The sequence below is a fragment of the Balearica regulorum genome, chromosome 3 (genome assembly GCF_011004875.1).
Source record: "Balearica regulorum gibbericeps isolate bBalReg1 chromosome 3, bBalReg1.pri, whole genome shotgun sequence".
NCBI classification, from domain to species: domain Eukaryota; kingdom Metazoa; phylum Chordata; class Aves; order Gruiformes; family Gruidae; genus Balearica; species Balearica regulorum.
In genome coordinates, this window is record NC_046186.1 from 15,360,639 (window position 1) to 15,432,727 (window position 72,089).

The 72,089-nt window shown below is 41.7% G+C and overlaps 1 protein-coding gene across 1 annotated transcript; it reads right to left on the bottom strand.

The window, feature by feature from the left end:
- Window positions 1-31,641: 31,641 nt before the first annotated feature.
- Window positions 31,642-51,958, bottom strand: TRIB2 (tribbles pseudokinase 2). Its single transcript, XM_010306232.2, has 3 exons — window positions 51,689-51,958; window positions 47,388-47,680; window positions 31,642-33,986 (listed from the first exon to the last, which is right to left on the bottom strand). The coding sequence occupies exons 1-3, from the start codon at window positions 51,956-51,958 to the stop codon at window positions 33,518-33,520; spliced, it is 1,032 nt and encodes a 343-aa protein (XP_010304534.1). The 3' UTR covers window positions 31,642-33,517.
- Between the last annotated feature and the right edge of the window lie 20,131 nt (window positions 51,959-72,089).

Here is a 72,089-nt window from a genome sequence, read left to right on the forward strand (position 1 = left end):
TGCCAGGAAGCTCTGAACACATGCTTATGTGTGTATTCACTCATCCCCTTACAACACAAAACCATGGGATAGTGTATCTCAGTGGTACAAAAAGGAGAAGGAGAACTTGTGACTTGACATCAGATTAAAAGAAATGTTTAGCAAATCTGATGAAAAAATTTTTTGGGAAACTTGCCACAGAACATATTCAGCCCAACTCCTCTTTTCTCTCCCCTCCAGCACCCTAAGCAAATTTCCCTCTTTTTTATTTTTTTTCATGTTTTGCGTTTCTAATTTAAAACCGGAAACAATTGCTTGACAAAGGATTTCTTGGTGCGTTATGAAAAATTCTAGTCAAGAAAATGTTCCTTTGAGTAACTGGCTTATTGAAAAGAGGTCAATGAGAAAGAAAAGATTTATTCCACACATACATGCCTCTTACCCAGAAGAGAAAAATGTCATAGCTAGAAAATCCCTGCAGTCCAGAAAATCATCTTGTGTACTGCATGGAAAACTAACCTGAGGCTACCAACCTCAATTTCTGAGCTAGGTCAATACTTCAGGCTGAATGGGGTGATCTTGGAACGGTCACAGGCAATGAGCACTACCCTGTGACAAAAAGGACAGCTAGATTTGGGGAACTATTTTATTCATCATCCAATTGAGTCAATTGCTGTGATCTACTAGACACCAGGAATGAATCTCTCAAAGTCAGAGACTGCCCTTCTGTTAACTTCAGTCGGCATTCAGGCCCCTAGATGCTGTGCACTGAGCTACACTAAGGCCCTATCCAGCCAAGTAAGCACATACTTACCTTGTACCATGATAACAGTCCCATTGAACTCCCAGGATTACCCCCACTGCTTAAACACTTGCTTATGTGCTTTGCTTGGCTCATTGACCAGAATTTCAATAGTGTTGGTCCAGAAATTAATTTGGCTCAACTTCTAATGAAAAGTTGAAGATGCCTAGTACAGAATTTAGCACTAGTTTCACTGCAACAGTAGACATAGAATAGTAAGCAGCAATTATTTCTCTTAAAAATTTCCTGGTGAAGAAGGCTAGGAAAGAGCTAGTCCCTACCCAAAGCATTAAAGTTAATCATTATGATCATGTTTGACATCATAATGTGAATTTCAAAGCAGGACTTAAAAGTGGCAAGTGCATACCTATTGCTTACTAACTGCCTCGCATATATTCTTAGCTATAGGTGCTAGATATATTTTAGGGGGAAAGTTACAGTGGAATATTCTTTTTCTTTCTTGATTTTTGGTGGGGTTTAGTTGGGGGGGGAACGTTGTTTATTTTGTTTTTTAATAATTCCTATGGAAATACTTCTTTAGGATGACCATTATTTTTTCATGAATAGGATTGTAAATATGTAATGGAACATAAATATTTTGTATTTAGACTAATAAAAAATTTAGTTCCATAAAAGATTTATCCCCACTAAAAATAATGTGGCCTCAAATAGGAATCAGTGGCAGTAACATGAGGCAAATGTTCCTCCTTTAAGAACAGAGAAGCTAAGCAAATATTCCCAAACGTGTTTTACAGGGACTCAAATCTAAAAATGGATGTGTTAGATGCATCTACCTCTGAGACAACAGGGAAGAGTCACCAAAACATCTTATTATAGCCCTAGCTTAAGGGCAGTTAAACTCAAATGATCTGAGTGTCCTATGAAGATATCCATTAGGGAGAATAAGACCTCCCATATAAAAATAATTATTTTATGGAAACATAGCTACAGAAAACTGCATTTACACTCTGCATGTAGCCAAAAGATTTTGCAATCATCTGGTCCTGTCCTCATTTTACACTAGGTAAAGCCTACATTTCTTAGATGATCTTTAAAGGTCCTTTCCACCCCAAACCATTCTATGATTCTATGATTTCTACAGACCAAACAGTTTTTAAAAAATCTAAAATAATTCCATGTATGCAGTTCATGAGCCCATCCCAGAGAGGGACTTCATCCCAAGGCAATCTTTTCTGGTTCTCCTCTGCTTTCACTGCTGTTGAACTCCTGCCATCTCATGTAACTACATATGAGCAACCACAATTAACTAACACAGCTCAGATTTTCAGTTCAAGTACTTGAAGCAAATTCTGTGTGATACCTCCTACAGCGTAAAAATAAATTCTCAGGAGAATATCAGGCAAACCAAAGTCATAAATAAATGTTTGGAAATTACGACCAGCCTGCAGACTTTCCATGAACAAGGAGACAGACTAGCTTTGGCAGGTCCATCCTTCATTGTGAATTATTCACTCCTCTCTTAACATTTCTACTTTAATTGTTTTTAATTTCATTGCTGTTGGGCAGAGGTGTGAAACCACAATAGTAAAATGAAAGTGGCCTTAGGAATTTCTCTATGTGGGTCAAAGTCAAGGAAAATGCCTTAAGGAGTACTGAGCTGCATGTTTTAAGTGTCAATGTTTTTTATCTTTGCTAAAATGAAGCAGGGTGCTTCACCCACAAATGCATGGCCAGCTCACGTGCAGTGGCAGCAGCTATATGGCAGAAAGGCTAGACAACCAGGTCAGGGACTGGAAAAAGTATCAGGGCTCCAGCCACTGCTGGAGCAGAGCACATTCCTGCGATCCTCGCTGGGCACTCCTCAGCTAACCATTAACAGCTGATGCTCATTACAGAGCTGCTTCATATCCTTAAGGAGTGATTGAACTCCAAAAGAGATCTGTAGCTATAGCACCTCACTCTCTGGAAGCTGCTGGGATTTTAGCCCTGTGTTAACTTCAGGACTTCTTCTGAAGACTAACTGACTAATTGATAAGTCAAGTATATTCTCCTCCAAACAACCTGGCAGACCCTGGGTGAATTGCTTGGGTCAAGCTCCTCAAAAGCACATGGGCTGAAAGTGCTTGATAGGCTTCCAGTACCCATTGGTAAATTGAGGGTAATAATCCAAGTAGCTATTATCCCCCCAGCAGACCATGAGAATCAGAACGATGTTAGTCCCTTGCAGCTCTGTAACACTCCTGTCCCCAAGAGACTTTGAGGAGGGCTGAAGGTCCCTGTTGTAGAAGCAACTCATTGAAATGGCAAGTGCTGTTTAAAAGAAGATACTCCTCACAGCCTGTGCTTCAGGTTTTGCTCACCATTGTTTTGATCTATTGGAAGGAAAGCCATAGTATTTTGTAAGATTGAGACATTCTTTCAGTTTTAATGTAACCAACTTAAAATTTGTTAATTCTTAGTATGTTTTTGTGATAAATAAAAATTAAGAAAGCATTAGAGTGGAACTTATGAAAACCTGGTGTTAGATGTTAATCAAATCCATACATGAACTAATTCCTATACTCCCACATTGGATCTTCGCATGCTGTTCAGACTGCAAGACAATGTAACATGAGACGTCTCTAATAAGCATGCAAAAAATCTTCCTACAGATGTTTTCTTCATTATATTTACAGATGGAAGTGTTACTGTCTTCTGGAAGATCATAAGAATTGGTACCTTTTTAGTGCTAGGGCTCATATATTTCTGAAAGTAAAATGTACAGTTTTCCATTGAAGACTCCATCCTCCCTGCCCAAAATCCTGTAAAGTACAATTCCAAGCAATGGAAATGTCTATAACACTATAATTAATAAAAAGAATCTGAAGAAATTACAGATTTTTTTAAAGCTACTGACTTTGTTGTAAAAATATTGCTGAAAATAGGGCTTAATTGCTGCATCTTAATGAGACATCTAAAAAGATGCAGATAAAATAATTATTTCTTGTTGATATCCTACACATTTGAAGCCTAAAGCAGAATACTAATATTCCAGTCACATAAGCTACATCAGTTCTGAATTACACCCCCTTAATATTCACAGACTTTACTTGGACATATCTCCTTACATAAATCCAAGAATTTTCTGATATCTACAGATCATCAATACCATATGCAAACTTGTCAGACTGAGCACAACATCTGTCTAGCATATGCTTTTGGGTCTGTCAAGAAACAACTTGGAAGTGCAAGCTGCAAAACTATTTTAACTATTCTTTTGCATCCTGCATCAAGGCTGTGCCAGAAAGTTTAAGAGATGCTGTCTGGTTTTATTGGTTTCATGAGCGGCTAGTGACTCTCCATGAGTGTGAGGTTCTCACCATGACGTCATTAGCGAATTGCTGTTCTCAGTGATAATTTTTGGATCCCAGGTGCTTTGGCCTAGAACTTTACAACAGAATTAAGAGATTTCTTTTAATGCATAGTAGGTTGGAGAGTGGGTAGCCAGGAAAGCAATGAACTTCACTGTCATCCCTTTAGTAAGTGCTACACAAAATACATAAAATGTGAATATCTCTCTGAAACGAGCATGTACAGAGGAAGGCATCTGATTGCTTGGTGAGGATTTAAGCACTACTTTGTACTTTGCTAGAACTTCACGTGTCCAACATTGTTCTTGTGCTGCTAATGGATTTTCATACTCCTGTCAATGGAATGAGGACTCTCAACTCCAACATTTTCTATTTCCTTCCAGTCTACATATACCTGAAGAGGTACAAGACCTGGAAGGAAATAAAGGGAATGGGCAAAAGGTACCTTCAGTACTTCTACTTTTTTTTCCTATTAGGCTAAATTAACTAAATGTCCACTTGGAGCCTGAAAGAGTGAGAGGAGGAAGCAGATTCCTCTCCAATTGAGTTTAGAATAAATGAGGTTTCAGGCCAGTGAGTCACTGGCCACTGGCAACTCCAACTGGCATTAGTCAGGAGTTAGTATCACAAAGGCTCAGGTCACTGCTGAAGGAAGCATACCAGCTTGGTTTTGATAAAACAGGTGTTCTGATGAACACCTTCCAATAACCTATGTTAATAATCAAACTGATAGACATTCAAGTTTCTGTCAAAAACAATGCTTTGGGGTAAATGAGGAGATGCAAAATGTATACAAAATTCTCTATAGATACAGGAAGGAGCTGGAAAGGGAAGTTCAGGAAACAGTCCTTTTGGAAATGAGCACATTTTTTTCTTTTTCTTGAGCCTTCTTCAAGCAATATTTTTTAAGGCTGGAAGTAAGAAACAGATAATATAAATCAAGTCTTTTTTCTAGAAGAATCTGCAGCATTTCACACTAAGAATCAGATCTGTGAAAGTCCATGTTAAGGTGTGACTCCAGTTGTGGCGGTTCCTTAAAGGAAAGAGGAAATTGTAGCCCAAACGTGTAAGGGGTAAAACACTCCAGTCTAGCATTCATCTGGTGGTCGTTGGTGGAAAGCAGTTATTCCAAAGACATTATGGGACTGAAACAGTCACCTGTCTGTTTCACAGATTTTACTGTTGAGTCACAAAACTTTCTAGCTTTCTGTTACCTAATGTGGTTCAAGGCTATATTGCTACTGAAATAAGGTACTAGGTTCCTCACATAGTTTTACTACAATACCTCTTATGTGCTTCTAACAGACTTTTTGTGAAATGGGACTGTTCTGCAACTTGGACAAGTAACTACAGTCAGACTTGGTTCATTCCGTTTAATCTAGATATGACCATATCAAGCCAGTATAAAAGATATCTATTTTGATATATATTTTTTTTTAATTTGAATTGCTTCATTATACACAGAAAATCATAAAAGGGAAACAGAACTATTCAGAGATCACCTATTAATATCTTTCCAGTGTTTTCCAACCACAAAAAAAAAAAACAACCAACCAAACAACAACAAAAAAAAAGAGCCCTACCTTTGCCAAGTAGAAATTCCACCCAAAACAACTAGCTAATGCCCTGAAGCACTCCTAACTTTCAGTGAGCAGGTCAAGGGATCATGTGCGCCCATGTCTATTAGCTCAGCTACACACTCTCATTCTATTCATAAATACATTTTATACCTCTGTTTTAGGTCCTCTGGGTCAAAACTGCCCGTGGAACCAAGCACAGCAGATCCCAAGAAAGCTGAACCCATTTAGCTATGAGCATCAAGTAACCTGGTGAGGTGGTACCACCTGACTGCTTCTCACCTCCCATAGCAAATGCAATCACAATTCTGCCAAAAACGGAAGTTGCATAAAGTTATTATTCCTCATTTGCAAAAGAACTTCTAACCTTTAGTATTTCCATCACATGGCTTATTAGTATTCCAGGATTGGTTTTATTTTACTTTTGGGATTGCACCACCCCATTCCTGATTACTTTGTTTTTCCTAACGTGTTAGCTACTAAGCTATGTATTTAAATAGTAAGGAAAATATTAGCTGGTTTCCTCTGTGATAAGAAAGGACAGAATAACCCCCAATAAAACACTGTCAACCTCAGAGCACTACCTAGGCTTGCATCATATCCCTGAAAAATGAATGTGCAATATTGGAGAGCTTTTCTCCATGTGGTCTTTGCATACACACTCCAGTAGCCTCTTAGTTTATGTAAACTAATTATAATAGTTGCCTTTGAAAAACTTTCCAGTTGTAACTTAAATTTACCTCAGTATCTATAATTGCCATACTTAGTGTACTGTAAAATTCAGCCAACAGAGCAGGCTGTTAAAATAAAGTTTACAGAGGCTGATAGCGATAAAGATATTTTACAAGGGATGTACAATTTCAGAAATAAGACTTGTCTCCCAGCTGGTGACCATCTGGCGTCTGTGACTGTATGTTTGAATATTAGTCTAAGTCATTATTGTGTCAGTCTTACACACACTCACACAGACCACCCAGCACCTTACTAGCCCTACTGCTCAATGCCATAACGGCACCTTTGTTTCTCCCTCAGGAGTGTCATTTGTGTCTTGCAGACTACCTAAGGGCTGTTTCCTGCCCACATGTTCTTTGGCCTTCTGCAAAAACACAGTCCCTCCAGGGGGAAGAATGAGGTTTAATATCACTGCAACGAAACTTCAGGAAATATATCCAGAGTTATAATTAATTACATCAATATACATTTCCAGTCTCTTTTGGAATCTAATTATATTCTTGCCCTTGACTCTCTGTAGCTGTGACTTCCACAAGCTAATTACAGTTTGGCTGAAAAAGTATTCCCTCCTATCTCTATCTCAGTTGTTGCTTTGCACATTTTTATCATGTCCATCTCCTGCTATGAGTGGCCTGTTTCCAAGTTTCTTGAGCACTGTCAATTTGCTTTGAATAGCTCCTCAAAATATTTTCTTCAGAAGGCAATAATCTTTATTGCATATAAATTGCAGATGAGGACATTTCTGATTTACAGAAGACTACTTTAGTGATCTCCATGTGGATTGTGTAAAAAAAATGAGCTGGCTAACTATGTTTGTGTTTCTGATCTTGACTTCAAATTGAGCTGAAAAGTCTTGGCTGAGCTATCTGCAAAGTGGTCCAGTTTATTCTTTTGAGGCACATTGATTCAGCATCACTCCTAGATGACATGTTTTTATGCTACAGAAATTTCATTTGTCAATAATCAGAACAAAGTGCTGCATAAGCGTTAGAGATCTACATCTTTCAGGCAGTCCTTGGTGACTGGTAGGAAACTTGCTGGCCTCTAAATAGAAGGAATCTTCTCAGGCAAATCTCATAGCTCCTACAAGTGAAGGCCAAAATGCCTAACCTCTACTCTGTGCATGTTTGTATAGCTACAGCTCTTTATCCCTCCAAACGTGTACTCTCTCCATTCTGGTGTAAATTCCTTTCTTACAGAAGTTGACAGATAAACATTTATTTTAAAATGTATTCCCATATCCAGGCACATTAAGGGTACAATTGCTTTTCATATTCAGGCATGTTTTTTCCATACAGACTTATAAGAGGACTCGGCATCACCCACGTCTTTATATATTCGATTTACTTTGAGAACTTACTCAATTCTCCCTAGTCCCCAGCACCAAATAATACAAGAGAGTTCAGTGCACAGAAGACAAACAGAAACTAAAAGCAGAGGGAAAGAGGATCTTAGTTCTTGCCTATAAAATAAAGTAAAAAGGTTTACCTAGGAGTACATTTAAAAATACATTAGCAACATTAGAGCTATATATTAAAAATAATATGTATATGGAGCCTATCTTCATCTTGTGCCTCATTTATACCTTCTCATTTACCATGAATGATACTAATGACATTTGAATTTCTAGCACCAGTGGTTGAGACCACAGAAGAAAGTTACTTTTGATTGAGACCTCCACCCAGTGGCAGGCCCACCAGTGCTGACCAATATACCAGTGACTTTCCTTTGAAGTCAGTGAGGAACTGTCAAGGCTCTGCCAGATCTGAATGTCCTCAATTTGGGTGATAGGATCTGCTCTGTATGATCACCATCCAAATCTCAAATAGAAAGGAAATAAGCAAACAATGACATCCATCTCACATGAGGTATGGAAATGAGTTATAAGAAAATAAACCACTGCTCAGTGGGAGGAAGAAAAAAAAAATGATTCAAACCTGGCCACGAATGCCTTGGGCAAGCATTGTGCAAATAGCAAAACTTGTAAATAATAAACACATCTTTGTAGTTCTGAAGCCAGTTAGATATCTAATGGCATGTTGGTGCCTTATTTATCCAGCAGCATGTGTGGTCATTGTCTTCCTTTCTTTGGTGTAAGATCAGTCAAACTCTGCCACATCCCGTCTTCCCTGTCCGAAGTAAATAATCACATCAAGTTCTCTAGAGCAGAAAATCAGGCTAAAGAGTCTAGGGTCTTAGAAATACTCTTTCTTATATAGTAGGGGTGAATCACAAGCAGATATCACTTTACAGATTTCCCCCCTCCTTTGTTTTCTGTAATAAAACTACAACCTCTCTGCCTGTCCATTTGACCCTCACTCCTGGTTTGTCCAAAATCCCAGCAAGACTGTTTCATTTGAGGGAAACAACAGCAGAACCACGAGCTGCAGAAGCTCAAAACTTGCCTGATTCCAGAGTCTCATGAGGTTCCCCTCCATCCCAAACTATCTGTACACCCAACTCCCTCCTAAAAACAATGCTAAAACATGCTAAAGCACATGCATCTGTCTGTGCAACAGCACAGCTTACTCTTAGAGATGAGAGGCCTGGGGCCGGTGAGTTCCACACACTTAGGAGGGTCAGCTGTTTTTTACTGAAAGAAGTATGAGAAGAGATTGCAAAAGAGAAGTGGGCTCCCACGACAGGCCCTGCAGCAGGGGGCTCTGAGGGAGACACTCATAATAAATAGTAGATTTTCATTTGAGCATTTCCCTAATTTTCATGAGTCAGAAAAATTCTCTTTGAAAGAGATGTGATAGCGAGTGCTCCTGGCACTGGATAAACAAACTGCTCCAAATGTAGGAGGAACTGCCCTTTATTCAGTGAAGGGCATAAACGCATACTGAGTCCCAGCTGAGAGGGAAGGGCTTCACCTGGAGCCTGACCACTTTAGCCAAGACATTCTGTGCCAACCCAGTCAGTGTTTGACCTGCTCATGTCCCCATTTCTAAGTAACTTTTGTGTTGTTAATTTCTGCAAACTTACAGGGTGTCGGTTTTGAACCTTATTCCTATATACTGTGTACATTTTTAATTTTTTTAACACAGATGATGTCTTATATGCTCTCCATCCTCTAGCTTTCTTACTCCTCTGAAGTAGATAATGGGGCAATTTTTGGCATCTTCAGCTCCTCTTTGCCCCATAGTCCACTGCTGTGTGAAGTATCATAGGAAAGGAGAAAGACACTGGTGTGTCTGCGTAGGAACCCAAGAAAGTGTGCTCCAAAATGGTCACTACCTCTTATCATACACTTCCATAATCCTCCAAAAGGTCAGAGATCTGGGTCAGTACACTGAAGTGTATCTGATGACTCCCTGGTACTCTCTGCATGAGGTGGGGAAGACAGGCACAATGATGGGATTTTCTCACAACACTTTTTAAATCCAAGGAAGGATGTAGCCTTTTCCTATCGGGAGAATTTCCAAGAGCAGGAGTCAAAATCTCATTTCTGGTATGTATAATCCCTTGAGTCAGTAATATCTTATCCAAGCAGGTAGAAAATTGGCTTCGTTTCTTTTCTGACTGCATTTAAGCTCTTCAGTTTCCTTTTGTTAGCATATTCAGTGGGCATCTCCCACAGCTCCCAAGCATTTCAAGGCAGGTTAATACACTTTGGGACTCACCTGAAAACAGGGCCTGAGTGGTCATTTGAGCCTCTGTTAACAGACCAACTTGGCCTCCAGTAGATCAAATTACTCACCGTGCACAAATACTTAGGTTGAGTTTGTTTATTAAGCATATCTGCTGGTTTTTGCACCCTGATTTTTCTAGAAATGCATGGATATTAGATGACACACACCACAAAGAGGAATCTCTGGGGAATGGCACATTGCAGAGGCAAAATGAGGTTGCATAAAATCACACCCTCTCAATTCATCCCATCAGAAATGGAGAATTAGTAGTCTGAGCATATCGAACAAGAAAGGTGGTGGCCTGCAGGACTCAGCAAATCAGGCTAATGCAGCTCTAAGATGAATTTGATTTTAGTATTGTAATAAAAAAAAATAATCCTCCTTTTATGTGACAATTTTGGGTTGGGTACCTAATATAAGCAAAGTACCAGCTCTCATCTTCTCAGGTGCTATAATTGCGGAGCTCAGCTAATTCACAGCCGCTGAGATCTTTTCCAAACTTTTATTCCAGGGCCCAGAGGCATAGCAGATTGAACATAGCTACAAATAGCTATAGGCTTCGTCCTGTTTTCAGGCATTTATGATTTCGTCTTAAAGTCAATGCTGTTATAACATTGTTTACTGAACGTTTAATTTGCTGAGCACACAAAATTCCAGCTGAAGCTAATGTGAATTGCAGGTGCTCCAAACTGCTGAAAAATAAACTGCCCCTTTTGTATTTAAATGTATGTTAATAGGCATCCATCAGGTTGCTGTGCTTCCAGAATGATTAAAACATCAAAGAAGTCAATACATACATTGAAAAATTAATAATAATTTGGAAAAAACCCAAAACATTAAATTGTATTTCCTGTCCTTCACCCCAGCTCTTCTGAAGGGCTTGATCAAAACTTCCTGATGTCAGTTAAAACCTCTATTTTGCATTTAGAGGACTTTGAGCCAGGCTCTAAATACCGGAGAAGAGACATGAGCCTATATGACCAAAAAACATTCCAGTCTGGGCCACCACGCTCCAGTGCAGAGAAAGTCACCGCCGTAGGATGGGACATGGGACACTGCGTGTGGCTTTCCCACCCGGTGTAGGAGCAGCAAGCCCGGAGAGCCTGGCACAAAGCAAAGTGTTTGGTGCACAGCAAACCAGGACAGGGCTGCAAAAACACATTTGTAGGCAGGAGCTTGTTCACCCTGCCAGCTCTGCAAGGCAGAGCTCATGGGCTAAGCACGAGGCTGTGTTAACAGGATGTCAGGGGAGATTATGTATCATTTCTGCCATTCATTTCCTTTCCTGGACTTCAGCCTAACTCTTCAGTTCTTTTCAGGACATTTCAGAAAGCATTACATAAAGTGAAAACCTCAGTCTTGCATCTAAAATCCAAAATTAAGCTGTTATTCATATCTCCTAGTCACCTTCAGAGACAGATAAAGAATGAACGATATCACTGGCCAATACACTCGCCAAATTTTTGGGGGTCATCTGGCCTTGGCTGTATAACTCAGAAGGTGATCAGGCATTAGGATCACAAGCAAGGGAGGACAGAGAAAGGGAAAAAAACAACTCTCCCTACCCATCACTGTTTAGTGTATCAACGCTATGGAGTAAATTTGTATTTTACACAGTAACTTTTCTTTTACAGTCTTGTCTGTGGCAATACATCAGCCTTACTTCCCTCCCCTCACCACACACCATGGAGAGAGCTACAAGATATGGAGGTAAGAAGGTGGCTGCTTTGGGGCATAGGTTGGTTGTTTTATGATTTGTAGTTGTGGGAATAGGATCAGCTGTTGCCCTTTAATATTTTTTAAAAATAGTTATTTCTGCATTTGTGAAGGAAACAGAACATTAATGTCAATTGTGGCCTTTCTCACAAACTTCCAACAGGTTCTTTTCTTGGCCTTTCCTAGAATGAAAACCCAGCTGGTCTGTTGTGTACATCCCAGGACCCAGTGTTCACCAAGCCTCTCTACTGATTCAAAATTGCAGACTTCTGAGAGGAAATTTTATTTACTGTAGGGGCAAGAATGTATTGTGAGTCACAGTGTTTTTCTGCTGTCTGCATTAAACTGGAGTGAAATTGAAATCATATTTCAGACCCTATTTAAATGCCTTTTCTTGGCAGAAAGATGTAAAGTTTGGCCTCCGAATGCTGATTGGCAGCATGCTGCTGGGTTGGTAGCTAGCTCTCAGCCTTATTGGGTCCTCCCTGTTGTCAACAGGATGGATCTTGTCCAACAAAAGCAACATCCTGTCAGCTACTCCTTCTTCCAGGAACCTGCCTTTTCCTCCCCTGCAACTGCTCTCTTTCTCCAAGTTCAGGCAAGAAAACAGTGATGCATGAAAGGGATAGAGCTACAGCAGGAATCGTGATTAGACCTTAAATGCATGCTTCCTATGGGCCATATAATATTCTCCCCCATTCATAAAGTCATGAAGAGTGAAGAGAATGCAGACTCTTTCTTTAGCTGTTAAGGAGAATTAGATAAAGGGGAAAAATACTTTCATGTGAGGAAGTCATAAGGAAAGAAGGGGAGATATTCTTAGGCCTCTCTCCAAATATCTCAGGAATATGATCTTGGGGGTGCAGCTACAGGAATCCCAGCAAGGAAAACCAAGTTATTTGGGACAGGAAGGGCAGCCAGCCAGGTGATACAAAGACAATGCTCGGCTGCTTGCCAGCATCCTGCCACTGAGACAACATGATCCCAAACTTTAAGACTCTTCTTAAGGGCATATGATAATTTATTTCCAGATGTTAGAAAACAGCTGTGTAGAAGTGGAGCATGCTGGGAAGGATGAGAAAAGGACGAGAGAATGAGGAGGGTTGCAGAGGAAGTTTCAGTTTCTCATTGCAGGCTGGACAGGAGATAGTCCCTTCTTTGATGCCCTCTTCTCTGGGATTTGATATTCCCCCCCTTCTTTAGCCCAATAGCTTGGGAAAGAGAAGGCAAAGAGACCCGATCCATCCAAAAGGAAGGAGAAACAAAGCCACTCATTGGGATGCAACTAGTAGAGTGATATGAAAGCCCTTCCATTACCCTCAAGGGAGACTCAGGACCTCAGATTGTATGGGAGTGGGAGAAGCCAGGTGCTGCCAGCCAAGGAACATGACTATCTCGCTTCAGAAAGGAAATATATGGGAGAAAGATTGCTTGCTTTCACAAGGGGAAAGGAAAAGGCTGAAAAGCTGACCTAGAAACAGGGGATAACACACACAATGGGAAGCATGCAAGAGAACTGATGACAGCCTTAGGCATGACTTCAATATAGCCTAATAATTTACAGGAATGGATTAGCTGAGAACATCCCATAAAGAGCGCACAGTGTTTTCAATTAATACTTAGGTATATACCATGATTATAAAATACCTTAGGGCTATCCATTTTTCAATGATGTGTCTATATTAATCCTGGTTTTTTTTTTTTTCACTAAGAGATGGCTGCTACTGACTGCTAAGAATGTTCTGCTTCAGTAAACTTTGATTTCACTTGCAGTTGTGCATTTATTAGGCAAGATTACCATCATCCAAGTTTCCAGGGTTGGGAATTCGTTTGAAAAATATGGTCTATTTGCATTTAATTATCACATATTTACTGAGGAAAAATATAAACACGCCTGTTTTAGGCAAGGAATGGAGCCAGTAATGTACTGCAGACTTGGGATTGTGCTTTTAATATAATCAAACTACTGTTATAAATAATTCGCAGTTTCCACTGTGGAAAAAAACTGAATATGGTTTTCCTGATAGGTTGTTTGGGTTTTTTTAAATGTAAAAAAGCAAGGATATTTTACAAAACACTAAAATTACCGAGATGATAATTTTTTCATATCATATGAGATATTATTAAAATTCACATTGAAAGAGGATGTAAAGGAGAAAAAAAAAATCCCCTCAATGAGAAGTAGCTACCAGTTCCAGCTGCTAGAAGAAGAAAAAGAAGATATATATTCTTATAAGACACCAAAACTAAATAACAAGATGACAACATGAGGAAATGTCAAGTTAACTTTTGGGAAACAAATCCTCTGTTCAAAGTTCACATAGTTCCAGTCACTGCACAGACCTCTTAAAGTGTTCCTAATATAAATGACTCACAAAATGGAGATGAGGGATTCCGACTTTACATCAGAAAGGCAGAATTATTAGACTGATATTAGCCAAGAGAAACAAATCTCATGGCATTTTGAATTTCCCATGAGTAAATTTTCATCCATCTGCTGTGGTGTCCTCTTTACACATTTTGGTGGGCTGAAACAGAAAGAACAATATCAGCTGCTTTTCAACAAGGGACTTTCATCCTTCCATAGTGAACTCGATGGACCGTCATTGACAGTCACCATATTATCACCCAGCACCTAGCCAAACAAATCTCTCTCTCTGTAGAACATGCTGCACTCAGATTGCACTCGGCTAGAAAAGGTAGACCCTGTAGGGGACCGGTGGGCTGACAGATGGGTGCTGGCTGCCGAGATGCCAAGGAGCTGGTAGCCTGGGGGCAAGTACGTAGGACTGAAGTGAGGGGTTATACACTGGTGAGAAGTAAAGCTGAAGATGGCAGTAGGGTTTGTGAGGCTTTTCATGGTACCACGTGGAGGTGGCTAGGATGAGATGAGCGGCTCTTTGGACTCCGCTGGTAGCCTATACACCTACCTCATATGTAAACACCTCCACTGTGAGAGACCTAAGCAAGTGCCTTATGATATTTAAGATGCACAATATGTCCTGATGTGACAGATGTGACACAGACCTTACAGAAGACTTGCATTTTCTCAACCAGCAGCTGCAGGCTAGGCAGACTAACCTAAGGTGTTCCAAACAGTACCGACACCTATGTCTAGGTAACTGAATCTCACCTTGGGTGAGGAACATAGATGTTGCTGAATAGCTCCAGAAGCCAAGCGGCACTCATCTTACTGAAGAGAAAGGGAATATGCCATATCAAACAAGATGGGGAAGCATCCTTTGTAACGACAGCTATGGAGGGGGAAGATGATCCTTCATGACAGTAAATTCAAGATTCAGCACATGAGACTTCCCCAGATACCAGTCCTTTCATGCTGATAATTCCCTTCCTGTGATCTTGTTGCATTACAAAAATAACTATTTCCTAGAAGTTCAACTTTAAGCAATTGCAAAATGGTTTTACCCATTTTCAATATTTGATTTATTTTGAGACTCCTAGAATGTTTGCTTGAAAGGTATTGTAAATGTATTTATTACTATTGGTTTTATTTATTATTATTGAACAAATGAATACTAATGACTGTTCCTGCTACTGCAATGAGCATTATACTCCCTTTCATTATATTACTCTTTTACTAGTAGTTTTTACTTTTTAGCTTCTCTCCTCATCTTTAGATGGCATGAACACTGTCATCTTTGTCATGTCTGTCTTCCATAGTCTTGCACTTGGGGTTTGGTGTATCAAGTAAGATAACAATTTCTCTACGCTGGTATGTTCTTCCAAAGAAATCAACACTCCGTGAGATGCTAATAGCATGAGACAGATCCAATTTTATATTTTTACTAAACATTTCAAGAGCCTCTATCTTTGCCCTAACCACATCATTCCTTGCTTTTGAAATTACTCGCATAACAATTTTTTGCTTCTGAATTTGATTTCTTCTATCTGCCTTTTTAAAAAGTAAAAATGGTATAGGGATGTACATGTTGCCAGAAGCAAGTGAATTTATACCATCAGCTAAAGATTTGTGACAACTAGAACTTCAGTCCTAGGTTTAAAAGACATTGTTAAACAACACCCCTCCCCCCCCTTTTTTTTTTTTTTTCATTCACTTCACCACTACTGTCAATAGGTCTACTTAGGTGTGTAAGACTCATTCATATGAATAAGTACTTGCAGCTATGTCCCACGAAGAAAACAAAAAAGGCTTCAGGCAATTGGCCAGCTGATTGTTGATGACTTGACATTTATACAACTCATTCTCCCCATGAACAATAACATTTATTGTGCTGAGAGTTCAGGAACTAAAAGTATAACAGGAACCAGCAAAAGATGGCTAAAATTAAAACAAGGCAGAAAGGAAGGCCATAATGTAGAGCCATGGCTATTATTTAATTTCCCTTCAGAAATGAGAGGGAAAAACAGGACCATTCTTTCATCCATTCTTCCCTAAAAAAACCCCACAAATACTACGCAGATACAGACCACAGAAACTCCAGACCAGAGGTCCTGGTTTGCAGAGATTCAGCTTCTGCCAAATGGGCATAATTAAAAGCATGGGATGACTGTAAATGAAAGCAAGACTTAAGCTGAATATGAAGTATCTCATCCCAATATCCACTGGTACTAAAGAGAATGGCATCTTGAGAACTGAAACACACACCCATCTGTATGGATACCATTGTATTCAAAGAGAATGAGATCTGGCAGCTACATAGAAAGACAACAAGGCAAAAAAGTTATCACTGTCCTCTTTATTTTTTTCACTTTTCCTGAAAGAACACCTAAAAGATTCATTCCAATCATTTTGCTTAATAAAGAACCAAATTCTGAGAGAGCAGATGGTTGTTACTTTTGATGAACAGTAAGTAGTTTTTAAGTTTTTTAAAGTCTTTAGATTTTCATTTAGGAATTGGAAAGAAAAGTCATTCAGTGGACCTATAGAACATCTAAAATGAAATTCTGGTTCCAGTGAGGTCAATGACTGGGTTTTTACTCCCTTCAGCAGATCCAAGATTTCCACCACAGAACTTTTCAAAAACCCATGTAGAGATAGCAGATTCAGACTTAATTTTTCTCAATATTGGCAAATATTTGGCTAATTTGCTCATGAAATTCAACCAAAAGAGTCTTTAGTCCTCAGAAAATATGTAACTGATTAGAATTAACTAAGAGTAAGAAGCAGAACATATGCCTGTGGTTTATGTTAAGAAGTTGATTTTTGTGATTGCCATAGTACTGTATGTAAAACATATAAACTTGTAAGTCATGGAGAATACTCATAAAAATAAAGGATTCAGCCTGATTTTAATCTGGAATAGCTAGGATATTCTAATGTTGGTTTAAGAAGGAGCTTTGTGCCAAAGACATTTTCTCCTTTAAAGTGTATGTTCTCTTACAGCATCTAGTCTGCAGTATCTTGAAGAGAATCTAGACTGAGGAAATCAAGACACAGAAGGTTAATGTCACCAAACCTATCCCTCCCCCTGAAAAGTATCTTGGCTTCATATTTAATCCCTTTTCTGATGGTGATTAGTGATTAGCAACATCCTATTCAGAGTACCACATAAAGAAGATGATAGTACTTAGCTATATTGGCCAGAAAAGATGAAAACAAACTTTCTTGTGAGCTTTCTGGATCATGCTCAGGTAGAAAAATATCATAAAGACTTCCCTGTCATAGAGCATTTCACAGTCCTGCTTTCAGACGTTCTTCGAAAGAAAAACTAAACAGCTGTGAAACAATAAGCTACAAAAAACCCCCAAAGAAATCAGCAAAAATTCCCTGACGCATTTTGATCTTATTAGATTGAGGTTGAGTAGTTTGGGTCAATTCTTCTTTTATCAGCCTGGTTCACATACCAATACAATGGTTTATTTACAAACTATCACTATATAGAACAGAAAAGCAAAGCAAAACTGTTAGAGTGAGCTTATTCTTACTGCACGCACACCAATCCTAATTCAGCAAAGAAAAGCCTTATTGTTTAACAGATTGAGACATACTAAAGCAAAATCAAGTGACTTGCTGTCTGCTGGACAAACTATTGACTGGAACATTATAATTTATGCTGATTTCAAAAGGCCAAATCTTACAAAATCTAAATGAAATTCTGCTACAGAGCATTCAGTTTTGATGGAATGTAATGAGTTGGGGATACTGATTGTGCTATAACATAAAGCCTTAACTGTCTGGAGGCAAATAGGAAATTTGAAAATTTCCCTCTGTTTTCAGTTTCTGTGTGACTCCCCAAATATATCCCTTTCAGGCTGCGGATTCTGAAGGGGGGAAACTGTGCAAGAGTGGCTTTTCTATAGCAATAATTTGCTTCCTCAGATCACTGCGCTCCTCCTCAATTCGTGATTCAAAAGCCACAGCACCATTCATGGGACAGCAGGAAGCACAAAGGGAGCAAATGCGAGCTAGAATTGGGAAGGGAAGGGAAGGGAAGGGAAGGGAAGGGAAGGGAAGGGAAGGGAAGGGAAGGGAAGGGAAGGGAAGGGAAGGGAAGGGAAGGGAAGGGAAGGGAAGGGAAGGGAAGGGAAGGGAAGGGAAGGGAAGGGAAGGGAAGGGAAGGGAAGGGAAGGGAAAAAATGAGTAGATTTGGATCAGGAAGATGCTAGTTGACTATGGAGACTGACTTTCTATCAGTTTGCTGTATTCCTTCCATTCAAAGTTTTATCTTTTTTCCTGTTGGCATTAACACCATCAGTCACCTGAGTCATTCTGCCCCAGAAGCTCCTCAGTGTGAAAGGAAAATCTGTGCAATGAGGCATTTACAACCTGCTCTTTTCTCACTGGTGACTCTGCTTAGCCTTGTTTATGTGAGAGGAACTACAAGGAGCATGCTGATGAAATAGCCCTGTGTCATGCAGCACGAGAACAAGTTGTTCCTCACCTAGCTGAACAGAAGAGGCCACAAAATGGACTCTGATTTTGTCTATGTGTAATCTACATCTATATAAACACAGAAGTAATTTCAAATTATACACATCTATAAATACATGGATTTTATATATAGTGTATACTATATACTATTATACATAATATTAATGTACATATATTTTAATAACTATACCTTATTCATAAATATAAATAATAATATAAAATAATTACAATTTGAAATTAAATATTTAAAATTAATGTGCTTAATTATTCAGTACCATGGCCTGAATCATAGTGAAACTCAGCATCAGGCACAGTTATTTCCAAACACAGGTGTAGAAGCAAAAAGCCAGCTATACCCAACACATCATGGGCCAGACATGGGATCACAAGTTCTGGGGTGTGAAACACCACTACTCCCGAAGGTTCCCGGTGTAAAGTGGCCATCTAAGTGTTTTTCAAATTGCCCTGGTAATGTGCATCATTTTTATTATCCTTTATTTCTGATGTTTGGGATATTTTGTAGAGGAATACTGAGTTGCAAAGCAGTAATGTATATTATTATAACCACCAAACCACAAATCTTCTAAAAGTCACTGCTGTTAAGGGATATCATTTCTGAGAGGTCTAGAAATTACGGGGAAGTTTAGTCTCCTGTTCTGTCCTTCTGTATCTCACCTGGAGTGACCAGCGAAAGTTGGCATTGGATGTAGATACCCCAAAAAATGGTGATGGCATGGAACAAATTAACATGTTTTCACAGGAAAAGTACCCAGCCAGGGCTTCATTCCTTTCTGTGGTCATACAAGATGAATGAAATAAAATTCAACACAGTAGTTAGAGTTGTGCTTACAACATTTCTTGGCTTTTGCAGTTCAGTTCAGCTTCAGCACTAAAAATAACAAACAAGTCAGGCCTCCAAAACACACACAGGTTGTTTAAAAACTGTGAACTTTGAAAAATAAAATAACACATCTGAAGATACTTTATGCATTCCGTCATTTTTGCTTTACTGCACAATCATAAGATAAATAAATACAAAGTTTAAACCGGGGACAGAAGAAAAAAACTCCAGAATGTGAGGTCTTAAGAAATATACTAAAACTACAAAACTTTTGTTAAAAAATGAGAGGAGACAGCACTACAATACAAGCTGGAAAGAAGTCATGTGTGAATCTATGAAACTCTTGTATGTGTTGACTACTGCCTGGGAATTGTGCATTGCTATGGGAGGTGGGAAAAGTGACACTGTATCAACAAAAAAAAAGAGACCGTGGAACATGTCTGGCTGTGAGAGGGGAGGAGAGCCTGCTCTGCATTCCTCTGTCTAATTTCCCATTTTAATTTAAAATAAAAATTAAATTATTTTTAAAAAAATAAATCAACCTCTATTCTTCCCACCTTAATTCACAACCTCTCCTTCATGAAGGCTGTTCATTTTGAGTAGAAATATGAAGTGAAAGAAACCCCAAAAGGGAGGGGGAATTGTTGTAACTAACCTACCATAATTAATAGATTGGTAAATATATATTGCATTAACCTCCAGCAAGTGCTATGTACAGGCAATCTGGAACAGTATCCCTTTACGACAGCATTTCCTATTGCAAGACACACCAGACTGGTTTATAAACGAGAGGACCACATACTTTCACTCTATGAAGACACTGAGTTTGCCCTTGCAACACTTTTTTTCACATGAAGCTGTCTAAAGGTTGGGTGGCGTGTGTGTAACAAAACTGAGCTGTGCCGCAGCTCCCCTACCCTACACAGCCCTGCACGGCCTGTCCGCTTCTGCAGTGGCAGTGCAGCTGTGGAGACACCCGTGGCAGCTCCAGCCTGATGCCCACCCGGGTCGGCCATTGCTGGCTTCAGGTGAGAAGATGCTTTGAGACTCCAGGCAGGGGCTTTGCAGGCTGCCTGCAGCCCGCAGGACACCTTTGGAGAATTCTTGCTCTGGTGTATTTGAAATTGGGTCCAAACGTCAGAGATGATAGATCAATGTGGGCAGCTCATTAGGGTGGCACAGGCACCTTGCAGCCAGAGCTTTGTGACCATGACTATCATGACAAAAGCCTTGTTCCTGGTAGTATTTCCACTACTAGTCAGGACTGAGCATAAATAACTATATTCACAAAACGAACAACAGCAATAAACCCCACAAACCTCCACAAAAGATCAGCGTGGATCAGGGAGGATTGCTGTTTACACTGTCGCACCTTGTTTGGTTTTATAAACCGGTAAACCGTGCTTATCCAGTAAATGCTAAACCAGTAAATTTAAACTTTTCAAAAATCTTCTGCTATTTCTTTTTTCTCATAAATGTGAAGACGAGATTGCTTGCTCTTAAGTATAGTAATACAATATGTAATATAGTGTTGGATATAACTAAATATACTACTGCTTTAAAAAAACCTTCAGAAAACACACTGGATGGTTTCTCTTGGACTGATATTCCAATGCATACTGAGAGCATCTAAAATGATAAACAATACCTCAGTTTATGAGATTTTTATGTGACCTTTTTTCAGAGTAAGTCCATAAAAAGAAAATTATTCCATTGTTTTCATTTATCCTTAATAGATTATCTTCTGAGTACAGTTGCTGAAGTAGATTATTATATTTTGCTTTCCTTTCAAAAGCTGGGTTAAAACCTGCTTAGGTTCTGTGAGAAATGGGTTTTGTAATATTAGGTCAGTTGCAGCTAAAGTTCATACATAAAATTTGTTCCCTTTGTACAAAAAAACTCCAAAGAATTCAATTAGAACAGAGCAGATGCCTTGTCTGAAGAATAGGAGGCTGCTGATCTCATAAGATAGGACATATTGCACTTGATCCTAAGACTATTCAAACATTCTAGTATTTTACTTCAATAGTCAGAAGGACCCCCAGACCTAGGCATATCAAGACTTTTATGCTGCTATATACAAACATAGAGAAAAAAACCTGTCCTTATCCCAATGAACTTGCAATCCAAGTACACATTTTAATTGGATTAGCACATGAATAGATATATTCTACCTTCTTATCTATAAATTCATACTTGCGTGTGTAAAAATACTTGTTTGTACACATACTTCTTTTATTTCCTATGCTTAATAGGAAAGGCCCATGGAAACCAATGGGAATGTAAATTATCACATTGATTTTCTTGGACTTTGTGTCAGACTAGAAGTAGGATACAGCTCTCCTGATTTCTTGTGACTACAAGATTGCCATGTACATTTGAGCTAGATCTTTTGGCTCCTGTTTTAAAAAGCAAAAGACTTCCCAGGCAGTGGGTGTGTAGGGTGCCACTCATCTGATCAAATACCAGTGTCTACTCTGGGATGAGATTAATCGCTCTCTAAGCTCCACAGGCTGCGCTGATCGGGGCTCCAGGAACTGTACAGGAACTGAGACACCCTTCCTGCAGAAACCTAAAGATCAGGGGGATGAAACCCATCAAAGGATATTTAAGGAATACAAGGACTGAACTGGTTGGTTCCCCTGTTATTTTTATATATATACACAAGGTAACACAAATTTTCAGTTACAAAACTTGTATAGTTGCATGGGCGAGGATTTCCTGAAAAGGTGAAGGAAAGGGTCCTGCCAGCTCCCATCAGCTTCCCTCTCAAACAGCAGGCACAGCATGTTGCAAACCTCCAGCCTACAGAAGTGCCAAACCTTTCCCCAGCTCTTCTTGCTGAAGAAATAAGCTGTGATGCTCTGAAGCAACTGGGGAATACGTCACTATTTCCTATTTCAGCTTCTTATCCAGCCTGGTGCAGAGATATGTGAGAAGCAGAATGGTACCGTCCCCACTCCCTCTCTCATTTAGGATTGTTCATTTATGCGTGCACACGCACACCCTTATGCACGCATGCAGGCATGCAGACTCATCCATCTACGCTTTTATATAAGATCCTGTTTGTGGAAGAAAGACAGAGAAAAAGTTCCAAGCCTTTATTTATTCAGAATACAATTTTGCAACAGTCACATGTGTAATTCGTCATGGGTGATGGGGTTGCAACATCAGGCATGAACCAGCCAATCTATAGCAAACTGTACTGCAGTACTGTTGGCTAAAGATGAACAGACTGCCAGGATTTTGTTGCTATTTTTGTGGGAGGAGAGACTGAAATATGTCATTGCTTGGACTTCATATCTGTATCAAGGCCGAATCTTACAGATGTAGTCTTTGATACTCTGCTGATAACAGTTATGCCAGGGTAACACAGAGATGGGCATAAAGCAAACACCTGAGCTAAATGGACTTTTTAATATATCATTTTAAATCTACTTTTTTTTCATTGTTTACAATCATGCATTTCCACAACACCACTGAAAAAAAAAAAAGAAAAAAAAAAGACCCGTCCCAAACCCCACACACTCTTGTGATAGATATGGGATGGCTCAAGCTGCAAACCCAGCTCTGGTTATCAGCTGGGAGCCACACATCATTTGTTGTGCCCGCACGTTTAAATCCCAGGAAGCTGACACGCTTCAAGCTACCATCATGACACTATTTTCATCTTTGCTTTGCAGACTAAAAAATTAGTGTTAGATCCTCAGCAAAACTGTAACACCAAATAAATATTATGTAAGGGCAGTACATAAATAGGTTATAGAAGGGCAAAATAACATCATAAAGGGAAAGTATTTGTGACTCATTTATAAGAGACTTTTCCTAATGCGCAGTGTAGAATTGAAATAAATGGAAACTTTAAGAAATATTCTACATAAGGCAGAGTCCAAAAATGCAGAAGGTTATGCAAGGCTAACTGTAAAAATAAGCAGATGAGTCCTCTAAAATAATATTGCAACATTTTTTGGCTTCCATTTATTGGTTGCCATAGGATTTTTGCTTGGTGAGGAACTGCTGAACACAAGGCTGCCTCATACCATAGCTTGGCTTTTAAGAGAAGAAAAACATTAGCATTGTTTAATGAACACATTTGTCTGGAGAAGTATTAGCAAATGCTAGGAACTCATTTTCGTACTGCCTAAAACCAGAGTGATTTGCAAGTGTTGTGTTTATTGTGCTGTGCCCGATTTGAATCTTCCTCTCTGACAACACACAGATCCATCTCCCAAATAAAAAGCGACTTGTTTTTGCGGGAAGTTGCGAGGGGGGAGAAAGTCTAAGAGCAAACAGGTTAAAGTGCCATGTACACAACAGAAGAGATCACAAGGCACCTTTAATGAGCTATTTGACTTAAAACAGCTGCTTCTGGAGCCAGGGAGCACATCCTCTGGTGGACACTAAAGGAAAGAAATGGGAAATGCTTTTCTAAATCATTTAATTTTTCCACTTAACAGGTGGCAATTTTTGATGTCACTAGGTGCACATCCTACATGGAGGTGTAACAAGAGGAAGATAAAATAGTGACATGCTCTAAAAAGTAAATAGATGCATTTGCTCTTCATCTTTTATTCAGTCTCCCAGTATATCTTGATATATCAACATTCATCATTACTAATTTTTATTTTGATGATTTTTGCTGTCTCTTATGTTGGGGTTATTTCTGGGTTATGTCCAGCAACTGTTTGATGTAAAAGGCTTAAAGCAGCCCACATGTGCCCGTGGCTGAGCGCTTACTCATGTATTACATAAGGGTCAGGCCTCCTTTGGCCTGAAACCCTTCTGGGCCAACAACATTTGCAAGCTTGTTTCACACTGGTCATTTCTGAAGGGAAGGAGAGTGTTTTCCCACATAAATTACACATTTATTTACATTTTTAAAGGAACCCAAGTGTCAACACCTAGGAAATTCTCAAGCTAAGGAGCCAATAGTGTTGTGAACCTTAGATCTTCAAAAGTTAAGGTCTTCTTGACCACTCTACATGGATGCCCGTATAGATGTGCCCACCCACAGCTATCTGAGATGCTTGAGGGCACCCCACCACATCTCCAGCTGTCTCTTCAGAAGAGGTCCTCCTTCTGTAGCTCCTGTGTCACATCTGCAAGCCTTGTGTATATGTCTTGGATACCTGCTGTATCTCAAAAGGAACGAGACATTTCTGTGTATGCAAATGAATTGGGGCTCTGGCAAGCAGGGAGGATTAATCCCATCTAACTTTAGACATCTATGCCTGAGCTAGTCATGCTGAGCTCCTTTTATAGTCAGTAGAGAGAAATATAGTTGTCAACATTTAGCTGGATAAATCCCACCCCTAAATTCCACTTGTGTAAGCCGTAACTCCCAGCTCCAACAGCATTAGCTGGTCTCAGTCTTGTCCTTTCCTCCCTGTACATATAAAGCTGGCAATGGGTTTCTCTGCCCCTCTGCGAGGAACTTGATTTAAGAGATGAGAGGCAGAACAAAGCTTGGGCTTGTCTATACTGACTCCTGAAGTGCAGTCAGCCTCCCCTGCTGTGCCCTGACAGGGTAACCTTTTGTTGTGAAAACAATCTTGGAACAAGCTTTGAAATCGCCCTAAATATCACAGTCTTTGGTCTAGTTCTGCAGGAAAAGCACGATGATTCCACCCCAGACAAAGAAGCCTACGGCCGGTCTACTAACCCCCTAACTAACCTCTTTCCTAGGTCTCTAGGGATTATGTCTGTTATTGATTCAGCTAACTGGAACTCACAGTAAATTGATGGTGTCAAGAAGTTGCAAAGAAATATTGAAAGATGTGGTTTAGACACTTCTTTTCCACTTCACTGAACAATTGGCATCCAACAGCTACAATGTTAGAAACATTACTTATGGATGGGAGCAGCAATATTCAGAGTCTGTTAATTCCACCTACCATTAGAAAGAAGATGAGCAGCCTTCTATCCTTTAGAAAAGTCTGGTGCTTCTGAAATAGATAGCTTTTGGATATAAAACATGCATTTCTCCCCTACTTTTGCGGTGTGCTCACCATGGTGGCCTGCGAATGCACTCTGAGTGACCCAGCAGCACAAACTCCACAGTGGCAAGTGTCACTTACAGTTGCAGTTGTCCTAAACAAAAGCAAAGTGTATTGGCAGAGTAGAAAAAGTCAGAACATGTGACTGAGGGATTTCAGTCTTTGTTCTGCAGTTTAGGAAAACAGATTGCCAAAAGCCTACGATTGCTTGTATAGAATACCATATATCTACTACGCTTGTTATCTTTGTGACTTACTTATAGGCAAGACTATCTGAAACCTAAAACTTTAATTTCTCTAAATATTACTAATTGCACAAAATGGTGATGATGTTGTTTAAGGAGAACTGTTGAAGGGGCAGAATGGTATGTTAAATCATGGGGGTATGTTACCAATAGATTTCAAGGCATTTTGCAAAATCAGTTGTACAACCCCAGCTTACTTGATGGGGAAAAAAAAAAAAAAAAGGCATGAGCTTCCTCTTGCTCAACTAAGTAGAACTCAAAGTACCACTTGGCCCTTGACAAGGTCAGCACGCAGAGTCATTCTGGAACAGGTCAGCAACATTTCTCCTACTCAAGGAGGCAAAGGGCATTACCTTCCTTACATTTACCTATGCACAGACTACTCCGAAAGAAAGAAAAAAAAAAAAAAGCACAATCACCCTGCATCTCCTGTACTCTGAGGACATAGATGCAACCTTGACATTGTCCTGGCTGCCTACACACAGCTAAATTTATCCTGGAAATATTTAGTCCTGCAGTAAAACATGGGTTATACTCATGGCCTGATCAATCAGTAAGGATGAAATCAGACAATTTTGACTACCCCAGTTTTATCAGCTGCAGTCAATAGCAAAAAGTCAGTGGATTTCTCTGAATCATGCATTTCGTGCTGCCTGATGTTCTTTTTTTAAATTAAAGACAGCACATAGCTAACTTTCTGACAAATATTGCTGCTGTCCTGAGGTTACATGAGATCACTGGTTATTCATGTTAGCAGCTCCTCAGACAGAGCAAAGACTCGATATTCTACACAGTAGAAAATGGATTTGTTGACATTTCTCATCGTGTTGAAAAGAAAAAAAGAAGATGTTTTTTCTTTCTCTGCCATAACGTCTCTGTTGCAATCATGCTATTGCTCTTCCAAGATATTTGCCTTTGACTGAATTATAGAGTTTTTAAAAAGTAACAACTGGTAAAATATGCATGTACTTGCTCATCTTGAGCATGTTGATTTGATTGGCCTTGATTTGAGCTACCAAGGAGAGTAGGCATGTTATGTAATTTTTGAAGCAAGGTTTATTCTAATAAAAAGTTTGTAGTAAAATCTTTTTACCCTAATGCAGCTGGAGCCCTGTCAGAAACTCAGTACCCAGAAGAGCTGCAATTTTTACCCACAGACACACTTCATCTTCCAGCTGCTCTGAAGGCTGTTCACATGGATCAGGCACATTTCTCGCTAATGTAAAAACTTACACTCTTTATTAACAATTATGAGCACTTAGAAATTACAAATAATCTGCAGTTATGGTGCTTATATATAGGAGGGAGTAGAATACAATGAAATATGAAGTAATAAAATGCCCATTGGTGACCAGTAAGCATGAACTCCCCTCTTCTAGCTGGCTGACATTGAGCTTTGAAAATTAAACTGTAACTGCATGAAATTGAACTTTTTTTTCAACCCAGGATATTCTAATTCTGACTAAAAACATGCCTAAATTTTATCCTTATTTCCAGTGACTGAATTGGATCGAATTTTAACAATACACTTTTATAAGAGAAACAATGAACTAACCAAATTGGAAGAAAGAAAAAAAAAAAAAAGACGACTGAAATAAAGACTGAATTGCATCAGATGAGTGCCCAGTGGTTTTATGGAGCAATGAGACTCCTCTTGTGGAAGCACACACAAATATCCAAGCCAGGTACTCAGAGCAAACACTGAAATTGTCCTTTTAAGGGTAAGCATAGAACATAAGTGTATACTTAATGACATCTTTGTATAGCACAACACGTGTGGGTTGTTGAGTCAGGTCTCAGTCCAAGCAGAAACCAGACACCTGTCCACCTCTGCCCCACACCTTGGCTCGACCCATAGAGCACACTGTTCCTAGGTGCCCTCTTAGTGCCAGTATTTACAGTTCCGGCTGGAAGTGCCTGTTTTTAAGAGTACATTTGGTCACAACGGAAGGGAGGAAGGTATCTGTTTTCTGTTGCTGCCCTCCACACCTCCAGCGTGCTTCTGCAGATGGGAGAAGTGGAGGCAGCGTAACTCTGACTCCTGCAGCAGCACTGAGTGCTGCCTGCACGCTGGGGGCAGCAGGCAGGGGCAGGGGCAGCAGGCAGGGGCAGCAGGCAGGGGCAGGGGCAGCAGGCAGGGGCAGGGGCAGCAGGCAGGGGCAGCAGGCAGAGGCAGGGGCAGCAGACAGGGGCAGCAGGCAGGGGCAGGGGCAGCAGGCAGGGGCAGGGGCAGCAGGCAGGGGCAGGGGCAGCAGGCAGGGGCAGCAGGCAGAGGCAGGGGCAGCAGGCAGAGGCAGGGGCAGCAGGCAGGGGCAGGGGCAGCAGGCAGGGGCAGCAGGCAGGGGCAGGGGCAGCAGGCAGAGGCAGAAGCCTCCGGCCCTGCTACGCACTGGCCAGCAGCAGCTCTCCTGCCTTCCTCGCTGACGGATTACACCCACTTAGGTGAGCAGGCAGAAGAGAAGACCAGTGTTTGCACTGCTATGTCATGATGTACCTTTTCACTTTGTCACTTGGACTGGCTTTGTGGAGAACCAAAAGTTCAGATCTGCACTTCCCTGCAAGGAGGGGCTGCCCAACACCCACCTCAAACAAACTGTGTGCTTAACACTGATGTTTGGAGATTAACATGGGAAAAAGTCTAGCCCAAATGGTAGGCGCACAGATTTTTACAGGCGCCTTATCGAGCACGAAGTGTTTCAGTCTTTCCAGGACCGACTCCAGTGTCAGAGGGCGAGTGGGAAGCACGGACAAACACACCGTTTCCTTCTTTGTGTGCTGCCTTTGCAGCATGCATTTTGCTAACCTAATCAGATGAAGATAAACACCTTGCAATGTACTGTATAACTGACGTCAGCTTTTTGTGTGCTTGGAATGATGTCAGCACCAGCTTTGCAACTACACTTTAATATCTTGAGCAGAAATAAATGCAGTAGCTAACCTATTACTTTGCACAAGCTGCCACACCAAGATTATTTTGTTTTCCCCCTGCAGGCTGTGGATGTTACGCGAAGGAGGCAGGAGAGCCAGAACAATGCGATCCACTTCTGTGCTGAGCCATTTTTCGTGAGGAGTCTAAAGGAATTTAAATTGAATAATAACTAGAATAAATGACACCTCTCGGCACACACGTCAGGCTCATTTAGGCCCTTAAGAAATGAATTCTACTCATTTACATCAGTGCAAATAATATCAAATGAATTTCTCAGGATTTACTCTACTGTCACCGTAAATACATTTTTCTTCACATTTACATACATTCACCAATATACTGAAATCTTTCCAAGCCAAATATGGCCTAGAGTTTCAAACTTGTATAGTGGCCTCTGGGGAGGCATCTCAGGAGGATCAAAATTTCAAGCAAATAGCCTAAATTGGCTTTATTCAGAAGTCAAAAAAGCAGAAATGGAGGCATGGAAACTGGTACCAAGAATGTAACTATCAAAAGGACATTGGGAAAAGCAAAAGTCAGTGCCAGAACTGGCCTGATTTAAGGGCTTTTTTTTTTTGCTTTTTTTTTCTTTTTTAAAGAAATTTTCCTCAGTTGTTTTTCATGTTCCAGTGGAATTACACCACATTACAGGTCATTTATATCCTGCTCTACTTACACTTTGATTTCAATTTGTCTCATCATGTTACCAATTTTCAACATTTGCTTCTACTGAAAGAATAGGAAAGTTACAAGCTAGTTAAGTTGTTAGCTATACTGTCACTTATTAAATTAGCAAGTTTTTCATAGAAACCTTAGAAAAAACTTTAAGAATAAAGAACTGATCATTACTAATTCTTTTGGTATTCATTATGCTATTAGTCACAGAGCTCACTCATACATTTCCAAATTTCAACATAATCATTTCAGGATGAGGAGCATTATTTTTTCCCCTTCCCAATAATTTTTCCTTGGCATCACATTTCATACCCTTCCTCTCCGACTGCCAGGAAAGTGCGGTTTGGGGTTTTAGGGGCTTGGATTGGCCTTTTTTGTTTTTTTTTTTTCCTCTCTCTTTTCAGAAACACAGGTTTACCAAGGTTATTTCATCCCTAAGAGAATGCATTTTTAATTGACTTGTTTATCCCCATAACACATGCACACCTCAGTAAGGCTAAGGGATCAAGTTATATGACATCATGGCGCCAAAGGAATAATTGTCACTTGTTTGTGCAGTCCTGAGGAAAAGCCTGTAGCTTGAAATCGCACACAGTGCTGCATTGACGAAATAAGTGTTGTGGTAAATAACAGGGTTTTTTTTTCAATTTTTTAATTGGGAGGGGTATAGGAGACAGAGGGGCTGGGGGCTTCTGCTCCCAAAGTTTGCCATAGGGTCCCATTCTGTGAAATGATTTTGTTTGTAGACATGACTTTTCACCTTGCTCAGTTGTGAGATCATCCCTTTCCCCAGGACCAGGAGGCAGCTGAGCCCATCCGGCAGTCCCTGCTCAGCAAAATCCTGCATCCCACTGCAGTTGCTACCCAAATTGAGGGTTGAGCAGCGCTAAGAAAGCTGCTGAGGCATTTCTGCAGCAAGCAGTGCTATACTTGTACTCCGCTAACAGCATTCATGAAGCAGGAATAAAAAAAGAGCCAGAAATCAGCTGTTTGAATCACAGATTCCCCTCTCAGGTTTCACTTTAGGGACAAGGAAGCTCCGAAAACAAGGCACCCCTTCAGCATTTTGTAAAGCTGACTTCAGCTGCCAAAGGATTCCTCCGCAGCAACACCAAGAAAGCTTTTGCCTCGAATAAAAAATTCACTGTAAACGAGCAATCATTAGTCAGCCGCATTTTTCATATAATTACTGGCAGTGAAAAAGCAAGCGTGCAGGTTGTTGTAAAATAAGGTCTAACTACTTCCACCCAAACAGAACAGAAGCCGTTCACATAAGTTTTAGTGGGGGAGAGGGAAATCCTCAGCACCCCCCCCTTCTCTCTCTGACTGATTACAATCTGCTTTTTTTGTATAAAGCACATTTATTGTGGGAGTTTGATTTGAAAGAGTTTCCAAGTAGTTTAAACTTTGGCTGCAGGCATACAGATCATTTAAAAACTGATCTTCAAGTGTTTCTCACATTAATAACATTTCTGGTTGGTGCTATAACCAACGGTTTTAATTCTCAACCTACCAACTGAAATATTCAACACATGCCAGGAATTACCTAAGATGAAATCATGCAGTACAAAGTTAGCCAGCCTGACAGTAAGCCCTGTGCTAGCTGGTTTGGTGCAGTATTTTTTTTTTATTTTTTTTTTGAAATGGAGAGGTTTGGGGCAGGGGGGTTTCTTTAGGGGTGATCATCACCTACCTATGGCTTTTTCAAACCATAGAACTGCTGAAAACAGACTGTATTCTGGTTCAAATCAAAGCTCAGTTCAAATGGGCTTTTCTTAATAGACCAGGATTCGTCTGTCCTGCCTCGTATTCACAAAGTACCTTATTACTCCACATGCACGTCTACGTGATCTCACTACCTGCACCTATTATTATCCAAGAATAATGGCAAAGCCAGAATCTGGCCTTAAACAAAAGGCAGTAAATTAGAAGGTGCTATTTCAGATCCATCCTTTCTGAGGTGCAAATGCAAGATGCACATTTCTCTAGGACTTTAGAAAAGTGCAAGTGCCAGCTTGCTCCACTGTGGTATCTCTCTTCCTCAGCCAAAGAGCCTCCCATCACCAAAAAGACATGGGTCTCTGCATTTCAATACCCTCCTCAAAAAAGGTAAACCGGCTTGATAAGTGGTAGGGACAAGCCAAAAAAAAATAAACAAAATGAAAGCCAGTTTCATTCATAGCAAAGGGTAAAATATTTGATGAAAAGGCTTACAGTGTTACCTTGTAAATATAAGTGCTAAGCTTTCTCAGCTCACAGGTCTGGCAAGAGCTTGTTAGCAGTACAAAAAATACCAGCTAAATGTTCCTAACGGAGCACAGACATTCAGTATGAACATCATTCACCACTGAAGTTTAGTTAAATATGCACAATTTTATTTATTGAAGAGATTAGGACAAAAACATTAAACCAAATACATGACAAAGCACCAGAGGCAGTAAAACCCCACCATGCACATCACCAATCTTTCCTCCTATAAGGTACTTATAAAATAAAAAAAAAGTCCTTCTTGACACAGCACCATCTTCAGAGTGTAAAAACATTACTCCTTTATATTCTTAGTTACCAAAATAGAACCAAGGCAGGTCAGCTGCAGCTAGCTTTGTCTCTTGATAAAGAACTGTGAAACATCCTCTTGAGAGTGGGACCATAACTTTCCTGCAAGGCAGGCAAATAGCATCCATACGTCAAATGCCAAGTAGCTGTACGCACATGCCACATACTATAATTAAGCACAAATTCAAGTAACATTTACATACTACAGAGTCCACATGTACCTACCCAAAAAACATGACCACTTCACAAAACGTATACAGGCAGTAATATCAGAACAACTGAGGTACTGGAAACACAAATATTTATGCCAAGAGATTTCAATATCATACAGCAATATAAAAGCAGTAATAAAAACATTTGCCAGTCTAAATCAAATAAAGCTATCTAGAAAAAGAAGCTAAATAAAAAGTTATTTAGGGACAGAAATACCTGAACAGAAAAGAAGTGTGTTAACTACAGCATGTAACATGTCATCCCAAGTCAACCCGTAATTGAAGTACTGGCTTAATACATCACTACTGTGACATTTTCTTCAATAAATAGAATAAGTCTTGACAATACAAAAGGTGCATATTACTGTGTATGTTTCAAGAGGAATATCTGTAATATAAATGTTCAGCTTATTAATACCCTCTTATTTCTTATTCTGGACATAGACAAAAATCAAACCCAAACAATTCTTTTCCCAAGTTGAAACGAATTCAAAGAAAAAAAAACACAATACTCTTCTTCAATAATAAAGAGCCCTCTATTTACAGGTGGGCCAGTCAGTTAAAGAAGAGATCGGTTCTCAGATAAAGACACGATTAAGGGCTTTATGCCCTCTCTAGTCATATACGTGCAGCATGGCAGATATGGAAGCCAGTATCTCATATCTTTTAAAAAAAAATATACAGTTTTCTTCTTTTTTTTTCCCTATTATAGCAGTAATGCATCTGGAAGTTTGAGTTATAATAACTTCCTGCAACAAACCATTTGACACAAAACAGAACAGCTTGTTAAATGACAGTTACTTCCCCTTAAGGGAACAAAGCATTAAAATGTCATTTCCTGACAAGAATATTAAGTACTTTATTTAGAAGAAATGAGTTGAAAATAGCTATCAAGAGACATGAACTGAAATTTTGTTTGTTTTTAGCACCCACTTTTCATGTCCGTCTTTGTGCACCTAATTTTTTCTTAAATTAATCCCATTAATTATTAGACATCTGATTAAAAAAATGTTAGCCAATTGTACTTTCCCTGAATAATGGCTGAAGTTAAATATCTAACAGTGCGATGCCAAGATGTGAGCTGAGGCAAAAAAGTTTCTATTTGTCGTGAATTACCACTATTTTTAATGGAACAGAAACAGGAGTGATACAGCTGCACCGGAATTGGCATGTGCAGTCTCCTTGGCTCCAAAAAGGTGAGAAGCTACAATTGCTCCATGCTGCCTTTTCTCCTCCAAATCAATCTAACCTGATAGCAAGCTCCCCCCGCCCCCCCAATCTGTCCCCATGCTACATTTGTTATATTAGCTCCTTGTGGAGGTTCCTTCTCAATCCGAGGACCTCTGAGTGTCTTTTGCTACCAAGCTAGGCTGATGCAGGATGTGATTTAACATGGTCAGGAAGGGCTCCTTCATGTGTCCATCTCCAGGTTGTGTACCTTCTGAACACCAGTCTTTGTGCTCAGTTAAAGAATGGGTCCAAGTCTTCTTCCATGTTGACATCAGGCACCAGCTGATCTGATACTTCCTTAGCACCATATCCTGAATTCGTTACATTAAAATCTGTAGAAAACCATGGATGGTCCAGAATTTCCTGTGAAGTCAGCCTTTCCGATGGCTCCCGACGCAGTATGCTACGTATGAGGCATTTTGCCTTGGGGGATAGAGTTTCTGGAATGTTAAACTGCCCACGACGGATCTTGCTGAAGAGGGAACTAGGCTCAATGTCATGGAAAGGATAGCGTCCAACTAGCATGGTATAAAGCATGACACCTAGACTCCATACGTCCGCTGCTTTGCCAGAGTAGCTGCCATTTGTGTTCAAGATCTCTGGACTCACATAGGCTGGGCATCCATGCTTATCAGAAAGAGAGTCATCATTTCCTCTTAAAATATAAGCATCTTCTAGGCTTTCCAATTTCACTCTAGTCCTGTGGACAAAAAAAACCAAAACCATCAAGGTAAGCAAATGTCAAACACAAATTCCTGGCTGCTACAATTACACGGTTATAATAGTAATATTCTACAAAATTCAACAACTGCTGAAGTGTATCAATTTAAAATCCCACTCACAGCACTTGTTACAGATAACTGATTCTGTCTCTTCTATACTGGTTAGAGACATTAGAGACATATAGGGAATATTGCTGCACACACAGCTACAAGACGACAAATACAGTTCTGTCCATTAGTAAGGTCTTAAAAAGAAAAAAGTAATTGCCATATTCATGTTTTGGTAAATCCTACATAGACGTGATTTCCCAAACGAGACATAAACCTCAAGATTTTTTCAGTGTTGACTGTACTCTAACGTACCTGTGTAGGACTCAGGTCCAAATACAAGCCTAGCCCTAACTAGACAAGGTTATTTTGACACCTTCACATTGGTGAGCAGCTACTTGCACCTGTAATTCCACAAATTTCAACAGAAATAAAATAGTCACTCTCATCCTAAATGATCCCTCTGACCAACCAACATTTTTCTTTATCCCAGCATTAAGGAAAAGCAATTTCAACAGATTTCAGTCTTCCTAAATAGACCTTTGAGCAAAGGGAGATCAGGTAAGCTGAACGCCACCAAGATAAACAGCAAGTTTATCTACCCAGCTGAAGCAGAGGAGCTCCTCACGTTGGAATGAACAGAGAGGCTAGCAAAGAGCTTGCAGAGAGATGACAAGGATGCCTTACCTAGATTGCAAACTCCTTCTGCCTGCAAAGCACTGTGAACTTGTCATTGTGCTGCAGTAATTATCTCTGCAAGACAATTTTCTTCTCTTATGGATATCACACAGGAGCAGAAAAAATGATGCCGAGTTACTTGTCATAGCACTAGATGAACATAACCTTTCTTTCCTTTTAATTCTGCCAGTGTCTGTTAACTATATTTAAAAATCTGTCCCTGTTAAAGGCATCCAAAAGGATTACCAATTACCCTTTAGACTATTTGCCAGCAATGAAAGCAGAATCACTACAATGCAACAGGACTTGTCCAGTGCATCTGGATGGAAGAGTTACCTAGCAGTAGGGCAGGTTTTCTTTTCAACAACTCGGGATCATAACTCAACCTTGGGTATTACTGTCCTCGTCCCTCAGCCTCCCCAGTCTGTATGGTCACTCTTAGCCCTGTGTCATGGCCATGTTCCCATACCACAGACATTCACAGGCAGGGACTGAACTTCATCCCAGAAATCAGAACTTGCATCTCTTGACTAAAGCACATCATTGAACAGGCATTAAAACAGACAAGGAGAGCCCTGTTTCTTAAATGTTTACTGAAGACAACATTGCTCGGGCCGGAGTTGCAAAAGACAGCTGGGACAGCTTTGGCTTAGACTTGGTTCCAGGGCAGCTCAGCACTATCTTCTTTGAACCAACAGAAGAGCATTTTACTCCGTGGAGTACTCCAGAGGCAACTGTGCCATAAACTCTCATAGTGACACTTGGACCTTTTCAACAGCTAGAGACGTTTATTAGCAGAGGTGAAAGCCCCTTTGGCAACGTGCCTTGAATCAGGAAGTCATAAATACAGAATTCAGAATACCTGGCTCCCAAGCACGTGCGTCAAGGCAGCTCCTTCTCTCTTAAATAGGCCAGTGTTTTCTCCTCCAGTGCTGATGCTGGTGGGGTTTGCGCAACACACCTGCTTCCTGATTAATTACCCATTGCCAGCCTAACAGCACTTCTCCTGGTGATGGACAACCCCCTCATTAGCACTCAAACAATACTTTACAGCGGCAATATCTCACACAGGAAGCTGGCTGCAAGGAGAAATTCACTACAATTATCAAGACCACAGCAATTTCCCTCTGTACACACCTCAAAGGGTCCAAAACAGGAGAGGGACTAGAGAAGAGTCTTTTCACAATGCTCAGCTTCCAGACGTTCCTGCACCTGCACAGCACAGGAAGAGCAGCGAGGAGAAACGCCCGGGGGGGGAAAAAAAAAACCCCAACACGCCAAGGAGGGCAGAGAACAGAGAGGAGGAAATGAAAGGGAAGGCAGGGACATGAGTTGTGGTTCCCCGTTTGCATTGCCCACCTCAGTTTTTCCATAGAAAAGTATGTGTAGCAATAAAACGGTGAGGCCAGCTACTCAAACATGCATTAAGTCACTGAACTGCCAGACAGGAAAGCATCCACTCACGCCCGCTAACTAACAGAAGCAGAACACACACACAGGGAGCGGGGCAGAGCATGCTATTTATAAACAGCTTACGGGAGGGAATTCACCCCCCATACAGGCTCTCCTGCCATCCCAGCGTCAACACCGCAGGGAAATGCTGTCTACTCTCCCATCCTTTTTTACATTTCTGGGAGTTGCCAAAGAATTTAGAGAAACAGTTCAGCGAGAAGCTTTTATATTACAGAAAATTATTGAAATTCCCTAATCTCTCATTTTCTACAATGGACATGGTACAAATCCACCAAAGAGCAGACTGCAATTTTTTGTGTCAAAAAATTCTTTTTTTTTCTTCCAACAGGAGAAATAATTTCTTGATAATAAAGCAGAAGCAGCATACAAAAGCCTTATCCCTGTCCTGCTTTTCTTGCAAGGTGCTGCAGCCCGCAGCCCTCCGCGTGTGCTACAGTGGGTTTTGTTTAAGCAAGCAAATGGAACAACAGCTGGCCCTTATCTGCCTGCTCCTCCATAAGCTCTGGCCAAATGAAGCAAACACTCAAACCAGGTTTTTCATCCTGCTGAGTTGACAGGCTTTGAGGAAACAAAAGGTCCCAAATTAAACAAAAACATGACCTTCAGTTCTCCTTTTCTCTCCTCACCAGCTCCCAAACCCTCAATGAGTAACATCCTCGTGTGTAAGGTACAAGTGGCAAAATGGCTCCTCTGCAACGAGGTGGAGCTCCAGCGCAGGTACGGCACTGGACACGCCACTCCGCGCAGGTGCACATTTCCCTCCCAAACTGCTGGAGCTGCATCTCTTGAGCAGGTACTGCCAGGTTCACGGCCTCAGTGTGACTTCCTCCCCCTCCCAATTACCACCAGCAGCAATGCGGGTGTTCCCATTTTCATCTGTAAGGTTGGGTGTCTTTGCAGAAGGTGACAACGCAGGTTTTCCATCCTTACAGTAAGGATAGTGCAGCAGTAAGGGACGGGCTTCCCGGCCCGCTTGGCACAGCTGGTGCACAGAAGCGCTCAGGAGCTTTTGCTGCCCAGGGCCCTGGCTCGGCTCTGCCGGCACCCCTCACCGCCAGCCAGCGCTGGGGGACCCGCTCCAGCCCGCCTTCACCACTGACGGATGACTTCACATACCTCAGCCTCGCATACAGAACACAGTCTGTAATTGTACTACAATTGAGTAATACGCAGGTGTAAATGGCAAGCCTCACTCCCCTTTTTACAGTCATTTCACGTTTTTTCAGGCAATCAAAAAGGAGCAGCCTGGCTCAGGAGCTGCTATTTCCCAGTGCACAGAACCCCATCTCTGTGAGAAACAGCTCCCAGCTCTGGCTGGCCTTCCCTCCCTCCACATTTCAAGCACTGCCTAAAAGAGCTCTGTTTTCTGCAAGCCAGAGATACTTTTTTTGAGGGGGGTGGGGGTGGAGAGGAGCAGGAAAGAGGGGAGTCTAAATACACAGAAATGCAGAGACGCACTGGATGAGAAGCAATCTCTCTCTCCCACACATACTCTCTCTCAGAGGAAGCACTGAAACCAAATATCCAGGAAAAAGAATAAAAGCCAACAACAACAGACCCTCAAAACTGCAAGTAGTTTCTGAGAATACAGAACGTCCACAGCAAAGGGTGGGGAGTGCATCCAACTGCAGAGTAACTGGACAGCCCTAAATTCGACACTTGGCAGGCAAGGGACATACTCAAAACCAAACACTGAGATGTGAAATCATAATCAGCTTTGAAGTGCCTCCCATCACAGAGCAGAAAAAGGACAAACAAAAATCATTCTCTTTTTTTTTTCAAAGTCACATTTCTAAAGAACTCACATTCTCTAAATAATTAACTCACATCAGCCAACTGAAGGACCCCCACAAGAGAAAACAAGTTTTCCAAAAGCATTTGAGTTCGACCTCTCAAATGGTTGCAACAAAATTAATCCCTAAAGTTCAAATGTAAGCTACTGCCAAAGCCGGATGAGAATCACTTTGTACACATACTGTAGGGCAACAAAGACTTTTGTCAAGGCTTACGTAATTACAGTACATAATTTCAAGTTTTAATGCAGACCCTGAATAAGCACTTGGAAACAGAGCATTATGCATCTATCAGATCATTGATAAAACACTGCATTAGTCTAATGCATTAAAAAAAATACAACCCTGAATCATGGCTATTTAAAAAGGGGAAGCTATTCTGCCTATGAATGCTTTCCCATTACTGGTGAATGAAACCACAGAAGTGCAATCAGAGGGCAGCAGCAGCACTCAGACGGGAAATGCGTCTTTGTCCCCATAGAAACCGTCAGGGAAACCCATGAAAAACAATACCACTCTGAATTTCTTATCAATATGCCATTCATTACTTGACTGCATTCAGACTTTGCTCTTCACTAATGTAACAAAACCTAATCAATTAAACGTCTTCCAGAAGATTCTTCAATGCAACCTCCTGAGTTAGCACCCGTCTCTGGCAGACGGCTTTGTTGCACATCCTACACTTTTTTCAGAGTGATTTGTATTATTCCTCCCTGCAGAGCTCAGGGGCTACTGGCAAATTGCTATCCTGCCTTTTGACACTGAAGCCAGGGTTGTAAGAACCCGGCATTCACACTTGCTCTCCAAAAGCAAACACAATTTCCATACCAAATTCAGTGGAATTATTCAGAGGACTCTAAGCTCATAAGGCAGGAGGGGAAAAAAAAAAGAAAAAAGAAAAAAAGAAAGAAAAAACATTAAAAGCAGAAATACTGACTAAAAGTCTGAGTGTTTCAGAGGAAAATATCTCCACTGCAGTAAATACACAGTCAGTAGTAAAGCAGCCCATGCCTGAATCAATGAAAGCAGTTGCTTCTAGTCTGCCCCCGAAGCCATCTGTATGGGAAATAACACCTGAACCACAGCCGAGCCACCGTTACCATTTTGGGAACACTGACAGCAGACCAGACCCACAATTTTAGTACAGCATCATTCCCCAGACGACAGCCACATCAGCTGCTTTGGGAGAAGATGGAAGCAGCCATCCTGCTATGGACACTCCAGGTACACCATCCATTTACTATTCAGGCTGGGCCAAAATTAGATGATCCAGATTTACTGATTCTGAATAGCAGCCTCATGCCCCCAGATACCAGAAAACAACCATCATCACCGTCTGAATTGCCATTTTATTAATATGACTGCAGGTAAATACAAAATGGCAACTTCTAAGGGAAGAGGTGCCTCGCAATATTCCCCCCTACACATAAAAAATGACGGTACCCAAGCAATGCTATCTCATATTTCAACATTACTCTGACTGAGGCCAGGAAAGCCTTTCCCTAGGTAGAGGCACTCAAGCCATCAACTGCCCAGTAGATCAGGGATTGCTCCTATGTGGCCAATAATTTACAGGTCATTTAATCAAGGTCAATGCTAGCACCCCATCATAAAGACGAGATGAGCATGAATGCAATCATGCCATTAGAGTCACAAGGAGGGGGGAAAAAAAAAAATAAAAGGGAAGTTCAACACTGCAAACAGTTATCTTTTGCTAATTGATTTTTTAACTAAGGGAATCTCTCCTAAATAATGCAGAAGTAGGCTGCCGTCGCAGAGACAGTAAGATGGGGAAGGCATCTAACGAAACCCCGTGCAGATGATTTGCAGCTTGGTGTAAAGACTCATTCTGAACTCACAACTACCCGATCTCCTCCAGGGGCGGCGAGGCACACGGGATCAGAGGGGAAATGTTATGCCATCAATTTAAATCCTGCTCCTTGCACTGTAAGATCCCTTCCAATGTGTAAAACAGCACACAGCCTGGGAGTTCACCGCACAACATCCTACACAACTTCAGGGGGGAAAAAACAACAAACCCTGCACAAAGGCTGTCAGACAAACTGTCTCTTGCATAATGAAACAGGCTCACGGATATGTTTCGAAAGACAACTGGGACTTGCAGGCAGCACAGGTTTACAGGATGAACCTTGTTCCTAAGGGAAGATTCCCTCACCGGTACTTCCGCAGAATGAGGAAGCCTCTAAATATTACATATCCCCCACCCTTCCTCCAAAGGGATGCTACCCGCACATTCAGCCCTGCCCCGCGCCCCCTTCCTGGCATGCAGGACCCAGCAACTTCGGGCTGTTAACTTGTTTTATGCTGGGTTTTCTTCTACAGAATTCCACTTAAATAGTCTGAGACCACCCCCACACACACCTCCAAGGAAGGGCTGGGGCCCCAAAGACCTCAGCTTTACAACGCTCAAATCAGATTACTGGGAACAGCCTGTCCTCTATGCCATGTACTCAGCTTCTTCCATGCCCTTATTGCCTAAGGGGACAACACGTTCCCCAAAAAGTAGGTAGGTAGGTAAGTAGTAACATGTGTGTGTTGGGTTGCGGGCTCTGAAATCCAATGCAGACCCTTCCACAGAGGGGCTTGGTTACAATACCGCGAGGACGCCATTATTTCATAAGCAACTGGCTCACGACAGCCACTTCACCTCACTTTTATCTTTTTAGATCACACTGAAGGTCAGAGCTTCAAAAAGCTTTGTTGCTCTGTAGGCTGTGCTCACCATCTTTTCCAGGTCTTTTCATACAACGTATGGTGAAGCTCCACAGGGAAAGGAGACCAAAATTTTATTTTGTTAACATAACTGCACATTGTGAAAAAAGCCCTACACTTTCTGAGCCTGCAGTGGGTGCTCAGTACCTCTCAGATAAAGCAGGGACATTATTTCACAACGCCACCGGAAGCCTTTTGCTTACATGTCTGTAAACCTGTCTTCAAGCAATATACATCCACCAAAAAGCAGGTGCTTAAGACTAAAGACACCCCAGGTTGACTCCTGTTTACCATCTCCGCCTTTCCTCTCCCTCCCAAGCCTGAAGTAATCTCATGGTGTGATAATAAGGACAATTAGAAGAAAAGGCAGCAGAAGAATTTCACCATGACAATCCACTGCAGCTGCCACTAGCTGGGCTCCCTGCCTCCCCTCCTCACCCCCAGCATAGATGTCCACAGAGGTCCTCAGTCTCCACTCAAAAGTCAACATGGAGTATTTTGCACTGAGTCTATGGATGGAGGTTTTCAAGTCTTCAAAATGGCCAGCTGTTGAACTCTTAATGCAAGACATCTTAAGAGACATCTTCGTCCAGGGACTGCAAAGCACCTATCATCAAAGAGACCAATCCTGTGATGGGCATCTCATGACAGGCACCCAGCCATGCCAACCACACCAGGCATTACAGCCAAGATGAAATACAGTGTTCAGCCAGAGGCACTCTCGGAAAGTCAGACAGCGTGGCTGAGGAGGACGGGCAGGACATGGGGACAATCTGCAGCAGGACAGCCCAGCCTAAAGGCAGGCCCCCAAGCAGGGGTCCCCTCCTGCTCCAGGCATGATATGAGGCAGCACCTCGACACCACCCTTCAGCAGAGCTAGTACATGAGGCTGCAAAGAGGAAAAGACTGAAAAAAGAGTGAAGAAGAAAGCATACAGGTCCAACTATGGGTCAAATACCAAAAGACAGCACAGTCCAAGGGTACCTTCTACAAACTCCAGAGTTGGGTACTACAGCAAAGGCTCTTGCCACCCATGGTTTCATTGAAGAGCTGTGAGCTGACTCAAGGTCCATTGGAGCTCTCGTTCCCATCCTGGGGCCAGCCAGCAGCCAACTTCTCCCTGGCTTTCATTTGTGACCTTAGGTGCAGCACTTAACCTCTGTGACTATCTATGCCTTCGGGAGGAGATTTAAGCATTTCACAGGGCTGGTATGATGTTTGACATCTGCAGATAGCCTCCCACGCCCGGCTGGGAAGGGTACCGCATACCCAACAAATCCAAAGCGCGTTGTTCCCAGGATGACAGGGAGAAAACAGAGGCTTAGTAACCAAACCACATGAAGGCAAAAGGAATCATGAACCCTTCTGTGGACAGTAGTTGTGGAAAAGAGTTTTGCAACTGATTTATCCTCTATCCTCAGTTTGACAGCAGAGATTTGGTGCCTGTGAAGAAATTTGCCTTCCTCTCCATTATTATTCTAGGAATAGTAATTTTGGGGTTGAAATCTGACCTATGATTCTCCACTACTGAAGAAGTTATGCTCTTTGGTACTGTGGCCCCATTCAGGGTAATGTGAAGTGCTTAAATGACAAAACAGATGAAGACTGGTTTTATTTCTAAATCTTCTGGTATTTAAAGAGCACTCCTATTTTGCCTGATTTTCTTCCACTTTAGGACTCTCTTTCTAGGACTTAGGGAAAGCGTTAACTTACCTATTCTCTATGGAATGGTAAGTAAAACAGCAAGTTCTAACACCACAGGGAAAAAGCGGCTGACCGCATTACACTTTGACAAATGCTACAGAGGAAACTTACTACTAACCAGAAGAAAATGAAAGGTCTACTTGGAAAAAGGTCAGTAAATGCATTCTGTATTTTTTTGTGGGATCAGGTTTGTATCACTAGGATTGCAAACAACATAACCAGGTCACCTTAAAGCATCATCCACTCAAAGCTGAGAAATTCTAAAGGAAAAAAAGAAGAAAAAAACAAAAGAGCACCAAATAAATATGTTATGCTAACACAGGCTTTCTAAATTAGTGTATTGTACTGGCTGCATTCCCCTGGCGCAGAGCAAAAAAGTGTCAAATTCTATTTTTATTGAATCCCACCTGCCTCATATTTACTCAAAGAATACAGGAAAATTACAATATCTAACTAACAAAATTATTTTAATTTTCCCTTCAACAAGTATGATGAATGTACAAGGTCTTTAAGCTTCAAATATTACGACAGCTAATATTTTAATATAATTAAAGGCTTAAAAATGCACTAAAGAAATTAATAATTCCCTGACAGCAGAAATGTTCTTGTATTAAGAAAACCATTGGAACAACCAACACAGAAATGCTTGATTTAATTCTGAGATCTTTGAGGTGGCTCTTTCTCAAAGCATGTGCTATATATCAGACTGATGAACTGTTTTATTAGCTATATACTGTGTATAGTGCTATTTTTAGCACAACCCAAAAAGCCCTCCCCATTCTGTAACATCGTTATGGGACACCAGCTAGGAGAAGGGCACAGTCGCTCTGCCCAAGGGCCTACTATGAGGACAGGGTGTACAAGAAAAACTGTAAATACCATGACATGAACACAGCAAAATTAATCAAAAGCAAGAGCCCCACAACGATGACCCGGCTTAATATCCAGGACAAGAAAAAATTACTAACACGGATGGAAGCAGAAAACATACAAACCCACATGTTTTGTCTTAGCTCATCCCCACTGTTTTGGATTCAAGTTTTATTTAGAAGTTTAAGGAGCCAATTTTTAAAGTATTCAAGAATCTTACAGGTACTTTAGAAAGCCCGGTGAGACCCAGCATGGCAAGTCAGTGTTGTTTTCCATATTTTCAGTGCTCTGAACATCACTGTCCTCATTTAATGGATGTGCTGCTTCTTGCTAACTCAGTCTTACAAAACGTTTCCAGCCATGGTGTAATGTCTTAGAAGTTCTGCTTCATCAAGATCAGCTGCAGGTTTAAGGAGCTTAACTCTGAAATTTCAATACTACAAGACTGGCCATTTCACCTATATTGTAGAAATGGAACCACAGATACACCTCCCCCAAAAACACACACACGCACTCCCCCCCATCTTCTTTTACACAAAACAAAAAAAACACCATGAAAGACTTAAGGTGCTTGGCAACAGCACACATCATTTTCATGGAATGCAATTTACCGTATCTTCAAAATTTCTGCAGTTCAGGATTAAAAGAAGCTACAGATAAAGTAAAGTACCTTGAAACACAGGAAAATTGGTTTTGTTTGTTTCCACACCATGGAATTTTGGATTTCATTTTAAGTGCTGATGTATTTACACACATGCAGTAGTAAGATGTAACACACCATCACTGCCTACCTTTGATTTAGCACATCAAGAGAACATCACCAGTAAGATTAGGACCCCTGCAAAATGCTCAGCACTACCAGTCTCCAGCGTTACTTTTTTCCACCATCTTACCTCCCGGTTCATTACAGACATCCCAAGGCATTGCAATTTGCAACATCCAAATAACATGCATTCTTAGTAGTGACATCAGTAGGAGCAAAGAGCACTCATGACGCTGTTACATCAGGAGACTGAATCTTTGCAAATTCCAGCCGTAATTTAGATAATGGGAATGGAGTGGAAAGAGTTTCAATGCTGTACACACTCCTCTACAAAACTCAGGAGCTCTGATTTCGTATTGAACTACCAGGACATCATTAGGATCAATAGAAAGAGTATGTACTAAGAAATGCTTTAATTGATTTTCTTTTTTAAATGAATGGAACTGCTTCCATATATCCTTCCCATTCTCTCTGGCTCCTCCAGTCTGGCAGCTCTCAGCTAAAAGCAGACAAGTATCTTCCTTTAAAAAAAAAAAAAAAAAAAAAAGCAGCGAGTTTTCCATTCATGTGTTCCCTGCTTGCTGGATTTCCCATCTTTTCTTCTACCAAAATAAAAGCTGTGAGAGTCTTCAAGAAGAGAAAGTTTCAAAGCAGTAGGTACTAAAGGTGAACTGCAGAAAAACAGACTTGAAGAAACAGTTAGGAAAAGAACTACTAAGAAAGAGCTCCACCGAACAACAGGTGACACGCAGCAGCAGAGTTCACACACATTTCTCAAAACATCATTTTCATTTCTTTTCTTCCTCCTTGGTTCATTACTGGTATCAAAGATCACAGAGCACCCGTCTCCCAGGCAGGGCTGCTGACGGCAGCTGCTGGAAGGCAGGTTGCTCAGCACGCAGGCACCCTCACCAGCAACCTCAGGGAAATGCGGGTTTGGAGGGGTGCAAGCAACACACAAACACCTCCACGAACCCACAAGGACCAGGAAGATTTTTCAGCCTAAATATAGCAGCAGATTGAAAGTGATGACTGATTACAGTCTGATGATCAGAGCATGTGAAAAAAGACAGTCACTGTTTGGTTCTATTTCTATCTCACACTATTTCATCTCTGTTTATTTAGCAGAGAAAGGATTACAATACCTCTCTACTTACAAATCAACATTACATCCAGAAGAAAACCGCATTATGATTATCTTAAAAATAACCAGCAAGTCATATTTGACCTTTAAAGTGAATTATTGTATAATTAGAAGACACTGTTCAAAAGTGAGTAACTGTGTGATTCTGCAGACTACAGTTACGTTAAAAACATTCATAAAAGCAAACACTGCTATTATAGTACGCACCACTCTTCTTGGGTGGCTAAAGGATTTGGCCCCGTGCCTCGTGTTGCGTTCAGTTCCTAGTAAGCAGCAGGGCAGGAGTTCCAAAGCACTCAGCACGGGCCCGCGGCTGCTCCCGCGGCACTGCCCTGAGCTCAGGCTGCCTTCGCTTAGAGCACAAAGCCACGGTGAGCCCTAGGGCTTCTCCAAGTCCTGTCCTTTGTACAAAACCCCACAGGTTTACATATATCCCCAGGAAAACAAAGAAAAAAATCCTTTTAACGTTAGGACGTTATCAGCTACAACAGAAAACAATCCTTCCCTCAACTATTTTATACAAGTTTCCTTCTTATCGGCATTAAAGGTGCTAGAATGGTGTTTAATTATTAAACTCAGAGTAAAACTCGTGAAAGTGCAGTTTACATCTACCTGCTTTGCATTTCTCTCTGAATGGACATTAAGCTACTTTCATTTTAGGCTTTTTTATTTGAAGAGGAGGAAAGGGTAATATTGGGGCTGTGGTGGAAAAATAAGGAATAGCTATTTGCTTTGCAGAGAATTGCCTGAACTGAATTAAGAAGTGAAAATATGTCTTTTATTTTTCAGTTTGTAAAGAGATTAAAAGGAGAAGTTTATTTTGCAAAATACAGCTTGTAATAAAATTTAAGTAGAGAATATTTAAACAGGAAAGATGGTTGTCATTTTTATTTTAAGGCTAGGAACTTTTCTTTCATGACTGAATTGTGTATTAGTTTTTTTGTAATTCTCAGATCACAGACTTACTCAGCCTGTAGAAAACTTACGTGCCTCTGCTGTTGCTTATAACTTCCCCAAACAGAAATGATATGCACTGGTTATTTTAACAAAGCTCTCCAGAACCCCCATTTCACTCTGCAACAGTTTGAACAAGCTTTCAGACAATCTATAGGACTTAACTAAAAGGGAAAAACATCTCCCCATCCTCTACCAAGACGCGAAGAAGCACAAAGGCAGACTCTGCCCCCACTTAGTTCATTCTTTTTCCTCATGGTCATCTCCCAATTTAATCCCTCTGTGAAAGCCTGACATTACTCTGGCAGAGTTCCCGACTCTGGTGCTTCTCGTGGAAGTTGCAAGTGAACACATGATGTAGCATAACGAAAACAGGTAACCACAAGGAAAGAGATACGACGTTCCCACAGGTACAACAGTATAGCTATGGCTCAGCATCAGAAATAGCACTTCAACAATCTTACTAGAGAACCAAGCATTATTTTTTTCCCTGTCTTCCCCTATTCCTTCCCCAAATTATCTACACCCAATTATTGAAAGGAGAGCGCGCAAGTAGGAGATACAATTAAAAAAAAAAAAAAAAAAGGTAGTTCCCCAAGTACCACAACAACTCTGATGATACTAAAAACGGGCACCCACACGGCAAGGCAGTTTGAGTCTTAGTGTGATCAGTGACCACACAGTAGTCTCAGAAGCAGTCTCCAGATCCTTCCCAGCACGGGAAGCAAGAAGCTGTAGTCAAAGCAGTCCCTCAAAGCACTGGTGGCCCTTCCCTCCAACCTATGTCAGCTTCAACCGCTTGGCTGTTCTCCTTCAGGCCTCCCTCACTGGAATGAGCCATTTTAGTCCCCAGCCCTCTTTAACATACTGGATCTTTTCCTCCTTCCCTCTTAACACCAGCAGCATCTTACAGACATCTATGTAGAGCCTTCCTCCAGGAGATGTGCCCTCCTTAGGAGTGAGGGTGGTCCTCTGGGTGGAAATGCAGAGGCCAGGCACAGATGCAAATGGCACTCCATACTTACTTTACTCCAAAGCCTAAGCCAGAAGGTAAAATGGCACATCCATCCCATGATCAGGTTGCAGAGGAAAATAAAGGAAGTGTAAAACCTCGTGTACCACAAACGAGCAGTACAGTGACAATGAAGGGCACGGCATCCCATCACTCTGCGTATCTGACTTCAGGCACCCCCACCTGTGAAGTAAGGGAGACTCTTACCTTTCCTCATCCTTGAAAATAAACTTCCGCAGCTTGAGATCTCGCAGTACCAGTCCACCATCATGGCAGTGTGCAACAGCGGAAGCTATTTGATAGAAGAGTTTGGCTGCCTCCTCTTCTTTAAGCTTCTTGCAGGTACGAACAAACGAATGCATGTCCCCATAGCTCCTTTCAAAGAACACATATGCTTTTGTCTCCCCAAGAATTATTTCAGTAATTTGGTTGATATTTTTATGCGCAGGCAGACAAAAACATGGTGCTAATAACTCCTGGTAGCAGCCAATATCAAACACCTGCAGGAACAATGACAGTAAAGCCAGGGTTAGCGACACGAAGGACAGTGAAGTTATGGCACATCTAATTCCGCTAACAGAACCATCCCTAGGTACGATTTATGCTGCTGCTCAAGCTGCACCGATATAAACAGGATGTCACAAGCTCATGGCACCGAGGACAAGACAAAACAGACTACATAACCCCACACAGAACATACGCGTAACCTTGACGGGAAAGGCTAGTCTTCGAAACCTGTAGCAAGAATAGTTTCATTATCTAATAGCTGATCAAATTTAGAATGTAATCTGAACTCAGCTCTGAAGACCAGCAACATACAGAAGCAGTACTTAGAAGGAAATGTGTTTATCTTCTAGTTTCCATCCAAACCTCATAGAGGATATGGCCAGTAGCTTCGTATTGAGAGAAGCTGTCATACTAAATCCATTCTGATCCACATGCCCCTCTCTCTTAATTTTATTAACCCATTAGAGCTTTAAGGATCTTCAGTTTTAAAACACCATCTAGCTCTATTCATATTTACTTCCTGCCTTTCTTTCATCTCTGACAACAGCAAAGTCACTTTCACTTTCAAAGTCTCGGTTTTACAATGGCTGTTTATAAGATCAGGACAACAGGGGAAACAGCCCTGCCTGTTGGAGTGCAGACAAACATCCTTCACAAGGCAAAGACAAAACCACCCCGAACTCTCTGCATTTCAGTCAAGAGCTCCATGAAAAGCAAAGTGTCCCTTTACTAGTAAGTACGTTATCACTGATCTTATGAATGAGCTGTAAGAATTAAAAAGGCTGCTGGGAAACCCAAATATAAAAAGTTACTATAATCTAGTGATGACGAATGAATTGGTATTTGAGTCAATCGAGAAATGCCCACATTACAAGAAGAAAGACTTCATTGAGAGTAATACAAGTCAGTGTGCTAAAAGAGAATATGAGCAAAGTATTGATAGAAGTGATTTTTATTTTTAATTATACCTTCTCCAGAGGTATTACAAAACAAGGGATTAGCATTTCCACTAGCATAAAAATTCTATTAATATGTAACTTAGTCTTGGGTGTTTTGTTACTTTAGTAAAAAGAATTTAAGGTAGTCATGTGTCATTCTAACTGAACATAAAAATGAAGAACTCTATAGGTCTCTAACCAACTGGTTTAAACTGCAATTGTTTTTCTTCTTTTTGTGCCCTAGTATTTGTACTCCAACAGCAGGTATCTGTATCCTCTCCAAGAAGCAAATCTTGCTGCTTCCTCTGAAGCTTTAAAAAGCTTTTAAAACTGAGTGAGCAAGATACGGTTCAATAAAAATTTACCTGAGGCTTCAAAACCTGAGTCATTTTATGCTTCAGAACGCAATCCTAACAAACTCCTTCCGCAGAAAAGAACCCAAATCCCAAGAAACTAGGACACCCCCTCCTCACAACCTTCTTTCTCGTCACCCCATACCTGTGCTGCTACACTCCGGCACAGGCAAAAACAACCTTAAAGGCAGACTGCCAAACAGATCCAACACATTTTACGGGGGGTAGATTAGCACTGAGCCATTCTGGTGACATGGTGCGCCAGGAAAGCAGAACCAGGGTGGGGAGGGGGTGTTGCTAAAATCCCTGGTGTGTAATTCATTCCAGAGGAGAATTCATTGACATTTGGATCTCAAAACTCATAACTACTACATTGTAAGTGAATGGCTCTTCTACAAAGCGGCTGCTATAAAATAAAATTTAAGCAGGAACATTCATGTAGCTCAAACCCTCAGATGAAAAAAAGCCTTTCCAGAATTCTCTCCTAACCAGATTATCCTGTTCTAAATCAGTTGCATTTTGTGTTTCTCAGAATACGTTAAATAAGTAGGTCTGGATATGTACCAGTACTATGTTTGAAAGGGGGGGAGATGGGCAGCACTATCATACTGCTGCAGTCTAGAATACCTTTTATAAAGGGCTTCTTTGTATCCCAGCTTTTAAGATCCCTGGCCTCAATTCAGCAAATGTCCAATAAGCTGCAGTTTGATTTAGTTCTTGCTGGGAATTGGAAGTGAGAAGTTACCATTGTTTGGATGCCACAGAGCCTTGAAGCAAATAACGGCATCTGTACAGTCAGTGGGTGCAGCCAAATGAATCTCGAGAATCATCAGTATGTGTCTGTTATCCAAACCAATGTTTCTGCAAGCAATCTCTAAGAGCATCTTCAATAAGATACCACATAGCAGGTCTCTTAGCCGGAAGGCTACTTGACAAATAGTAGTCATGATACTGCAGGCATTTTAAAGCAGGCATTAAATTAAGATGAGTTCAGGACTGACAAGTGAGTATTCACAAACTAGCAATTCAGGCTACGATCATATTTTTGGAGCACAGCTAGAAGTAGTGCCTCACACATATGGAAAAACTGATACTATTCAAATGTCAGGATCAGCTCAAAACCATACAGCTTAAAGGGTAGGAAAAAAAATAATAAAGTCCACTCTTTGTGAGCTGCAGTTACGCAGTTCATACTGTTATCAAAACAGTGCCTTAATCCTGCAAACCAAACAGGAAACAAAGAAGAGCGTAGCCCCCGCTTTACTACTTGCTCTGCAAGTTCACCTATAATTTCATGCAGAGCAGCAGCTTTGCGGGATCTGTTTATTTCGTGAAAAGATGCCAATGTCCTAGAGTGCAGCACTGTACTACTGCACCGAGCAGGGCTTTCATTCTAGAAATTCTCATGTTCTGTTTCGGTTTAGTAACAAAGCATTCAGTTCAGCATGCAATATTAGTCCTTTGCAAAGTCACGGGCCCTTTTTTCCCCTACATAATCACACAAAGTCCTAGGTTGCCTTAACATCAGGTTTTATAACTCAATCAGTAAGCATATTTAAACTGCCCTCTGAACTCCCATCTTTATAAACAGCAAACAGGAGCAATTATTTTCTCTTCCCTGCTACAGCCTAGTTCACAACTTCTTATGAATCAAGTCTGAGAAAGTACGAAACAGTCAGCAATACTTTCATTAATCCCTGGAATACAAATAAGCTATAATATGTCTACTTTTCCATTTTGCAGTTAGTTCGACACTAGAAATTTGCCCAAGGTAGCCAAATGGCAGAATTCCACATTTTGGGAACAATACAAACACTGCAGCATGCGTTGCAAGGTTGCAATTTGCTACGTAGTTATAAAAACTACTACTGGGTACTGCCTCGGTTTGCTGGGCATAAGTCTGGGTCACTACAGACAATGAGAATCGCAATTTAGGAACAAAGGAAAATATTCCCTCAACCTGAAAATAGAAAAAACATCCCTCCACAGCCGTGCACGCATGTGGGTTTCTTTCTCCCACAGCTCACCTTTGCATAGTAGGAGCAAATTGGGAGGCAGAGAAAAGCAGGCAGGCTACAAAGAGTGGGATAGCTATTTTGTCTGCTCTTCTGAAAACCGTAGGTGTGCAGGTTTTATTCTTGCTCAATTGTGCAATGGGGGAGGATGCTGTTTGCAAACAACCTCCACGGTGAGGGAGCTCAGGCTGATGAATTCGATGTGGATTTTTTTTTAAAATCACTTTTAAGACAAAGCTGATGGCAATCTCCCCCTACCACCACCACTTCTCCATCCTCTTCCGTACCCCAACTCACAGAACAAGGGACAAGAAAAATCGAGGAAGCCAGCAGGTCCCAACACCTTAAAATTAGCTGGGGATTCCCTACTCCATTTTGAAAAGTGAGAGTGGGGAAGATGAGGCTTTCTCCTGATCTGAACTCACGTTAAGACCTACTTAAAGGACGGCTCTTTCCAGAACAATATCCCCGGGGTAAGAGGCAGAACTGGCTCCGGGCCACGGCTCTAACGTGGCCATTGTCTAGAGAGAGGGAAAAGTTACAGGATGCGCCTTTAATCCCGTCTCCCTGCCTTTTGTTTCTCAACTGTTTAATAATTGAGCTACACGACCGTGCTCGGCCCTCCTGCAAGACACAGGAAACCAACGCGCGACAGCAGGCGAACCCAGGGGGAGAACAAGGAGCAGAGGTATTACCTTGCAAACCAGCTCCTCGCCACTGTGCAGATGTACGGCTCGGAAAACGTGGTCTCCCTCGAGAGGCTCCAACAATAAGTATTTCCCGATGCAAGAAACGCAATGCGACAAGTTCGGGGTCTCCGGCGGGCTCGGCGAGCCTAGATTCGGGCTAAAACTCTGGCTTGGCTCGATGGACCGTATGGACGAGAGCTCCTCAAAATCCTGGGTTTTATTCCGCGGTCTCCCATATCGTGCTATCGTGATAGGGGTTGACCTTTGTATGTTCATGAGTATGGAGAAGACCAGCCGAGACGCTGCACCGGAGCCCTGGCGTGGAGCGCGGTCCCTCGCCCGTCCAGCTGCGGCTGCCTTTGTGTGGCGGGGGGGGCGGGAGCGGGAGCGCGGCGGCGGCGGGCGACCAGCCTCAGCGCCGCGTCCTGGGCACAGGGAGAGAGCGCTCAGCCCGCGGCCCTTTGTTCCGCCGGCGGCCGGGCGCGGAGCGGCGCGGAACAGCGCGGCGGCGGGGCAGCGGCGCCCGGTGCCAGGGGGAGCGGCAGCGGCGGCGGAGCGGGGCGCGGAGCGGAGCGGCCGGGCCTCGGCGGCCGCCGCTCCCGCGGGGCGCGCAGCGCGGGCGAAAACAAAAGGTTAGGTAACGCGCTGCGCGCAGCGGGGATCGTCCTTTCTCTCTCCTACGGGGAGGCAGAGCCGCGCTGCCGCGGCCGGGCTGTAGATGGCGTGTGAGCCTCGCCGCTGGCGCCCGGGGCGCTCCGAAAATGCCCCGCGAAATAGCGAGGGAGCATTTAACTTGGAGCGGGCAGCGCCCGGGCCGACAAAAGAGCGCTCGGCGCGGCGGGAGGCTCGGGCAGAGCCGCCCCTGCGGACGGGGCCGCGCACCGGCGGTAGCCGCGCAGGCACGGGGAGCAGCCGCGGAACGCGGGGCAGCGCGCACCGCTCCGCGCCGGCGAGAAGGAACGTGCTGTCGTTGTCGCGGCCGCCTCGACAGAACAAAAAGTGCAACCACGGGCGAGGGAAGACGAACGCCTTCACGTTTCCACTGCACAGCGGGATTTTTGTTTGGGGGCTCGTCGCCTTCGCGGCGGTTTAATGTACTTCGCGCACAAAGAAAAGAAAAACCAGCACGGCGAGACTGGGCTGACTTCTTACTGCAGGGGCTGGAGGGGCAATCAGCGGAAGGCCAAGGCTGGGAAATAAATTGGAATAGTTTAAAAAAAAATGCAGGGAGAAGATTTTGTTGGAGTCTTTTTTTTTTTTTTTTTCTTTCCTTGGGGTAGGACAAGGGGGAGGAAAGGGATGGCCGCGCCGCTCCCCTTCAGCAAGGCATCGTCTCCCCCCGGCGTATTAATAGCTACTTACGTGGCGGGGACGCTGGCTGCCTCCGTGCCTCGCTGCCGGCCGCCGCACGCCCGCACGGTGCCCAGCGCGCAGGCTGACTGCCCCGGCGCCGCCGCCCGCCCCGGCCCGGCCCGGCCCGGCCCCGCCGCCCACCGCGCCCCGCCCCGCCCCGGCCGCCCGCCCCGCCCCGGCCACCCGCCGCCTCCTCCCGCCGCCAGCCGCGCTCGGGGTAAACAAGGTGAGACGTCCTTCCGCAGCCCTGCCGAGCTGTGCCGAGCTGTGCCCGGGGTTGGGGGGGGGGGGGGCGCTCCGGGGGCAGCCCGCCGAGCCGGGGCCCCTTGCACCAGTGTGCACCAGTATGCACCAGTATGCACCGCTGTGCACCAATGTGATGCTGATCGCGGCTCCCCCCGCTGCCTGAACTCCGGCAGGTCCTGCCTCTCGGAGGATTGCCCTTGCGGTTGGGGGTGAGATGTTAACTAATTAATTTTAATATGATAACAAGTTAATAAATAATAACAATAATACCCATAATAACAATAATAACGGAATAAAGGCCCCTGAAAGAAGAGTCCGGCCCCCACGGCCCGGGCGCGGATGCCGGGTGCGTTATTACATGTGCCTGGCGCCGGAGCTCAAGGCAGGCGTGCTTTTTTTCTCAATGAAGAAATCGGTTTTTTCCGGGCAGCGTGGGTCTCCGTGTACTTACGGGAGCAAAAGCGGTTGCTTCCCGGTGCAGTCGGGTGGGAGGAGTTCTCCCGACTCCAGGCTTGTCTTAATGCATCCCAAAATTAAAACGGGGGGGGGGGGGAGGGGGGCAGAGGGAAAACGTAAACCCTTTCGCCCTGCACAGAGAAAGCCATGAATGAGGTCGGTCTGTCCCCGCCCAGCACCACTGCGGTCTGCTTGGTTTTTTTCACCCGCTCCCCTTTTGTTGTTTAAATAACAGGAGTTTGGATGTATATATAAGTTTGATGAGCAGCTCCCTGAACTCCTAACAAGCCTGGCATTTTCTCCCGAGATTTTGACTGATTGTGAATCCCTTTAAAACAACGATTCCCACCACCACCACCACCACCAAAGGCAACCAAAAAACAAACACCAACACCAAAAAAACCCCCAAACAAAAACAACAAATCCCCCCCCCCCCCCCCCCCCCCGAAAAAACCCAACTCCAAAAAACCCAACCGACAAACCAACATAAACCAACAGGAAGCCGAGGACAGGGCGAACAGGGCTCGGTCCTGGAGCTGCAGCATTTGCAGGGCGATGCCAAGGGGCTGGCCATGTCCTGGCTCCCCTTTGCCCTCCCCATCAGCACAGGGAAGGGTCAGAAGTGGGAAAAGCGTTGTTTTGGGGTGAGGACCTGCGGGTTTAGATGATGCTTGTTTTCAAGGGGTAGGGAGAAATGAGCATGATAATAGTGAAATAACCCTGATAGATAAGTCAGTCCCGGAGGTGCCTGCTTTGAGGTAGAGAGAAATGCCTCTGAACAGGGCTCCAAAGAGGCTGTAGGGATTCTGCCATCAGGGGCTAGTCTTGACAGGGGAGACTTCAGAAATGGCCGTGGTGAGGGGTAGCTCTCATGCATGCATTGCACCTGCCTCATCTCTTGTCCTCCACACTAGGAGTTGCACGTGCCCTCTTCTGCAGTTATAAGATAAATACCACTGAAAAAGGATTGTCATGATCTTAAGTTTGGTGTGGAGAAGATGAGCCTCTGGATTTGACCTGGTGAATGTCCCTTGGGTAGTGGGGAAGGACACAGAACCCGTGATCTGCAATGACCCGCAGGATGACCTGCAGACCCGGTCTTTGCTATCTGCTGTGAAATGAAAAGGTGTTTTCCTCCCATTCCTCAGTTATTCCCATCACCTCTGAATACTCTGTAACTTTTCAATACCATTTTTAGAAATGGGATGAGCAGTGCCGGATACTGAATCATTGCAAATAAGGACAAGCCATAAAGTTATGCAATACATTCTCCAGTCTCACATCCTGTGATCCAAATCAAACATTCTTTTCTTAGTAGATGGCTTTTTACACAATTTCTCCCTTCCTCTCCCCCTGCATACTCCTCCTGACTATGACAAAGCATGAGACCTAGGCTTTTGCATCAACCTTTGTTCTCTAGACCAATGTTTTCTGTTTAACTTTCTTAGTTACCCAGCATCAGCTGGAGCCACAGTCCCTAGCAACTCTGGAAAGGCTACTCAGAGCCTCCAAGCCCAACAGGAGAAAGGAGTGAAAGGAGAAAAGGGTGAAAAATCTAGTTCATTCTAAGCCTCTAGTTGGAAACTCCTAATTTTTAATAGAATCTGAAGAAGTGATTCAAGGTGCAGTGAGGTACACTTGCCATAAATATTCAAGTTTGGAAGGAAGAGGTTATGAATTTTGGGTTCTGGATTTAATTCTACCCTAAGAGGCATGGAAGGACATGTGTAGTGGGAATGACACAGTTACCTATCCACGGGATGAATTTTGCTCTTCCAATATATTTTAATAATTTTCCTTACCTTTTCTATGGCATCTTTCCCCAAACATAACACTTCGTAAACATTGCTTCTGCTTTCAGATATTTCAATGACAATATTGCCATTTCAGTCCAATGTTAAAGGAATAAGATCTGAATAAGCAAATCTTTATATGCCTCATAGAGACTTTAGGTGTGCATAATCCTGTGCCTGTTTTTATTGATCTAAGTCAGTCAGCTGAAATGGTTGAGCAAGGTCAGCATATAACATGTGAGATGTGAAAAGGAATCAAGTCCTAAAAGTCAGGTCACAGTCTGAAGACCAAGTCAGAAGTAAAGTTTTGTCTAACTGCTGCCTGTCTTGCACAGCTGTGGTGCTTATGTAGGCGGCGTTAACCAAATGAGAAAGAAATGCTTGACGCATTGGCCAGAATGTCTGGGCTAAAGCGATGCCCTTGGCTGGTCCTAACTGTCATGCTCACAGTACTTGGAGACTCTTGATTGAAATAAACTGTGTTGGTAGTGGCAAATATTGTTTCATTGTATTTTCTCATTCAATTGAATGAGAGAAATTTTCTGAATATGTAATATAAAAAAGTTACTGAATCAGTAGTAGCAAAGAAGTAGCCAGCAGAATGGCATACGACAGAACTGTCATGATCTCCCCGTGACCTTTCTGAAGATACTTATACATGTCGGAATGAAGGTTGCCTTCTTTCCCCCAAGTGAGCTGGGGAGGATTCCTTTTAGGACTGTTTACTGACTGACTTTTCATCTCTGGACTTCATTGTGCTGATCTACCTTGTCTGGCAACTGTCACCAAGGGAGACAATCCTAGAAGTTTCTTTATCTTTTAAACAGACTCTGTAGTTATCCATTTCTTTGATCACTGTGTCCATCACTATAGTGCTGAGTTCCCTCTCTGGAATGGCTCTTCCTGGGGGAAATGCAGCTGTGGCGGCAGTTTCCCTGGAGCCTTATCTTCCCTTTTCCTCTTCGATGGTGTCTCAGGAGAGTCTATGTAGGAGGCCTTCCATTTTCATGCTGCGGAAAGTATCCACCAAGCTCTCCCCTTTTCTGTATCCAAGGTTTATCTGCGGATAAACAGCAACAATAGATGTAGGAATTGGAGTTTCCTGTGTCAGGGACTAAGAAAAAAAAATCAAGTGAAAAGTGCATTATAAATCTAACCTTGTGCAAAGAAAAGTATCTTTTCTGTAACTCTGACTTTCAATATGTTTTATCTTTTAGCATCTGCTTTTGCGTATATGGACTCTGTGTGGGCAGGAGCCAACCTTCCCCCCCCAGGCCAATAGCAGTCTTTCTTCCATTGATGTCAATGAGCCTAGATCAGAGCACAAGTCTTGTGAGTGATCAAAGACAGCTCTACATAAAAAAGACTTCCTTTTCCAGGTCAGTCTGCTCCTTGTCCCTTTACAGAAAATATATTGTCAGCGTACAAACACAAGTCAGAACAAAAAGGATAATAATTTTTAAAGTGGTAAAATAAAGACCTTCATTTTATTTTTTGCTGATTTACAAAGTGCAGGGCTGAGCCTACTGGGAACATTAAACAACTATTAAGTGTTGAGAACTGTCATATTGAGAAGACAGTCTCATTCCAGCAAAATTAATCCAAGTAGGTAGCTCAAAATATGCTTGCAAGTACCTCACCACCAGTTGTCAAGGCTGGCTCCCCATGCCAACTTGGGTATGTTTTTCTATTCTTTGTAATCATTTTTTGTAATCATTTACACTAGAACTTTAGTACGGAAGGCTAAGCAAAATGATAAATCATGGGACAATAAAGGGACAAGTCTTTTCTCCATGCATTAAAAAAAGGGCAATCCAGAGACATGGAGACAAGAATCTGTTCTTTAAAAAAGAGGTGTGATTTTGACTTTTGGTATGTGAGTCCATTTTTGATTAAATGAGCTACTGTCAAGAGGTAACTTGACAAGAAATGTACCCATTTGCATGAACTGCACGTGTGGGGCTTACATGCGTGTGCAGTACGAATACAACAAAGTATGTAAGGATAAATACCAATGTGCTGTATCTGTAGTCAGAATCAAGCCTTAGGCTTCATTCTTCACTCAAACAATGAAAAAAAAAAAAGGTGTTATTGAATAACTCAGTGCAAGATTTACAACTGACTACAGTGCAATAAAAAAAACACAAACCACTCCACAAAGTAATTTATGTACAGAAGCCAGTTAAATGAGGTACAGAGAAGCAGGTCCAACATTTCTGCAAGCTGCCTTCATGTTATATTGTACAGAAATTGTAAAGAAAAAAAGCTGTTAGCTGAAGTGCTGTGAGGTTTGTCTTCATATGTTTATTCATCTGGGACTTAAGAAGTGTCTTAGTTGTCTGCAGGACAAATCTCTGCGTATAGGAGAGTGCTCTGCCTAGGAAGCAAAGCAGTCCTTGGCTCAAGAATCAGTAATCTTTATCTCTGGTTCTGGATCCCAGTAATGTATTAGATTTTTCTACATGATAGTATTACATACCCAAGTTTTAGCTGCGGCTATGACCATAGTATGTTCCCAGCCTAACCATTCCTGGTAGTTCAGAAACCTTCATCTGTATGTCAGGTGTGTTGCTGATTGGTCTCAGATAGCACAAGCAAAAGCAAATTGACCTTCTAAATCACAGCACTGCCCTCCAAATCAGACTGTCAAGACTGTGGGCTGTTGGCTACCCCAGTCAGACCTTACATTTCTCTGTTACCACTAGCTCTCATTATTTGCAGATGGCACCATTCCCATAACACAACATGGTTGTGTTATGTATATCAATATCAACCTTATCCCTCACTAACTGAAATAAATCTTACGTGGCAGAATTCTCTGTTGAACGGCCTCCTCTTTTAGCTGTATGAAGTTACCTGAGGAAAAGCATTCCCTCGCTGGTCAGATGTAAGTGGCATGTCTTTTCTATTTCCCGCATTTTAAGTTATACTAGTATTGCTAAGATAAGAAAAAGGGTGGACTTATTTCTTTTCTAAGGCCAGGTGAGTAGAGCACAGCCATGGGTGTAAGATCGGGAAGAGAAGTGCTATGTTTGAACATTCCAGGGAAACCCTTATCTGCAAGGGAACCTATGAAATATTTTGACTTGTTGTTCCTAACCTTTTGGGATTGAGCATACTCAAGCCAGACAACATTAAGGTCTCTTTTCTCTTAGGGAGGTATAACATCCATTTTTCACTTTAGGAAAAAGTTGCCTTGGGAAGTTATTTTCCAGACAAGTACATAACCTGAACCAGATCCCTCTTAGGCAGGTTTTGCTACCTTAGTTGCACCCCTCAGCATGATGCTGGTGGAGGCGAATGTGAGATGGAAACATGACAACTGGATGTGCTTCTCCAAAACCTCACTGCAATCTTGTGTTGCCAGCTTTTTGGGTAGCACTGAAAAATGAGTAGGTTTCCAAAGCAGACCTAGAAAGAAACACCACCCCCATCATTCACGGAGCACCTCTTGATGTACACAAGAAACTCCCATTAGCTAAATTTGGATCGCATTCTTCACTCAGAAACATCTTTATTTTATTTATTTAACAATGTATGTTGATATAGCTTACACAGTTGCATTCACAGATGTTAAAGGCATCTTATGACCATTTCTGATTCTTCAACTTGAGTCATTAACTTACCTGGAATTGATTCCTGTTGAACAAGAGCAGAACTTGAAGGACTAGACAAAAAAGACATCCAGCTCTGCCACAGTGAATAGTAAATGATTGCAGCAGTTGTCTGTCCTTAATATAACTGAAATTACGCGTCTTCAGCGTTCCATTGGATTTCCTTGTATGTTTTTCTACCAGAGTGAAAACTCCCCTATTAGGCAGTGTCTGTTCCACATGAGAGCACTTACAAACCATAATCAAGTTATTCTTTAGCTTTTACTTTGATACACTAAATCGAAATAGACTTACCCTGTGGAGTCACTTTATTTTACAGCCTTTTTTTTTTTCATTCATATGCTTGTGGTTCTTCTCTGAACTACCTCTAATTTGCCAACATCCTTCCTGAAATGCTGACATCAGGAACAACATTATTCCAATAGTTTTTACCAACGCCAAATGGAGAAGTAATACAACCTCTTTACTCCCCTTTGACGCTATCCTCCGCACGCAGAAAAAGATTGCATTGGCCCTTTTGGCAACACGATTTCAGAGGGCTCTGGGACTTAGCTGGTTGTTTACCAGGAACCCAGTTCATTTTTCAGTCTCAGCTTCCCAAAGAAGAACCCATCTTATGTGAATAAGGCCTGAGATGTTTGTTCTCAAATAGATCCTTTACGCTGGGTTACATGTGAAACACCTGTTAATCCTTTTGCACCTCCTCCTCAAGCAATGCTGAAAAGGCATTGCCACTTCCAAATTTTGGTTCATTGAAAATTCTTCCACATTGCCAATAGCATTTTCAATAAGCCCAAGGCTGATAAGCGGTCCCTGCAGACCCACTCTCTGATAGCCCCACGTTACATTAGGCTGTTAGATCTCGTGCTAGCCAGCTTTAAGACAAGCAGGTTGGCCAGGTGTGTTCGTCATACTAGTTCTGATTTCTGTCGGAATGTCTTCTGATACTGCATGGCAAATGCATGCAAAGTCAAAGGATACAATATTACTACAATTGTTTTTATCCACCAAATTTGTAGTCTTATAAAAATAGCACATTAATTTGATAAGATCTTTCTTCCATTAATCTGTGTTGATTGCCGTTAATTAAATTGCACTGTTTTACTACTTTATTAATTGACTTTCTTATCAACAACTCCATCAGTCTGCCTGGAATAGATGTCAAACTGACAGCCCTATAATTACCTGGTTGCCCTATTCTGTCTGCAGAAGTATTGGCAAAATATTAACTTTTTTCCAGTCCTTCCTCAGAAGGATGTTGGTTTTAGCCAGTGTGTGCATCTTTCTTAATTGTGGATTTTTGAAGATTTAATGAAATTTTTCTGACTTGCTTTAAATTACTATTCACGTTTTTGTTGTTATCCAGGCTGGCTGATATATCTCTTCATTTTTTTTTCAGCTTTGTGGAACAGGATCTTTTAAGGCAATAAGTATAAATTATACTGGTTAGGACTTTATGCTGCTTACATGTAAAGCATGTAAAATGCATTTTAAAAGCACATAAAACATAAAACCAAGACATTATCACTTCCACCTAAGCAAACTCTAAATTTTGTGATTAATACTTCCCTGTCAGGATGAGGTCTAATGTAGAAGTTTCCCATGCAAGATACAGCTCTTTTTGAGTCAGGAAGTTGTTTTGTGTATTTTTTCTTGAAAATCCAAGAATGCTTTAGTACTTGCATCATGAGACATCCCTTTGCTCTCCTTTCAGATTTATCTTGCCAAGACTGAAAGTGCCATATATAGTGAAAGGCTTTTAAAAGGCTAATCAGGAAGGTCATCCTACACCCAGAGGTAGGGCTGGTTAGATGATCTGGGTTGTTTGGAACAAAGCCTTGCTTCATGCTATACTGTGTTACCACACTGCTGGCACTGGAGACTGAAGTCTGCGAGAGCACTAAACCAGGAGAGTTTTCCCTGAGTACTGGCCTGGGTTTCATCAGAACATATTAGCCAGGGAAAGTTACTGTCCGTCATGATTCTGGCTCCGCACTGTGCTGCTACTGCCCAGGTGTGTCCTGGCTTTCAAACGATAAGCATCAGATCTGCCATAATCTGGAGAAGGGGGGGGGGGGGAAGGAATCAGATCATTTCATTGTCCTTCTACATCTGTGCTCTGGCTGCAGGTAGCAGAGGTCTCTTTCAGGTCCCATGGAGCATGAAGAGTAGCAGCTCTGCAGGCACCAGCCTGTGCCTCTTTGCTTGCCAAGTGCTTCCTGTTTGCATTTCCATGAGCATTTTTTTACCCTCCGTTTGCTTAAGTGATGACATCAACCAGACAAAAAAGTATATGATCTTACTTAGAATGATCTTTTCTCATCTTCAAGCTTAGGAGTTTTGCAGGTACGCTAAAAACATAACAACAGCCATGCAAACTCAGAGCGGCGGTCCATCTAGCGCAGCATCTTCTCTCTGACCCAGGGCAACGGCAAATGTCCGTGGGAGAAGGCAAGAACAGTGGAAGCGTATAATGACACACCCTCATAGCAGTCTCTCAGGCCCCTCTCCCAGTGATTTGCAGCCCATTTGCTCGCTGAACCAGCAGCAGTGCCTTTCTATTTGATATCCATCAGTGGATTTTTCTTCAGTGAATTCTTCTGATTTGCTTTTGAGCCCTCATGTGCTCTTAGCAACCGCAGCATCCTGTGGCCAGGCATTCCATAACTTAATTGTATATATGAAAAAGTAACTCTTTGTTTGAACTTCTGTCATTCAAGCCTCCTAATTTCATTTGATACCCCCTCGTTACTGCGTTAGAGGAGACAGCAAAGAGTAATTCTCTACTTACTTTCTCCCTGCCATTCATGATTTTATAGACCCTGTATTATATCCCATCTCTTTTCCCAGCTGAAGAATCTCAGGCTATTTAATAATTCCTTTTATAAAAGATCTCATTTCACTGTTCCTTTTCTGGTTCTGCTATATCCTTTGGGATGGGAAACCAGAATCCCACTCAATATTCAGGATACAGCAGCAGTATGGATTTATAGTGACACACTGTTGGCTTCTGGTTTGTTCTGTATTTCTTTCTAAGAGTTGTTGATACTGACTTGCTTTTTCTGACCACTACTAATTGCTATGCTGATTGTGACAGCCTATGACTGTGGCTGTATTTGTGACTCCAAGATTTCTGTGTCCCCTCGGTGATTAAGACCAGATCAGAGCCCATTGCTGAGTCATGCAGTTAAGGTTATTTTTCCCCTTGTGAACTGCTTTGCATTTATCAACATTGGATTTCCTCTGCCATTTTATTACCCAGTCATTCTGTAGCATAAGGCCCCTCTGCAGCTCCTCAGAGTCAGCTTTCATTTTTATCACCCCACATGAGCAAACATTGCAGACATAATACTTGCTCCCATTTCCTGATCATTTTGAATATAGCCTACAGGGCAATATATGTACTAGGTGTTGGGTATCGGGAGCAGCTGGCACTGCAGAGTAATGCCAGAGCCAACCTCCAAGGCTACACATGGATGCGGTCCGTGAAAAGGGGCCAGACTGGAAAGAGAGAGCTCAGCCTTCCTACAAGGTTTTTGGAGCTCCAGAGGTAGCCTTGGCTCATTTTCTTCTCCTTGAAAACAAAGTGTGTAACTGAGGCACCTAAATGGAAATCAGTCACCTTGGGCTCCATCAGTAGGTGGCAATGGTCCTTCTTAAGGGCAAGTTAAATCCTAGGTGAGCTGAAAGGAACTTTTCTGCCTCTTTGCATCAACCATAGGAGAAAATTCTCCATTCTTAAGCACCCGATTATATTTAAATCATCTCTAATGAGATGGGATAAATCCAGACTTCAGTTTGTAGGCTTTTTTTTGGTGAATTGTAGACTGTGCAATTTTACAAGCACAGGGAAAGCAGAGTTATATGGTATCACCTAGGCTGAAACACTGGCTATTTGAAGCATGTTATAGCTGATCTATAATTCACATGCTTATTTTGACAGGCTGGCTCTTGTTAGTTTTCAATGGGTGTGGGAGGAAATAGCAGTGCATAAAACTTGCACATTACTAATACCATTGCCATATAAAACAAATATTTGAATAGGAAGTTTCAGAAATGATTCAGTGCTCTAGCTACAGAATATCCTACAGGAATTTTTTATAGTAACAGAATTAATGAAAAGCAAATCCTATTTCTCCACCATGGGCATAGGGTGGTCCCAGTGCAGCAGAGCCAATGTGATACTCTATCTCAGGGATAGAAAAAGCAGCCTCTACAGATTGCTGGCCCTCTGGGTGATTGAAGCTTGCTTTGAAAGGCCTCCTTGAGCTGAGAGGTTGCTATATGCTTTTTAAGTGACTGCACCAGATCGTGTGTGGGTGCAGCAGACAGGGGCTAAAAGCCCCGAGCTGCAATACAGAAGTAATTGAAAAGCCGCTCTGTTGTTGCCACTCTACCAACTGCAAAGGAAAACTCTCTTCCCACCCCTACAGACTATTCTAACCACATCCTTTGAAGGTACTGAAGTTATTTCACTCACTTAGCCCACAGTTTTCTCAACATTAAGTCATAACTTGAAAGCTACAGGGTGAGGAGATAATTGTTACGTCAGTAACAACATTTCATTCAGACACTGTCATAAGTGGAGAATTTCTAGGTGCTGAAAATGTGATATGACCACCAAACAAAGAAGCCAAAATTTCACTGTAAAAATAACCACCTTCGCACCATGGCGCTTTTTTTTGGGGAACAATTTGCAGGAAGTTTGGTCTCAGATCTCTTTCATATCTGAAGTGTGACTGTTCCACCATGCCATGCTCTAGGAGTATAGTTAGGATCAGCCTGCAGTTTGGAGCAGATGTTGTGTCTTCTCCTGTCTTGTGCCTACTTTATTACAAAATGTCTCTGAGTTCTCTCAGTTTGTATCTCAGATTTCTATTGAAAAATGGCAAAGAGCACTTCATTAACTCCTGGAGAACTGTAGTTGTTTCAGATGCAACAGTAAAAGGGGACATATTGTGAAGCTGAGACAAATTTGACGCATCCCTGGCACCGCTTTGGCAACCCCTACTAAGCACAGTGACACAACATTTTCTGTGAACTTCAACAGCTTGGCCAAGGAAAATTTCTTTTTTTTTTTTTTTTTTTTCTTCCCAATTTTCAGTAACTTTCGAAATGTTGATGAGGGTATAATAGGGTTTTGACACTGGAAAATCCACCTCAGACTGGAGAATCCCCTTTATCTTGTTGTGATAGGAAAAGCCTGTGTCTCATATCTGTGCTTTGTTCCTAGAATCATTTTTAGATTGAAATGCAGTATACTACTATTTTTTGCTTGCATCTATTTTAATGATCACATATATATGATACTGCAACAGGTGGGGTTATTTATACACATGGAAAAAGATGTTAGATCTGTAAGTTGTTCAAGATCTTAAAATAACTCATGTACTACAGGAATCCTTTCTGTTAACCTTAGAAAAGGGTGGAGGTGGGGGGGGAGGAAATGAACATAAAGCCATTTTATTTCTGTCTCACAAGGCATGAATGAATAACTGTTGTCATCTAATCTTTTGATGTGGGTCCCCAGTCTGCTACTTAGAGGCATTTCACATTACTTATTTTCCTGGCTTCCTCAGCTAAGATGGGCAAAGGAATACTGAACAGAGAAATTTTGGTTTTAAAGTGTAATGGACTTGAGAAGTATATATTTTTTCCAGTTTTTAGGTATGTGGAAATTAGTGGAAACGATCCTAAGACTAAAGTAAAGAGCTGTCCCTTAAACTCAAAAGCTCATAAGATCCTGAAGTGGTGATGCAACAGTTCACAAGACTGACTGAATAGCCAAGTGTAATTCTGATCCCTGTACTTTGCCGGGCTGGGACAGTGGCAGATTTCCAGAATAACCCAGTTTCAGAACTGTGGAGCCTCCAAATATCATCTTCTGTCAGTCACAGCGATTTCAGCTCCAGGAAAGGAAAGATTGATCTGGCAGATTATAATCACTACTGTATGAGACAGTGAAAGAAGTAATCTTTCCTATAGCGGGATGCCAGCTGCTCTGGGACTAGTCATCACCTTGAACTGTGCTGGGAAGTGGCGGTGACTTAGTTCAAGTATCACTATGTCTCATCCTGCTCTTGTGATGCAAACCACTGTTTTTTCAATAGGTGCTACAGTGGCAACTCCCAACCTGTGCTGAAACAATCAAAATGCTTCAGAGTTTCCAGAGCCATCCCTGTTCTGGGCTTTCACTTCCCTAAAAGAAAAGAGAAATAAACAGTGAAGCTGATGCTTACACCTGATTTTTGAGCTCTTGCTGCAGGACAGACCAGCCATCCCTGGACCAGTTCCTGGGGAATGCTCTGCCCTCCCCTTCCCATCGTGGGGTAACAGCTACGCACCTCCGTGGCTCAGCCCGGGCAGCGTGGCACAGTAATCAAGGCTTCAGCTCACAAAGCCGTGGTCAGAGGGAAAGTTTCTAACTGAGAGGTGCAGTACCACCTCGCAGCTCCCATGGGGTTTCCATCTCGCGTAGGATCCGGTGCCAGCATGCAGAGAGAGGGTAGTTTGGGCAAAGACTGGTCATAAATTACCAAGGGAAGTTCCTCAGCGCAAGGTGTGGGACCCAGCACCAGGATGGCTGCATGAAATCAAACCTGATAAAGGGACTGGCTGTATGAAACAAAAAGACCTGAATGTATTTGCTCCAAAACAACTAATGGACCATGTTATTTAGGTAGAATGATCTTCACAATCTTTTTCTAATCTGACTAATCAACACCTCCTATTCTCTTTCCTTTCTAATCCTAGAAAATCATATAAAGGAATATACTTGTGTCTGTGACAAACCTGGATCTCTTGGGTGGTCCTGATAATGGGAGACTTGGTTAGACATGAGCTTTATTTCTGGTGAATTTCATGGCTCCTGCCAACACCTTAAGAAGACTACCATTTCTCATAAGGGCTCAAAACATTAAGGGAAAACTAAAAAGAGAGCAAGTTCTTTCAAGAGAATAAAGCTGATGCTGTGGGCAATTGGAATGAGCTACATCAGCTTTCACAGATTAAACAGGAAAAACTGCAAAGAAGATTTACCAGTTGAAACTCTGTGTCATTAGAGATCACTTTTTTGCCATCAAAATAAAATGAATTTAAAAAATGAAACTGTATGTGTGTTTGCTTAGGAGTAGGAACAAACAACTATTCCTCCACCTACTGCTCAGCTGCTGCTTTATATAATGAATGACTACTCATTTTTAACATTTTTGTTGTCTTATCTAAATGAAAAAAAAAAAAGACAAGACAGTATTAATTCATAGAAACAGCTGCCCATCTTGATACCTGTAATTATCTGTTATAACTTAATATTATGGGCAAAACTGTAATAGTCTGGCATTCAGTAGTTCCTTATTACAATTATGAGCAAAGTTAGTTGACTGTCTGTTGTTAAGGTTGACTGACTGTTAGTCAAGAGGAACTTTTTTTCTTGTTGTTTATAACCTTATCAGACTCTGAACAACCATATTGAAAATACCCCCGCCAGACATCTGTCTCAACCTCTTTTTATGTTTTCCTTTTTGGAAAACTTCAGCTAAAATGGTGTTTCGGGGGGAAAAAAAAAAAAAGGACAACGGAGTTTATGTTTGGCCTCATGTGTGTTATTGATAGGCTCTTTCAGCCCTGTGCTTAAACAGCAAAAGCTAGAGGAAAAGAGAATTTGAGGTGTTTTTCTTACTACCAGAGAAATATTTTTGATGGCCCCATGAAACAAACCTACCTGGCCAAATCATTAGCTTCCTACCATCAAAATATTCTCCTTTTGAATATGCTATAGTAGATATGAGACTTAAGTTCACTGAAGAGGCCTCTGCAATGACCGTGTTCTGCCAAGAGCTACTGAGGCTAAGTGGGATTTTTTGTACGTTACAGGGAATGCTGTAGAAGTACCAGACAGGAACCAGTCCAACTCCTCCTCCCTTTTGGACTCCCCAGTCATTCTACATTATTAAATGGGTATAAAAGGACAGAATAGGTGCATATTTCTCTTGGTTTAATGAAGTGCCCAAGGTACTGAGCCGTTGGTCTTCCTCTGCATCTTTCTCAATGTCTCTTGCATTTGGGGTTTCCCGGTGGCTTGGTTTCAAGAGAAGTTTGAGGATGAGCCTGTGCTGTGCATGACCAGGGCATGGCACTGTCCTGACCTATGGAGCCTTTGGGTCTGCATGTGTTCAGACTGAATGCAGGTCCCCCCCTTCCCGAGCATGCACCCAGACCAGTAGATTGGTATAGAAACCATAAGGAATAGCACCATTTCTGTGGCTGGCTAAGAACTTGTCTGAAATAAAGCCTGAAATATGTAAGGCTTGCTGAGTTACGCAGACATGCCTGAGGTACCCCTAGCTCCAGTGACTACATGCTACAGGCTGAGGACGGGTGAGGGTTCCTGTTGGATTGCTCTCGACAGCTTCCTTCAGGTCTTGGGTTTTATGGGTCAGCTTTAGGAGGTGCAAAACTCTTGTTTATTGCCTCTGTTTACCTGAATCATTTGATTGGAGAAAAGGATCAAATTTAGGCATTATCAAATGTCTCTGCATCAGTTGTCAGATAATAATATCACAGAATCTCCCAGGAGCCTTATGTAGACAAGCTCTGTAATGATTATCTATGGTGAGAGAACCACAAACAGGTCAAAATGACCTGTATATAGTGTATATATATATATACACACTATACAGGTATATAGTGTATATATATATACACAGTATATATACACTATATATTTTATAAAAAGTACAGATGTAAGGTGATTTGTTAATAAAACTGGAGTCCTTATTTTGAACAAAAGGGCTAAAAAAATAATCTGTACAGTTAGCACTCTGTACAAAATTGAATTGCTGAGGGAGGAAAGAGCTAAAAATTAGTAGAAGGAATATTAAAATTACTAACATAAATATATAATAGAAGAGTATTCTTAAAATGTTTATCTCTTGGGAATTTTAGTGAGTAGCACAGCTGTCAACTCGGGTGACTAGCCTGGCTCACTGTGAATAATGTTCAACTTCTTGCTCTTAAAGAGGAGGTCACTGTTTCAGTGACAAAGAAACCATACCATGTAATAAATGTTCAAAATATTGATTGTATTTACCAGCAGGTAGGAGGGAAATAGTGTATATATAGCAGTTAGATACAAAACGGCCCCTTCAAATTATTATTACCTCTCTCTCTCAAATTAAAGGGTGAGATACCAGAATACATGCTGGGAAAAGTTTGGATAAAAGATCAAATCTAGGGCAGATTGGTCAATAATAGCAAGGAACTTGCAGTGCAAATTGCAGTGCTTTAACAACTCGCAGGATACTTGGGGAATAAGGTAAATATTCTGAGAGGGTGTTTTTTTAGGAGGGAATAAAAGAGATTTCGAAAGTTAAATCTCTCAGCTTTCTTATTACATCGTGTTTACATAATCATATCCAGATGCTTTAGGCAATAGTCGCTTCCTGTGCTTACAGTTTGCTGTTGTCTCTTCATTCCTTTATTAATCTTTGTGAGGATTAGCAAAACAAACAAGATAACTGTGAAGCTGAAAACAATTTCATGCTACTTCCTATAAGAAATTGTTTTCCAAGGAGCAGTGTTATCTTTTTATATATCCCAGATTTCCTCACAAAATGCGTTGGGAATTTTTGCTATAGGTCTACTTTCAGTGTTGGAGGTAGCAAGGCGCTGAACTCCTCTCTCCTCAGTGTCACACCTAGGTAGGATTCTGCATGCCCACGACTCATTGCAGGAACAAGGCATTGGTTTTTTTAAGTCTTCCATCCAGCCTTTGTATGTAAGACCTTGCACACCTATAGTGGCCTATAAACAACAGCACCTTTCACATTATTGTCTAGCTAAAAATAGATTATGCACTTACTCTAACATGACATTTACCAAGCAGCTATTTCCTCTGCATGTCAGCAGAATAAAATATACATAAATAAAATATCTTCTATACACTGAAAATAGCACTCTGTAATCATCCTGGCACACAGTACGGAGTTATTGTGCAATGACAGCACACCTTGTTGAGTGATAGCACAGAGCTGTTGCCCTTTGCCTAGCAGCATACCAAAGCATGGGATCAGAGTCTACACCCTGTCTTATTGCTCAATTAGGATCTGGCAAACGTCCCTCGATGTTACCCTGGCCCATATCCACATATTTTACTCACATATGTAGCTCCACATTGATGTTGTAAGGGTAGACCTGGTTATGTGCCTGCAGGGTCTGGGGCTGTTTGTATCTGGGATCCTCTTGCAGGAATCTGACCCATCGAAGGAGAGAGGCTTTCCTGGCTAAGGCTGCACAGGTAGCGTTTGACAGAAAGTCACGCTTCTGACTGTCTTAACTGTTAAAGAAGGCAAATAAAGTGAGTTGATTATTGCCATAGAAGAGTTGCAAAGTAAGAAAGAAGTTAAAATTACCCCTGCAATCTCCTTAACAAAGTATCCCACATATTACATATATAAAATTATATTTTAAATGGAAAAAATGTGTTAACAAGCATAACCACTAAATCTTTAGATTTAGATGTGTTTTTATTTTGTTTTTACTTTAGGTGTATTTTAAGTGTTTGGGTTTTGTTCTTGGGTTTTTTTTTTAATTTATTTCAGGTGTATTTTAAGTGTATGTAAATGAAAGGCAATGCTTTTAAAGCGTTGTTGTCCCAAGACTATCATTATTCAGGATTGGGTTGGTCACTCAGAGTCCTGGGGAAGAACGGATCACTGCCTTTCTTCTTGCCCTGGAGTTCATGTGAGTCAGAGGAGCCACCACCTTGAATTCAACCTCTGTGTTAGACATGCAGCTGCTGGGAACTTGGTCTGCTTAAAGAGCAATTCAACTGCAAAGTGTGTCTCATTTTCATGAAATAGTAGCTGCACAGAGTGAGCAATGGTAAAATATCTAAAAACACTATAAGGCCTAAGAATAAGGCCCACTTCTTCTAGGTTTATTCTTAATTTTCTGTAAAATTTAGTATTTCTATTATTGGCTTGAAATAATATTTTAATAGTTTCCTGGTAAAATTTCACCAGTAATTAAAGTAAGACTTCCTTCATCTTAAGAGTCAGAACTACCTCACTGTATACTCAGAGTTTTGAAGTGAATTGGACAAGATCTGGAAAAACACAACTCCTATCTGGTTCCTGCTTCTTTTGAAACCAAAATGTTGTCTCTCCTAGTAGAAGCAGAAGCCCAGTATCATGAAAATGGCTCCATAGATATTCTTTCGGATTTTAGAAGCCCTCTTTATAAAGGATGGTTTAAGTGCCTTTTTCAGAGTTTCCACTGAATAGTGTTACAAGCCGTGGTGATCACAGAACCATCAACTGAAGTCTCAGTTCAGCCATACCCTTCACCTGGATGGAGCTCAAAGCTGCAGTGCTGCCCACCTTAGGGTTGCGCAACAACCTACATGACTATTGAAAAAATTGGGGTTTTGCTATCACATGCAGTTGCAGGAGAGCAGCAAATCCCTGAAACAATGTCCATCATGCTCATGGGACAGAAATGTATCCTAGACAAAGTTGTAGACAATCAAAATGGACGTAAAATCAGCATCTTTATAAAATTATGGAATATTTTCTGACAATAAACAGGAAACAGAGGCAAATTTTTTAATTGGGTTCCACTAGAATTGCAGGACCAACTCAGCCCTTGCCGCAACTCAGTGAAACCACACCAGTGAGACACTATAACTGATAAAGAGATTCTCCAGCATTGACTAAGGCACAAACTCACAGTTAATTTTTTGTAATGGTTGTGACACTTCTGTTGTGTTGTGTGGATGCTCTGATGTGTAATCAGGAGTGATCTTACATTGCATCCTTACTCCCATTGGGGACAGCTAACGTATCTCTGTCCTACACAGTTCCGTATTTTCAAAACACTTTTAGCAATACAATAACTTTGAAATTTCTATTTCTCTGAATTTTTTCAAAAGGTCCAAAACCTATTTGTGAAGCCAGGCAAACAGAATGATAGCAAGACTGATGGACAGGTAAGTTCATCATGGTTGGCCTCTATTCCTCAGAAACCCAGATTAAAAAGTAAAAAAAATTATGAAATAATAAATAATATTTTAGAAGCTTTATAGTTGTAATGAAGAGCAGAATTATGCCTGCTTTTGAAAATGTAATACTTACTAATAACTTAAACTTGTTACTAAAAGAAACTTAGATTTTTAAAAACTTGAAAAAGATGCTGTTTAAGAGCCTATTCCTACAATTCTGTATAAAACAGACTGTACTCACACCAGTACAGTCATTAACTCTTATGTGTTTGAATGAAGGTTTCTCTTGCAAACAAGCACCTGGTGTTTCCTTAACAAAAGTAAACATATTAAACACAGTGGAGGTTTTGAGTCCTTCTGTGTTTATATTCTACAAGGCCATCATTCTCATGTATGTGTCTTTACTTCAGCTTGTGGAAGATGGAACTTATTTACTCTTGTGGATCTGGCCCTTTTTCTGCCCCTGTCTTATCGAGGGTATTGCAAGAAGTTAGTGATGGAAACTGTAAAAGAGAAGGAAACTGTAAAAGTTGGGACCATAAAAATTACTTTCTTCTGTTGCAATTAAATTGTTTGTTGCTTGAGACAAGAAGAAATTTCACAGGCCTATGCATACCCTCATCAGAGCTGTACGTGACAGTCAAAAACCCTTTCTCATTCTCATTAGAGTACAACAGTGAGTGATGGGGCCAAACCTTTCAAAGCAAGGTTTTCAAATACAGATTACGCAAGTCATACATGACACCTCACTGAGAAACCTGATCCTCAGAAGCTCTGAGCACCTCTGATTCCCATCAAAACACTGAAACTGCCAGATAGTAAGATCGTAAGGCATTACAGCGTAGGATTTTCCAACAAATCTAAGCAACAATTTCAGAGTCAGCATCAGTTGCTGTCACCACCATTACCACTGCTGCCACCAATGCACTGCTAGTTGCCTCTTACAC

What these genes read in the sequence shown, in the direction of transcription:
- TRIB2 (XM_010306232.2), bottom strand. Translation starts at nt 51,958, where the DNA reads ATGAACATACAAAGGTCAACCCCTATCACGATAGCACGATATGGGAGA. An exon ending in GCGAGGAGCTGGTTTGCAAG is followed by an intron (nt 47,681 to 51,688) that starts GTAATACCTCTG and finishes TTGTTCCTGCAG; the next exon opens with GTGTTTGATATTGGCTGCTA. An exon ending in ATTTTCAAGGATGAGGAAAG is followed by an intron (nt 33,987 to 47,387) that starts GTAAGAGTCTCC and finishes TTTTGTCCACAG; the next exon opens with GACTAGAGTGAAATTGGAAA.